General features: G+C 46.8%; 4 protein-coding genes across 6 annotated transcripts; all 4 read right to left on the reverse strand.

The window, feature by feature from the left end:
* Positions 1-2,513: 2,513 nt before the first annotated feature.
* Positions 2,514-12,378, reverse strand: LOC132770354 (zinc finger protein 135-like). The gene is made up of 3 exons (XM_060767244.2): positions 12,238-12,378; positions 4,362-4,437; positions 2,514-4,124 (listed from the first exon to the last, which is right to left on the reverse strand). Exon 3 carries the CDS (start codon positions 3,916-3,918, stop codon positions 2,626-2,628), a length of 1,293 nt encoding a protein of 430 aa, XP_060623227.2. The 5' UTR covers positions 3,919-4,124; positions 4,362-4,437; positions 12,238-12,378; the 3' UTR covers positions 2,514-2,625.
* Positions 12,379-12,517: 139 nt separating this feature from the next.
* Positions 12,518-26,550, reverse strand: LOC132770351 (zinc finger protein ZFP2-like). The gene is made up of 2 exons (XM_067466145.1): positions 26,385-26,550; positions 12,518-13,785 (listed from the first exon to the last, which is right to left on the reverse strand). The coding sequence occupies exon 2, from the start codon at positions 13,554-13,556 to the stop codon at positions 12,702-12,704; it is 855 nt and encodes a 284-aa protein (XP_067322246.1). The 5' UTR covers positions 13,557-13,785; positions 26,385-26,550; the 3' UTR covers positions 12,518-12,701.
* Positions 26,551-37,734: 11,184 nt separating this feature from the next.
* On the reverse strand, positions 37,735-45,269 carry LOC132770349 (zinc finger protein ZFP2-like). Of its 2 annotated transcripts, none has more exons than XM_067466144.1 (2): positions 44,968-45,269; positions 37,735-39,175 (listed from the first exon to the last, which is right to left on the reverse strand). In XM_067466144.1, exon 2 carries the CDS (start codon positions 38,949-38,951, stop codon positions 37,824-37,826), a length of 1,128 nt encoding a protein of 375 aa, XP_067322245.1. In that variant the 5' UTR covers positions 38,952-39,175; positions 44,968-45,269; the 3' UTR covers positions 37,735-37,823. The 2 variants fall into 2 exon arrangements, with proteins under 2 accessions (XP_067322245.1, XP_060623219.2); XM_060767236.2 differs by having other exon boundaries at positions 44,924-45,269.
* A 13,281-nt stretch (positions 45,270-58,550) lies between these two features.
* Positions 58,551-68,627, reverse strand: LOC132770341 (zinc finger protein 850-like). Of its 2 annotated transcripts, none has more exons than XM_060767218.2 (2): positions 68,500-68,627; positions 58,551-61,466 (listed from the first exon to the last, which is right to left on the reverse strand). In XM_060767218.2, exon 2 carries the CDS (start codon positions 61,249-61,251, stop codon positions 59,461-59,463), a length of 1,791 nt encoding a protein of 596 aa, XP_060623201.2. In that variant the 5' UTR covers positions 61,252-61,466; positions 68,500-68,627; the 3' UTR covers positions 58,551-59,460. The 2 variants fall into 2 exon arrangements, with proteins under 2 accessions (XP_060623201.2, XP_067322289.1); XM_067466188.1 differs by having other exon boundaries at positions 58,551-61,497.
* Positions 68,628-70,687: the final 2,060 nt, after the last annotated feature.

Genomic DNA, 70,687 nt, shown 5'->3' on the forward strand with positions numbered 1-70,687 from the left:
AACCCTCAGACGCCGAGACTCTCTTCGTCGACACACAGACTCTGACTGAACTGTCAGATTTTTTTAAAACACCCCTTTCAGGCCATTTTTTTCTCTGCACTGCAAGTTCCACCCACTCTCTCCCAGCCAACTACAAAGCTCTCCAGATTTCCCTCCAGGCTGCTCCCAAGCTCCGCCCCCTCTAGGAAATGGGTATCATCTCACAAAATGGCTGCCTAAATTCCTGGGCCTACTTCCTGAGCTTTTCCCTGGCCTAGCAGGTAGGCTATTCATCACATCAGGCTACCCCTGCTCTATTCTGCCTTGGTTAGATTACACCTGGTTCTCTCTCATCTAGCAGAGAAATATTATAAAACCCAGAAAGGTAAATTTTTTGTGGCCTTCATGAATTTAAAAGCTGTGTTTGATTCAATCTCCAGGACCAAACTATGGGACAAATTAGATAAGTACCTAACTCATAAAAGATTGCTCTTTCTCATTATAGGACTTTACAGAGATGGCAGATTACAGGTCAGATGTGGCCCCCATGGCCAAATTTCAGGGCCAATTCAAATGACCGGGGGGTAAGGAAGGGCTGTATCTTAGCTTGTACTCTGTTTAACTTATTCCTGAATGATCTTGAGGAAGTCATGATGGACCCACAAGGTCACCTACCCAGATTTGGTAAAAGGAGTGTCCCCATCGTGCTGTATGCAGATGATACCCCCATCCTCTCCAGGTCTGAACCAGGACTCATACACTAACTTAAGAACTTTACAGAATATTGTGAACAAATGAGCTAAGTATAAATTTCATCAAATCAAAAGTTCTGGTTTTTGAAAGAAAATTATAAATGGTTCACTGACAAATCCATTTATTTATTTACGCCATTTATATGCCGCCCTTCTCACTCCGAAGGGGACTCAGAGTGGTTAGAAGCTTCCAGTATGTGGGACTTAACTTGCACCACACCTTATCCTGGAGAGAGCACTCTGAAATAGTGATTCAAAGACAAAGGCCTGCCGAGCAGCCTTAAGAAGGTTCTATTACACCAAAGCAGGACAATATGTCCCCGTCTGCACTAAAAATCTTTAATGCCAAAACAGCCTCTAAACTCCTCTTTGATGCAGACATATGGTGTGAAAACTCAACTGTTCTCCTAGATAGAGTGCAAGCAAGGTTGATAAGAGATCTTCTAAATGTGCCTCCTTGTGTACCAAATGTGGTCCAGCTCCTAGAAACGGGTGAATGCCCACGTACTACGGCCTGGACTCTGAAAATGAATCTGTGGTTAAAAACCATGGCTTTCGAACTGGGAACAGGTTTACTGCATCACTTCCCTCATGAAGCCTCCAAACCCCTTTGGGCATGAAGAATGAACGAAAAGCAGCCTCAATTGGACTATCAGCACCCCTTCTGCTCCATTTGGGATTCAAAATGACGCAGAAGTCCCTGAAGCAAAGGCTGAGGGAGATTGCCCTGGGAGAGCTTAGAGCCCACTCAAACTCCCCATGCTCCCCCAGAGTTTTAAATTTACCATACAGGGAGCCATTTAAGTCTTGCCATGTTCTTCTCACAAAAAGAAAGTCATCTTCAACCTCAGAATGATGGAGTGGATGAGGGATCAGAGGACATCCAACCCCAAATTGGGAAACAAGTCGCCCAGGAATGCCTGGCCGCTCTTAATGAGTTCAAGTCCCCTTTCAGGGTCAGATCAACTACACCCAAGAGTATTGAAGGAACTAGCGTAAGTCATTTCGGAACCATTGGCAACCATCTTTGAGAGTTCTTGGAGAACGGGAGAAGTTCCAGCAGATTGGAGGAGGGCCAATGTGGTCCCAATCTTCAAGAAGGGAAAAAAGGATGACCCAAACAATTACCGTCCGGTCAGCCTCACGTCGATACCAGGCAAGATTCTGGAAAAGATTGGTAAGGAAGTGGTCTGCAAACACTTAGAAACAAAGGCGGTCATCGCTAAGAGTCAACATGGATTTATCAAAAACAAGTCATGCCAGACTAATCTGATCTCTAACAGTGATTAAATATCATAATCTTTTTACAAAGGCGAGATTAAAGGTACTTCCCTCAGAGTTGCTAAGAGGCAGACTGTCTGGAATCCCTTGCTCCCAAAGACTATGTCCCTGTGGAGGAAACGAAATAGAAACAATAGGACACTTTTTACTGCAGTGCCGCTATGACACAATGCAACGTCCCCAACTGTTCTATCCACTCCTGTCCCACATGACCAACCACCCCCATATGCAGGGAATTGTTTGATATCTTTTAGAGGACAAGGGCCACAGGGCGATTCTCCTAGTGGGAAAATTTCTCGCAGTGGCAACAAGGCTGAGAAAGCAACTAACCTCTGAAAGGGGTATAAAAAGTTCGTTATTTGGTTACATTTCCAGCAATTTTTTGTTTATCTTTGAGAGTTTTAATGGAGTTATGTAACATCTGTAGATTATTTTATTTAAAAAATCTTTAACAAAGCAACTTCTTGTAAACTGTAATATTTTCTTCCAAAGTTCTTCCCATTCTTTTAAATTTATTTATTTAAGCCCAGTATTTCTGGGCCTTTCACCACAATATGATAAAAAGCTCCAACATTATGCAGTCACTTACAATAGGTACGACATTTCTCTGGCGTCACATTACTAGAGTGTGAGTCCTCTGGTGTGAACGTAGGGTTCCACTCTGAGTAAAGCTCTTTCCACACTCCAGACATGTATAGGGTTTCTCCCCAGTGTGGGTCCTTTCATGCAGCTGCAGAGAACGCCTCCAACTGAAACTCTTTCCACACTCCAGGCATTTATAAGGTTTCTCCCCAGTATGAATCCTTTGATGTGAACGTAGAGTTCCACTCTGAGTAAAGCTCTTTCCACACTCCAAGCATTTATAGGGTTTCTCCCCAGTGTGAGTACGTTGATGTGAATGTAAACTTCCACTGCCCGTGAAGCTCTTTCCACACTCCAGACATTTAAAGGGTAACTCACCAAAGTGAATCCTTTCATGCAGCTCCAGAGAAGGCCTCCAACTGAAACTCTTTCCATACTCCAGGTATTTATAGGGCTTCTCCCCAGTATGAGTCCTTTGATGTTTACGTAGGCCTCCACTCTGAGTGAAGCTCTTTCCACACTCCAGACATTTATAGGGTTTCTCCCCAGTGTGAGTTCTGTGGTGAACTTGTAGACTCCTATGCCAAATATAGTTCTTTCCACACTCCAGGCATGTATAGGGTTTCTCATCAGTGTGAATCCCTTCATGTTTTTGCAGATGATCGCTCCTAGTGAAACTCTTTCCACACTTCAGGCATTCGTAGGGTTTCTCCCCAGTGTGAGTCCTTTCATGTTTCTGTAGAGAATCCCTCCGAGTTAAACCCAATCCACACTCTAGGCATTTATAGGGTTTCTCCCCAATGTGAGTGTGTTGGTGTCTACGTAGGTGTGTACTCCTACTGAAGCTCTTTCCACACTCCAGGCATTTATATGGTTTCTCACCAGTGTGGGTTCGTTGATGCACACCTAAACTACCACTATGAGTGAAGCTCTTTCCACATTCCAGGCATTTATAGGGTTTCTCCCCAGTGTGAGTCCATTCATGCTGCTGCAGGCTATGCTTCCAAGGGAAACTCTTTTCACACTTCAGGCATTTATAGGGTTTCTCCCCAGTGTGAGTTCGTTGATGTGAACGCAGATCTCCACTCTGAGTGAAGCTCTTTCCACACTCCAGACATTTATAGGGTTTCTCCCCAGTGTGAGTTCGTTGATGTGAACGCAGATCTCCACTCTGAGTGAAGCTCTTTCCACACTCAAGGCATTTATAGGGTTTCTCCCCAGTGTGAGTTCTGTGGTGAACTTGTAGACTCCTACGCCAAATATAGTTCTTTCCACACTCCAGGCATGTATAGGGTTTCTCTTGCATGTTGACAGTGATATGCATGTTTAACTACAACATCAACACGTCAGTTTTCTTTTTCCCTTTCTCATCCAAAGTCAGTTCAGCAAGATCAACACTTTGTGGGGATGTCTTTATCCTACAAGACTCTTTTCTTTACGGTATGTTTGGTTCCCAATATCCTCAATGGCCACTAGATGCTGGTTTGTTTCTCATCACACCAAAGACATCTCCATGGAATCCTTATGTTCCTGGCCAAGAGAGAAGCAGCAAAATATTAGGCATGAAGCCCAAAACCTCCATTCCCTCTTTTCCCATCGCAAAATTTTGCTACCACATTTTCTGGTATTCCCAAATGAATCCTCCACTCAGCCAATAATCTGGATACTTCAAACCCACATTTAAATATATTAAACTAAGTCCCCTCCGTGCGGTTCACTCTCTCAGCTGAGGCCCAAGATAATCAGGAAAGCCTCCTTCCTGCCTACCTTTTTCTACGCTGGCCCACTCAGCCCTCCTTTGTCCTCTCTGTCCAGGAGAAGTTTTTCAGCAGCTCAAGGAGATCTAGAGAAACACAGGATTTCCATTCAGAGATGTTGGAATGTCTGCAGTAATGAAAGTAATGAAACCCTGACTTGGGGAAAAACAGGCATCTACTCTGACCAGTCCTCCCATCTTCTGAGCATAGGCAAAACAGAGAAAAAAGGGAGAAGCAAATATGCCAGTTTTCCTTCATACATTAAATAAAAACAAAAGCCTGCAAGTCTGCCCCCCCCCCCCCCAAAAAGGAAATCCTAAGAAAGCTGGGGGTTTGAGAGAGAAAAGGTCCCCTTGTGATGTCCCCATGGGGGTATAAAAATTATTATTATTATTATTATTATTATTATTATTATTATTATATACACACTGGGCCACAGCAATGTGTGGCAGGGGATGGCTAGTGTGTGTACACACAAACACACACAGAGAGATTAGATATACAATATACGGCATAATAAAGAAACCTTTCTTGTATGTGTGGGGGTGCAAGAGGAACTCATGCGTTGCTTTGGCCCAGTCTGTGTATGTTTTATGTCTGTATGTATTTGTGTGTGTGTACATATATTTGTGTATGTGTTTATACATGTATACATGTATGTATGTGTATATCCATAAGTGTGTATGTACGTGTGCATATATATATATATATTTGTGTCTGCTTGTATATATGTGTGTGTGTGCATCTGTATGTATGTGTGCCTATGTATATGACTGCATGTGTATATGTATATATGGTTTATTTTGGGGGTTTATAAGTCCATTATCCCATTCTGCTGGGATACACACACAGACGTACATACATACACACAGATTAGATATACAATATACGGCATAATAGAGAAACCTTTATTGGGGGCGCAAGAGGAACTCATGTGTTGCTGTGTATATATATATATATATATATATATATATATGTGTGTGTGTGTGTGTATATTTGTGCATGTGTTTATATGTGTATATGTAAGTGTGCATATATGTACGCATGCGTATGTGTATACTTGTGTGTGCTTGTTTATATGTGTGTGTGTGTGTGTATGTATGTGTGCATGTGTATATGACTGTATGTCTATATGTATACTAGCCATCCCCTGCCACGCGTTGCTGTGGCCCAGTCTGTTGATCTGGAAAATAAAGTAATGAGAAAGTGTTGGTTTCTATTATATGCAATGTCTTGAAGGTTGTGGGTACACAGTATTTCTTGCTGTTTCTTTGTCCGTGTTGATGTGGAGATTGTCTGGCCACCCTGGAACATGCAAAATATCATTGTCCTTCTTTAGGGGTCCATTTCAGTTCTATGATATATCTGTGTATGTGTGAATCATACCTATCTATCTATATCAAGGGTCCTCAAACTAAGGCCCGGGGGCTGGATGCGGCCCTCCAAGGTCATTTACCCGGCCCTCGGTCAGGGTGAACCTAAGTCTGAAACGACTTGAAAGCACACAACAACAACAACGATCCTATCTCATCAGCCAAAAGCAGGCCCACACTTTCCATTGAAATACTAAGAAGTTTATATTTGTTTAAATTGTTCTTCATTTTAATTACTGTATTGTTTTTATGTGTTTTTTGCACTACAAATAAGATATGTGCAGTTTTCACAGGAATTCATTCATGTTTTTTCAAATTATAATCCGGCTCTCCAACAGTTTGAGGGACTGTGAGCTGGCCCTCTGCTTAAAAAGTTTGAGGACTCCTGATCTATATCTATGGCTGGATGGCTCTTTGTCAGGAGGACTTTGATTACGTTTCCTTGCCCCGATGAAGGCAGTTGGACTGGATGGCCTTGAGTATTTTCTGTGGGTCATGGGGGTTCAGTGTGGGAAGTTTGCCCCAATTCTGTCGTTTGTGGGGTTCAGAATGCTCTTTGATTGTAGGTGAACTGTGAATCCCAGTGACTACAACTCCCAAATGTCAAGGTCTATTTCCCCCAAACTCCACCCGTGTTCATATTTGGGCGTATTGAGTGGTTGTGCCAAGTTTGGTCCAGATCCATCATTGAGGCCACAGTGTAGGTGAACTACAACTCCCAAACTCAAGGTCAATGCCCACCAAACCCTTCCAGTATTTCCTCTTGGTTGTGGGAGTTCTGTGTGCCAAGTTTGGTTCAATTCCATCATTGGTGGAGTTCAGAATGCTCTGTGATTGTAGGTAAACTATAAATCCCAGCAACTACAACTCCCAAATGTCAAGGTCTATTTCCCCCAAACTCCACCCGTGTTCATATTTGGGCGTATTGAGTGCTTGTGCCAAGTTTGGTCCAGATCAATCATTGAGGCCACAGTGTAAGTGAACTACAACTCCCAAACTCAAGGTCAATGCCCACCAAACGCTTCCAGTATTTCCTCTTGGTTGTGGGAGTTCTGTGTGCTAGTTTGGTTCAATTCCATCATGGGTGGAGTTCAGGATTGTAGGCGAACTATAAATCCCAGCAACTACAACTCCCAAGTGACAAAATCATAATTTTTTGCGTGATGGTCACTCCTTGTGTCGTGAGTAGTCTTGTTGCCAAATTTGGTGTGATTTCGTTCCTTGGTTCTTTTGTTTTAAGGCACTCATTATGCACAGAGCATTTATATATATATATATATATAGATAGATAGATAGATCGATAGATAGATCGATAGATAGATCGATAGATATGGTTTATTTTGGGGGTTTAGAAGGCCCTTCTCCTCCTCCCCCTCCAAGGAGATAGAATAAATGGAGCCCCACCCAACACCAAAAGCACCCGAGACCTGTCTAGCTGGGCCCTGGTCCTGCCGTGTCTCCAGTGGGAACCCTCTCCCTCTCTCTCGCCTCCTCCTCGCCTCACGAAGAAGACACAAAATGGCGCTCGGGTGAGGCCAAGCCGAGAAGAAGCCCGCCTCCTCTTCCTCCTCCGCCCTCCCATTGGCCGAGCCTGCCAAACCCCGCCCACCGGAGGCCCTCATTGGCTGCCTGCTGCGCTCAGGCTTTGATTGAGGGATGGCAAAGAGGGAACAAAACCAACCTCTGTCCATGGCATTCATCGACCTTGCAAAGGCATTCGACACAGGTAATTGCAGCGCTCTCTGGACCATCCTCCACAAAATCGGGTGCCCTAACAAATTTGTGAACATCCTGCGGCTCCTCCATGATGACATGATGGCAACAGTCTTGGACAGCAGTGGCTCCCAAAGTGACCCATTTAAGGTGGAATCCGGTGTCAAACAGGGATGTGTTATTGCCCCAACTCTATTCTCCATCTTCATCGCTATGATACTTCACCTTGTTGATGGGAAGCTTCCCACCGGAGTGGAAATAATCTATCGGACAGATGGCAAGCTATTCAACCTCAGCAGACTGAAAGCCAAAACCAAGGTTACAACAACATCTGTTATAGAACTCCAGTATGCTGATGACAATGTCGTCTGTGCGCATTCAGAAGAAGATCTACAAGTCACTCTAAACACCTTCGCAGAAGCATACGAGAAGCTCGGCCTGTCACTGAACATTGAGAAAACCAAGGTGCTGTTCCAGCAGTCACCAGCCAATCCCTCTCCAATGCCAGAGATACAGCTTAATGGTGTCACATTAGAAAATGTGGACCACTTCGGCTACCTTGGCAGCCACCTCTCCACCAAAGTCAACATCGACGCCGAAATACAACACCGCCTGAGCTCTGCAAGTGCAGCATTTTCCCGAATGAAGCAGAGAGTGTTTGAGGACCGGGACATCCGTAGGGATACCAAGGTGCTTGTTTATAAAGCTATTGTCCTCCCAACCCTGCGCTATGCCTGTGAGACGTGGACTGTCCACAGACGTCACATGCAGCTCCTGGAACGTTTCCATCAGCGCTGCCTCCGGAAAATCCTGCAAATCTCCTGGGAGGACAAGCGGACAAAAGTCAGTGTGCTGGAAGAAGCAAAGACCACCAGCATTGAAGCGATGGTCCTCCACCATCAACTCCACTGGGCCGGCCACGTTGTCCGGATGAGTGACCACCGTCTCCCAAAGCAGTTGCTCTACTCCGAACTTTAGAACGGAAAACGGAATGTTGGTGGGCAGGAAAAGAGATTTAAAGATGGGCTCAAAGCCAACCTTAAAAACTCTGGCATAGACTCTGAGAACTGGGAAGCCCTGGCCCTTGAGCGCTCCAGCTGGAGGTCAGCTGTGACCAGCAGTGCTGCAGAATTTGAGGAGGCACGAGTGGAGGGTGAAAGAGAGAAACGTGCCAGGAGGAAGGCTCGTCAAGCCAACCCCGACCGGGACCGCCTTCCACCTGGAAACCAATGCCCTCCTCACTGTGGAAGAAGATGCAGAGCAAGAATAGGGCTCCACAGCCACATACGGACCCACAAGGAAATCCATAATGGAAGACCATCTTACTCGTCCAACGAGGGATCGCCTAAGTAATATATGGTTTATTTTGGGGGTTTAGAAGGCCCTTCTCCTCCTCCCCCTCCAAGGAGATAGAATAAATGGAGCCCCACCCAACACCAAAAGCACCCGAGACCTGTCTAGCTGGGCCCTGGTCCTGCCGTGTCTCCAGTGGGAACCCTCTCCCTCTCTCTCGCCTCCTCCTCGCCTCACGAAGAAGACACAAAATGGCGCTCGGGTGAGGCCAAGCCGAGAAGAAGCCCGCCTCCTCTTCCTCCTCCGCCCTCCCATTGGCCGAGCCCGACAAACCCCGCCCACCGGAGGCCCTCATTGGCTGCCTGCTGCGCTCAGGCTTTGATTGAGGGATGGCAAAGAGGGGTTCCAAGGAAGAGAGGAAGGAAGGCCTCCTGGCCACGCCCCCTTCGCCTATTCTCCTTCCTCCCCGGAGGGAGGAAGTGACGTCACCGCTGGCATTCCACCTGAACAATGAGGAAGAACTTCCTGACAGAGCCGTTCAGCAGTGGAACTCTCTGCCCCGGAGGGAGTGTGGTGGAGGCTCCTTCTTTGGAAGCTTTGAAACAGAAGCTGGATGGCCATCTGTCAGGGGTGATTTGAATGCAATATTCCTGCTTCTTGGCAGAATGGGGTTGGACTGGATGATGGCCCAGGAGGTCTCTTCCAACTCGAGGATTCTATGTTTCTATGTGTTCAGATGGAATCTCCTCTCTTGTAGTTTGAAGCCATGGCTCCATTGCGTCCTAGTCTCCATGGAAGCAGAAAGGAAGCTTGCTCCCTCCTCCTCCTTGTGGCTTCCTCTCACATATTTGTACATGGCTCTCATCATGTCCCCTCTCATCCTTCTCTTCTTCAGGCTAAACATGCCCAGTTGGGAGAGACCACATGGGCCATCTAGTCCAACTCACTGAATTGCAGGAAAAGCACCATCAAAGCACCCTGACAGATGGCCATCCAGCCTCTGTTTACAAACCTCCTAGGAAGGAGCTCCCACCAGACTTCATAGAATCCTAGAGTTGGAAGAGACCCCATGGGCCATCCAGTCCAACCCCATTCTGCCAAGAAGCAGGAATATTGCATTCAAAGCACCCCTGACAGATGGCCATCCAGCCTCTGTTTCAAAGCTTCCAAAGAAGGAGCCTCCACCACACTCCCTCCAGGGCAGAGAGTTCCACTGCTGAACGGCTCTCCCAGTCAGGAAGTTCTTCCTCATGTTCAGATGGAATCTCCTTCCGAGGCAGAGAGTTCCACTGTTTAACAGCTCATACAGTCAGGACATTCTTCCTAACGTTCAGGTGGAATCTCCCTTCCTATAATTTGAAGCCATTGCTCCTAATCCCTGTCCTCCAGATCAAGTGACTGGAGAACAAGCCTTATGAGGAGTGGCTTAAAGAGCGGATTTTGTTCATTTTCATGGTCTCTTCCTTTCTGTTGAAATTGTCCACATGCTTCTTGTGTGTTTCAACGGCTTCTCTGTGTAGCCTGACATGGCAGTTGTGCGAGTGGTCCAGCACTTCTGTGTTCTCAAATAATCTGCTGTGTCCAGGCTGGTTCCTCAGGTGCTCTGCTATGGCTGATTTCTCTGGTTGAAGTAGTCTGCAGTGCCTTTCATGTTCCTTGATGCGTGTCTGGGCAAGGCTGCGTTTGGTGGTCCCTATGCACAAGCACCATGTCAGACTACACAGAGAAGTCATTGAAATCCACAAACATGTGGACAATTTCAACAGAAAGGAAGAAACCATGAAAATGAACAAAATCTGGCTACCAGTATTAAAAAACTCAAAAATTACAGCAGAAAAACAACAGAGGGGAAACAAACAGGCACATGAAATCACTCTCAACATAAGATTCCCCCCAGGCGCTTCCAAGTCATTGAATGCAAATCAAAGTGATCAGCTGAAACATTCACACCTAGCCCCAGCAAACAAAAGTCCTTTGTCCCACCCTGGTCATTCCACAGATATATAAACCCATTTTTCCTAGTTCCAACAGACCTCATTACCTCTGAGGATGCTTGCCATAGATGCAGGCAAAACGTCAGGAGAACAATTGCCTCCAGAACATGGCCATATAGCCCGGAGAAACCTACAACAACCCATGGATTCCGGCCATGAAAGCCTTCGACAATACATCAAAAAAATTAGAGTTCTACACAAATGCTTACCAACTCAAATCTGGAAGAGAGCTCATCCAGGATTAGATATAGGTGGTCAGCCAAATTAGATGAACAGGTGCAAATAAGAATCAGCTCAGATAAAATAGGATTGTTGAGACAAAAATAATGAAGGAAAACGCTTCTGAGACAGTGATTAAGGCATATGACACCATGATCTCTCTTTTAAGGGAGGATCTTTCCTATGTGAGAATCCCCCGCAGACCAGGTCCATCTAATTGGTTTGATGAAGAATGTCAGAAGAAAAAAAGAGGCCTTTAAAAAATCCTACAGGCAGGACAGGCGAGGGCCATTTCTAGTGAACTATAACCAGCAAAAGAAAGAATGCAAGGCCCTACTGATTTATATATAAAAAAGCAAAGCAGATTAAATGCTTGCTCCACCCTGCTTGAAGCATGGCTCAAGAACGATTCTAGACTTCTCTGGCCCCTTATCTGAGGTGCTCCTAGCTCCCACCCCGCTGCAGTTAGTTACCAGATCCCACTCATGATCTGGGAAAGCTATTTTAGAGGCATCCTCTTCTATAATAACCCCTCCAGTCTGCAAAACACCAACCCCCCAGAGTTATCACTCAGAGAGACCCCAATTGGGAGTGAGGTCACAACAGAGCAAATAGTGGAAGCCATGTATAAATATGTGAGAGGAAGCCACAGGAAGGAGGGAGAAAGCTTCCTTTCTGCTTCCCTGGAGACTAGGACGCGGAACAATGGCTTCAAAGTACAAGAGAGGAGATTCCATCTGAACACGAGGAAGAACTTCCTGACGAGAGCCGTTCAGTAGTGGAACTCTCTGCCCCGGAGTGTGGTGGAGGCTCCTTCTTTGGAAGCTTTTAAACAGAGGCTGGATGGCCATCTGTCAGGGGTGATTTGAATGCAATATTCCTGCTTCTTGGCAGAATGGGGTTGGACTGGATGACCTATGAGGTCTCTTCCAACTCTTTGATTCTAGGATTCTTGCGATTACCTAAAAAGTCTAACAGTGATTAAATATCGTAATCTTTTTACAAAGGCGAGATTAAAGGTATTTCCCTCAGAGTTGCTAAGAGGCAGACTGTCTGGAATTCCTTTCTTCCAAAGACTATGTCCCTGTGGAGGAAATGAAATAGAAACAATAGGACACATTTTACTGCAGTGCCGCTACTACGCAATGCAACGTCGCCAACTGTTCTATCCACTCCTGTCCCGCATGACCAGCCATCCCCATATGCAGGGGATTGTTAGATATCTTTTAGAGGACAAGGGCCACAGGGCGATTCTCTGCCTCCCAGTGGCAACAAGGCTGAGAAAGCAACTAACCTCTGAAAGGGGTATTACTTGGAACCATGTAGATCTATTTTGTACAGTGGACTTCTTCTGAGATGGGAGAATTTATAATGATTGTTGGTTTTGCTGATGGGTCTATGGATTGCAACAAAAACGTTGTTGTATGCATTTTTATCCAGAAGGCTTTAGTCTTTGGGCAAGTCCACCACATATGATAAAAAGTTCGTTATTTGGTTACATTTCCAGCAATTTTTTTTTTATCTTTGAGAGTTTTAATAGAGTTATGTAACATCTGTAGATTATTTTATTAAAAAAATCTTTAACAGAGCAACTTCTTGTAAACTGTAATATTTTCTTCCAAAGTTCATCCCATTCTTTTAAATTTATTTATTTAAGCCCAATATTTCTGGGCCTTTCACAATATGATAAAATGCCCCAACATTATGCAGTCACTTACAATAGGTACGACATTTCTCTGGCGTGACATATCTCTGGCATCACATTACTAGAGTGTGAGTCCTCTGGTGTGAACGTAGGGTTCCACTCTGAGTAAAGCTCTTTCCACACTCCAGACATGTATAGGGTTTCTCCCCAGTGTGAGTCCTTTCATGCAGCTGCAGAGAATGCCTCCAACGGAAACTCTTTCCACACTCCAGGCATTTATAAGGTTTCTCGCCAGTGTGAATCCTTTGATGTGAACGTAGAGTTCCACTCAGAGTAAAGCTCTTTCCACACTCCAGGCATTTATAGGGCTTCTCCCCAGTATGAGTCCTTTGATGTTTACGTAGGCCTCCACTATGAGCGAAGCTCTTTCCACACTCCAGACATTTATAGGGTTTCTCCCCAGTGTGACTCCTTTCATGTTGCTGCAGATGTTCCCTCTGAGTGAAGCTCTTTCCACACTCCAGGCATTCATAGGCTTTATTATCAGTGTGAATCCTTTCATGTTTCTGCAGGTGATCGCTCCTAGTGAAACTCTTTCCACACTTCAGGCATTCATAGGGTTTCTTCCCAGTGTGAGTCCTTTCATGTTTCTGTAGAGAATCCCTCCGAGTTAAACCCAGTCCACACTCTAGGCATTTGTAGGGTTTCTTCCCAATGTGTGTGTGCTGGTGTCTACGTAGGTGTGTACTCTTACTGAAGCTCATTCCACACTCAAGGCATGTATAGGGCTTCTCACCAGTGTGAATCCTTTGGTGTGAATGTAGACTTCCACTATGGGTGAAGCTCTTTCCACACTCAGGGCATTTATAGGGTTTCTCCCCTGTGTGAATTTGTTGGTGTCTACGTAGGTTTGTACTCTTACTGAAGCTCTTTCCACACTCCAGGCAAGTATAGCGTTTCTCCTGCATGTTGACAGTGATATGTATGTTTAACTGCAATATCGACACTTCAGTCTTCTTTTTACCCTTCTCATCCAAAGTTAGTTCAGCAAGATCAGCACTTTGTGGTGCTGATCTTGCTTTTTCCTACAAGACTCTTTTCCTTACGGCATATTTGTTTTCCAAAATCCTCAATGGCCACTAGATGCTGGTTTGTTTCTCATCACACCAAAGAGATCTCCATGGAATCCTTATGTTCCTGGTCAAGAAAAAGCAGCAAAAGATTAGGCATGAAGCCCAAAACCTCCTTTCCCTCTTTTCTCATCCCAAAATTTTGCTACCAAATTTTCTGGTATTCCCAAATGAATCCTCCACTCAGCCAATAATCTGGATACTTCAAACCCACATTTAAATATATTAAACTAAGTCCCCTCTGTGTCGTTCACTCTCTCAGTTGACGCCCAGGATAATCGGGAAAGCCTCCTTCCTGCCCACCGTTTTCTACTCTGGCCCACTCAGCCCTCTTCTGCTTTGTCCTCTGTCCAGGAGACGTTTTTCAGAAGCTCAAGGAGATCTAGAGAAACATGGGGTTTCCATTCAGGGTTGTAGGAATGTTTGCAGTAATGAAAGTAATGAAACCCTGACCTGGAGAAGTACAGGCATCTACTCTGACCAGTCCTCCCATAGAAGCTGCCTTGCAAATACTCTTCTGAGCATGGGCGAAACAGAAGGAAAAGGGAGAAGCTAATATGTCAAATTCCCCCCAAGCAGTAATTAAAAGCAAAGGCCTGCAAGTCTGCCCCCCCCCCCCCAAAAAAAAGGAAATCCTAAGAAAGCTGAGGGTTTCAGAGAGAAATAGTCTTCCTTGTGATGCCAAAATTCAGCTAACCACTTAAGGAGCGGTGTGATCCAGCAACCGGAGCACCTGCCACTTTTAAACCAGATCAACAGAGATTGGGTTTGAAGGCAACAGGAACAGAGGTTTATTACTTTCAGGGCTGAAAGAATGTCTGATAAGAGTCCTTGCTCAAAAACAATTGGACTTAACCATGCAACAGGAGATGGGAGAGACTTTGTGTCTTTTGAGCTTTTGTGCAATTAAAACTTGTGCACCAGTTGGGGCCTGTACCTTGGGAAGCCTGATCTGGCCACAGTGGTCCATGCTCTTGTTACATCCCAAATAGATTACTGCAACGCACTCTACATGGGGTTGCCCTTGAAGACTGTTCGGAAACTTCAACTGGTCCAGCGAGCGGCAGCCAGATTGCTCACCGGAGCGTCATACAGGGAGCACACCACCCCACTGTTGTGTCAGCTCCAATGGCTGCCTGTTCAGTTCCGAGCACAATTCAAGGTGCTGGTTTTGACCTACAAAACCCTATACGGTTCCAGTCCAGCGTATCTGTCCGAACACATCTCCCTCTATGTCCCACCTCAGAGTTTGAGATCATCTGGGGAGGCTCTGCTCTCGACCCCACCGCTATCACAAGTGAGGTTGGTGGGGACGAGGAGCAGGGCCTTCTCAGTGGTGGCCCCATACCTATGGAACTCATTCCCGGGGGAAATTAGGTCATCAACATCCCTCCTCTCCTTCAGGAGGAATTTAAAAACGTGGTTGTGGGACCAGGCCTTTGGGCAATCTGACAACTAGATAAAGAAAATTGGACAACTAGGACTGACAGGACTGACAAAGTGGAATTGGAATTTGGACTATGAGATGGCAAACGCTGAGCGTTAATTAGGTGAACTCGGTTTTATTGGTTTTATTGTTTCAGTGCAGAAACTGATTGTTAATTGTTTAATTGCTGCTATATTGTTTTTATTCTACTGTTATGTTGATGCCGGCTTTGAATTGTGCCTTTGTAAGCCGCCCTGAGTCCCCTCCTGGGTGAGAAGGGCGGGGTAGAAGTAACCGAAACAAATAAAATAAACTAATTTTCTGCTTGCACTATTTCCCTGAGTGAGTTCACCTCTTAGCAGGACATAGAAACCGTTTCACAACCACCAACATGTTATACTTTTAAGATTTCCCAACATGTTCATTTATACTCAACTTAGTCCCTTTTAATATAAAGCATATATGCTTAAGCCCCAATTAGTTTATGAAACATATATGCTTGAGCACCAGGGGAACACCATGAATGATATTTAAAAGGAAAACTGGATGGATATATATTGCCAAGGCCTGGAGCAAAACTTCTTTTGTCAGGATGATTTGGGCTCAATCTATTGTGTTGGTCAGGATTATCTATTTTCAATCTGATCTTGACCAGCAGGGATGACCTGGTCAACAGGGTGGAAGAGTTGGATTCCCTAAGTGGGAGCGACCATTCTCTTATAGTTTGTTATTCAGTGGAACGTGGAAGTCAAGCAGAATCAGACAGGCACCCTCCTAGACTTCAAGAAAGCGGACTTCAGTAAATTTAGGAAAAATCAGATCACGATCCCATAGTCAGGAAGACTAAGGGAGAGAGGAGTCCATGATGGAGGGAAGTTCCTTGAAGGCAACATTTTGGAGACACCATTTGAAGGAAAAGTAGGAGGAAAAGTAGGAGGAAAAGTAGGAGGTGTCTAATGAAACCGGAATGGGTGGATGTGTAAGGAACTTTCAATTGAACTAAGATTTAAAAGGGAAATGAACAAGAAATGGAAAGAGGGAGAAATCACCAAAAAGGAATTAAAAGGAATAGCCACACAGGGATGAAAAGCCAAAGAGTAGAAAAAGCTCAGGCTTGCTAAAGAGCTTAAAAACAACACAAGAAGGGCTTGATTTAGTTATATGCATGGCAGAAGAGAAGTGCACTGGATGGCCCCGGGGGTTGCTCCTATTATTATTATTATTATTATTATTATTATTATTATTATTATTAGAAACACAACAAGATGAGTCCGCAGCAGACACTCTGCTGGCTGTTGAATTGGATCACACGTTGGACACTTCCCAAGTGTCTAGGACTATGTGATGGATCGGTGAATAATGCATGCAGATCCCAGTAAGGTGGCCTTTTGCAGCTGGCAGGTGGTAATCTTGTCAGCGCCCACTGTGTTTAAGTGCAGGCCAAGGTCTTTATAGGGCTGGGTGGTTTCGTTTCGTTAATTCGTAATTCGTTAATAATTCGTTAATTTTTTCAATTACAAAACGATAACGAACCATTCTGGAGCAATTTTTTTAAAAAAACGAATTTTTAAACACGTTTTGTAAATGCTTCGTATTTCGTTATTGTATTCGTTTCGTTATTGTTCCGAGGTCGTTTCGTTATTATTTCCGCATGTCTGGGGCAAGTTTTTTTGTTTAATTCGTGAAAAAAAACTATAATATCACACCAACAGTCAACAACAGAGGGAGAGGGAAGCTTCAGAAGTTTTTGGAGGTTTTTTAGCGTATTTCGCGGTCGCGTCTGCCATTAACGAATCGATTCGTTACTGTTTCGGAAATCGATTTGTTAATGTTTTGTAATTTTTTTCACATTTACGAAATTTCGTAAATATCGAACTTTTTAAAAGGAAAAGTTTGTAATTATTTTAAATATCGAAACAAAAAAAAACCCCAAATACAAATCGATTTTAGAAACAAATTTTTCCGTTGTTACCCAGGCCTAGGCACTGCACCCAGTGTGTCGATCACCACTGGGACCACCTTTACTGGTTTGTGCCAGAGTCTCTGCAGTTCGATCTTTAAATCTTCATCATCATCATCATCATCATCATATTATTATTATTATTATTATTATTATTACTTTATTTGTTAATATTACACTTGGTTGATCCAGTTCGTTAATTTCTGAATTCGTTATTAATTCGTTATTTTAATACCTTTAGAAGCGATATCGATGCGTTTTGGCAACTTATTAGTATTATTATTATTAAACTTTATTTGTACCCCGCTAGCATCTCCCGAAGGACTTGATGCGGCTTACAAAGGCCAAGGCCTCAACACACAACACAACAATACAAAACCCAAGGCAAATTAAAAACAATTAAAGCAATAAACAATACACTAAGACACAATGAAACTGGGCCTGGCCAGAGTAATGGGTACAGGATTAAAAGTGCTGATGTGACAGGTGGAATATAAGGCTTATAGGGCAAGTGCAGTGTGCGGCAATCTTAGTTTTAATAAAGTGCTTCTGGGACTTGGTATTGGAGATTTCCTATTCTGGGAAGGCACATCGGAACAGTCAGGTCTTCAAGTTCTTCCTAAAGACTGCCAACGTAGGGGCCTGTCTAAGATCTTTGGGGAGGGTGTTCCAGAGTCGGGGGGCCACCACAGAAAAGGCCCTGTCTCATGTCCCCACCAAACGCACTTGCGACGCAGGTGGGATCACGAGCAGGGCCTCTCCAGATGACCGAAGTGAACGCGTGGGTTTGTAGATGGAGATGCGGTCACGCAGGTAGGATGGTCCCAAACCGTTCAGGGAGCAACCCGGAAGTGTTTTTGCCATATCGAAGCCGCGCCCCCATCTTCCTTACGACTTCCACCAGTGAATCGTAAATGCTGGGGGCGTTGTCTTTAGGAACAGCAGTTCTTACCCACGCCCACCTCCTTCCTCTTTGCATCGGTGGCTTTGCGAGATCATAGAATCATAGAATCAAAGAGTTGGAAGAGACCTCATGGGCCATCCAGTCCAACCCCCTGCCAAGAAGCAGGAATATTCAAATCACCCCTGACAGATGGCCATCCAGCCTCTGCTTAAAAGCCTCCAAAGAAGGAGCCTCCACCACACTCCGGGGCAGAGAGTTCCACTGCTGAACGGCTCTCACAGTCAGGAAGTTCTTCCTCATGTTCAGATGGGTGTGACTACCTCCCTGGCGACAAGCGGCGATGCGGAAGAGCTTGGCGTAGCCACACCCACCTCGCAAAGCCGTCGATGCAAAGAGGATGGAGGTGGGCGTGGCCAAGCACAGCCCTCCTTGCTCGGATGTGGCTGTGGGCGAGGCCTCCGAGGAGCTCTGTCCTTGGCCACGCCCACCTCTCCCTTGGACAGCTTGCCAGGGAGGAGAAAGAAAGGCGAGAGATTTAAAAACCAACACTTTTGAAATCTCTCACCTTCCTTTCTCTTCCCTGGCAAGCGCCCCTTGCACTGAGATTCCTCCACTGAAATGCAGGGCCAGGATCAGGGAGCCTCCTATATGGTTCCAGGAACATGCCAACCTATCTCTGAAGAGCGTTCCTATTTTTCCGTGAATCTGAGCGCAAATTAGCAGCCCAAAGTGCGTCGTTATATATCCATGCCGCATGCCATTTCAAATCGATAATACCTTCTGCTCAATTAACAGTCATTTCCAACGGCTGCCATTAACACCAATGTACATTTGCACAGCCATAATTCCATAATAACCAGTTTGTGCCAATTACATATGGAGGATCGCTGGGGGCGAGACCTCCATGGACCTTGCTTGGCCACGCCCATCTCTCCCTTCTGCCGCAAGGGATGGAAGGGAAACTGCGAGATTTTAATGGTTCTGGAGGGAGGGAAGGGCACCTTCCATTAACGAAACCAAGGAAACGATTCGTATTTCCTGGTAATTTTGATCTTTTTTAAAAGAAAATTTCGGAAATAATTTAAAAATTGAACCTCCAGCGCCCCCTACATACAAAACGGGTTTAGAACCATTTTTTTTTCTTGATCAACCAAGCCTAGTTAATATTATTATTATTGGGTTGTTGTGTTTCCTGGACTGTATGGCCATGTCCCAGAAGCATTCTCTCCTGACGTTTCGCCTGCACCTGTGGCAGGCATCCTCAGAGGTTGTGAGGTCTGCTGGAAACTGGGAAAATGGGGTTTATATATCTGTAGAATGTCCAGTGTGGGAGAAAGATCTTTTGTGTGTTGGTGCTGGGCGTGAATGTTCCAATTGGCCACCTTGATTCACATTTAATGGCTTAGTAGGAATTAAAAGGAAGAGACAGCATATGCAGAGATGAAGTTAGAAAAGCGGTTAGTGAGCTCAGGCCTTCGAAAGAGGTTGAAAACAATAAAAGAAGGGCTTGATTTGGTGTATAAGCATGGCAGAAGAGAGTTGGACTGGAGGGCCCCTGGGGTTGCTCCTATTATTATTATTATTATCACCAAGGCTGGGTGGGCATCTATTGTTGAAGCTTTGGTTGCTTTTCCTTCATTGTCTGAATGGCCCCTGTGGTTGCACCTATAATAATTACAATAATAATTACAAAGATTGGGATTGCTTTCCCTGCAAGGCAGAATAAAGGGGGTTGGACTGGATGGCCTCTGGGCTTGCTCCTATTAGTATTACTATTTATTCTCGTTAGTTTTCGCGGTCAGAATCACTGGGTTGTTGTAGGTTTTCCGGGCTGTATGGCCATGTTCTAGAAGCATTCTCTCCTGACGTTTCGCCTGCATCTGTGGCAAGCATCCTCCGAGGTTGTGAGGTTGGTGGAAACTAGGAGAATGGGGTTTCTGCATCTGTGGACAGGGTGGCCCTTGGGATTTCTCCTATTAGTATGACTATTATTGCAAAGGCTGAATGGCCATCTATTGGGGTGGTATGACTTGTGTTTCCCCTGCATGGCAGAATAAAGGGGGTTGGACTGGGTGGCCCCTGGGGCTGCTCCTATTAGCATTACTATCAGTGCAAAGGCTGAATGGCCATCCGTTGGGGTGCTTTGATCGTGCTTTCCCAGAATGGCACAACAAAGGGGAGTGTACTGGATTGCCCTAGGCTTGCTCCTATTGGTATTACTATTATTGCAAAGGTTGAGAGGCCATCTGTTAGGGGTTCTTTGATTGTGCTTCCCCTGCATGGCTGGACTGGATGCCCCCTGGGATTGCTCCAATTAGTATTTCTGTTTACAAACCTACGTGATCCCTTTGATCATCCTGAGAGGCCCTGCTCTCGCCCCCGCCCCCTTCGCAAGCGTGACTGGTGGGGATGAGGGGGAGGGCCTTCTCTGTGGTGCCCCCCCCCCACTCTGGAACTCACTCCCCAAGGGCATCAGACAAGCCCCCACATTGGCAGTCTTTAGAAGGAGCTTGAAAAAGTGGCAGTTCCAGTGTGCCTTCCCTGAATAAAGGAATTAGTGTCATGATCTGGCTAATTTTCTGCTTTATGTCCTCTGAAGCACTTTATCTACCCATTGGATTGATTTCCCCACATTATCCTCTAAAACAGTGGCTCTCAACCGGGGGGGGGGGGGGGTCGCTTGGCCATTTTGTAGGGGTCGCGAGGCAGTCTCCGTTGGCCTGGGAGCCCAGTTTGGCCGAATCCCACTTCCCGCGGGGCTCGGGGGAGACGCGAGGCAGCCAAAAGGCTCCCCGCAGGTTTGGCCGGATCACGCTTCCCGCCGGGCTCGAGGGAGACGCGAACCGGCCAAAAGGCTCCCCGCAGGCCCAGGACCTGCCTGGGAGCATGGCTAGGCTGGCTCGCACATCCCGCCGGACATGCAGAGCTGCAGCTGGAACAAAGGCTCCCCTCAGGGCAAAGTATCCTCACCGAATCCAGGACTGGGCTGCCTGCCAGGTAGGTGCCAATTTTCCCCAAAGAGCTCCATTATTTTCTGTTGTTCAAGGGAGTTCTCTATGCTAAGTTTGGTTCAATTCAAATTTTGGTGGAGTTCTGAATGCTCTTTTATTGCAGGTGCAACTATAACTCCCAAAAGTGTGGGCCCATTTCCTCCAAAATCTCCAGTATTTTCTGTTGTTCATGGGAGTTCTCTATGCTAAGTTTGGTTCACTTCCATTTTTGGTGTTCAGAATGCTTTGTTATTGGAGGTGCAACTATAACTCCCAAAAGTGTGGGCCCATTTTCCCCAAAGCGCTCCATTGTTTTCTGTTGTTCATGGGAGTTCTCTATGCTAAGTTTGGTTCAATTCCATTTTTGGTGGAGTTCAGAATGCTCTTTTATTGCAGGTGCAACTATAACTCCAAGCAACTGCGACTCTCAAACGTCATGGTCTATTTTTCCCACCAGTGTTCAAATTTGGGCATATTGAGTATTTGTGCCAAAATTGGTCCAGATCCATAGTTCTTTGGGTTCACAGTGTTCTCTGGATGTAGGAGAACAACATCTCTCCAAAATCACTGTCAATTCCTCCCAAATTCCTCCAGTATTTTCTGTTGGTCATGGGGATTTACTGTGACAAGTTTGATCCAGCTGTGTAATTTTTGGGATCTCAGTGGTCTGTGGAAGTCAGAGCTGAATCATTTCAAGATACTGCAGGTCCCATCACCCATTGTCCTTACTCCCCAAAACATATTGTTTTTGTGATTAATCACTATGCTTTGATTGTGTTCAATTTGTAACAATGAAAATACATCCTGCATACCAGAGATTTACGTTACGATTTATAATAATAATAACAAAATTATTTACAAAGTAGCAATGCAAATAATTTTATGGTTGGGGGTCACCACAACATGAGGATCTATATTTAGGGGTCACGGCATTAGAAAGGTTGAGAACCACTGCTAAAACCTCCCTGTTTAGACATACCCTACTTCTGTTCACGCACAGTGTTTAAATTTTTTTAATAGAATACATCTGGCCCTGTCCACAGCGTTTTACAATTCTTTTTTGTGTTACTGCTTATATGTTATTTATAATATTGTGTTTTAGTTGCTTATTTGCTTTGTTGTTTTATTGATGTATTTGTTGGGTTTGGCCTCATGTAAGCCACCCCGAGTCCCCTTGCGGAGATGGGGGGGGGGGATAAATAATACTACTACTAATAATAATTACTAGTTGTAGAGATATGTTTATTATAAAGTGTTATTTATAATGTGTTTAAACTGTATTTATGTTTTACATTGGTTGCCATGTCCTAGCTGTGAGAGATAGGTTGCCATGGTGACAAGGCAAGAAGAGGAGGTGGGCGGAGCTTAAGGAGAAAAAGGTTTGAAAGTGACAGTTAATTTTCAGTCAGGAGGATGAGACCCTGAGAGAGGGTAGCAGAGTCAGATAGGGACTCTGAGTTAGTTTCAGTCAGGAGGAAGAGACCCTGAGAGAGGGTAGCAGAGTCAGATAGGGACTCTGAGTTAGTTTCAGTCAGGAGGAAGAGACCCTGAGAGAGGGTAGCAGAGTCAGATAGGGACTCTTGAGTTAGTTTCAGTCAGGAGGATGAGACCCTGAGAGGAGGAGCAGAGACAGTTAGGGCTCTGTGGTGTGAAGCAGTATAGATTCAGTTAGTTTTAGTGTTTGTGAATATTTCTTCAGCAAGGGAGCTGAAGGGAAACCTCGTTAGATTGCTTGAGTTAAAAAGAATCTAACAGAGGGGGTTTTAGGATCGCCAGCAGTGGAAGACTGGAGATCAGTGGTTTGATCCGGTATAGGACAAACAGTGTGAATATTCACAACAGGGAACACTGAAATAATAAAGCACTTCACTGAAGAAGGAGTTTATAAGATTGTAACATCTAAAGCCTGAATGTATCTCAACCAAGCCATTTTGTAACCATCAAGCATATGCCAAGCTCAACATCTCAATATTGCAACAATTACGCTTTGTTTAATAATAAACTTGTTCTCTTTGTATTTTAAATCTGCCTCCTCCATTGATTTTACGTTCGGTGCATTCCACTCTACCAAAGTCACCTCACAACGCAAATAGGGATAAATAGAGACTTTAAGACCAGCGTCTCTAAACTTATTGGTGGCAGTTTAATTTAATAGCAGTCTAGAAACTTTCTTACATTTTTGGTAATCCCATTTGGTGGGATTAACACCACGTCTTTACATTTTATTGGTGGCATTGATACGTTCTTTACACTAGTATTGCAAAGGTTGAATGGCATTCTTCTGGGGGTGCTTTGATTGTCCTTACCCTGCATGGCAGAATATAGGGGGCTCCTGTTAGTATGACTATTAGCTCTCGACGTGGGGTTGCCTTTGAAGACTGCTCGGAAGCTTCAAATGGTCCAACGATCGGCAGCCAGGATGCTAACAGGAGTGGCACTCAGGGAGCATACCACTCCTCTGCTGCGCCAGCTCCACTGGCTGCCAATTTGCTACCGGGCACAACTCAAAGTGCTGGCTTTAGCCTTTAAAGCCCTAAACGGTTCTGGCCCGACCTACCTGTCCGAACGCGTCTCCTCCTATGAACCAGTTAGGACATTAAGATCATCTGGGGAGGCCCTGCTCTCGGTCCCGCCGTCTTCACAAGCACGCCTGGCGGGGACGAGAGACAGGGCCTTCTCAGTGGTGGCCCCTCGGTTGTGGAACGCCCTTCCTGCAGATATCAGATCGGCCCCCTCCTTGCTGGCATTCCGGAGGAAAGTAAAGACCTGGCTGTTTGAACAGGCATTTGACTAAGCAGTGTGATTGATTGACTGACTATCGGAACACGGAATATCGGATAACGAGTTTGGATTCTGATTTCATTGATGAGACCTGATGGATTTGTTATATTGATGTACTGATGTATTGATGCTGATGTCTAATGATTTGTGATGCTATTGCTTTTAAATGCCTAATGATTTTGTATTGTGTTTACCTAAATTGTTGTAAACCGCTCTGAATCATAGAATCATAGAATCATAGAATCAAAGAGTTGGAAGAGACCTCATGGGCCATCCAGTCCAACCCCATTCTGCCAAGAAGCAGGAATATTGCATTCAAATCACCCCTGACAGATGGCCATCCAGCCTCTGCTTAAAAGCTTCCAAAGGAGGAGCCTCCACCACACTCCGGGGTCTGTTGGAGTCGCCTAAGGACTGAGAAGAGCGGTATACAAATAAAGTAAATAAATAAATAGTGCAAATGTTGAATGGCCATCTGTTGGGGGTGCTTTGATTGTGCTTCCCCTGCAGGGCAGAATAAAGGGGGCTGGACGGGGTGGCCCCTGGGCTTGTTCCTATTAGTATTACTATTATTACAATGGTTGGATGGCTGTTAGTGGTGCTTTGATTGTCCTTCCCCTGCATGGCAGAATATAGGGGGCTGGGCTAGATGCCCCCTGGGATTGCTCCTGTTAGTATGACTATTAGTGCAAAGGTTGAATGGCCATCTGTTGGGGGTGCTTTGATTGTGCCTTCCCTGCAGGGCAGAATAAAGGGGGCTGGGCTGGGTGGCCCCTGGGATTGCTCCTATTAGTATTACTATTATTGCAAAGGCAGAATGGCCATCTGTTGGGGGTGCTTTGATTGTGCTTCCCCTGCATGGCAGAATAAAGGGGGCTGGGCTGGGTGCCCCCTGGGGTCGCACCTATTAGCATTCCTATTATTAAAGGGTTGAATGGCCATCTGTTGGGGGTGCTTTGATTGTGCTTCCCCTGCAGGGCAGACTAAAGGGGGCTGGGCTAGATGCCCCCTGGGATTGCTCCTGTTAGTATGACTATTAGTGCAAAGGTTGAATGGCCATCTGTTGAGGGTGCTTTGATTGTGCCTTCCCTGCAGGGCAGAATAAAGGGGGCTGGGCTGGGTGGCCCCTGGGATTGCTCCTATTAGTATTCCTATTATTGCAAAGGCAGAATGGCCATCTGTTGGGGGTGCTTTGATTGTGCTTCCCCTGCATGGCAGAATAAAGGGGGCTGGGCTGGGTGCCCCCTGGGATTGCTCCTATTAGTATTACTATTATTGTAAAGGCAGAATGGCCATCTGATGGGGGTGCTTTGATTGTGCTTCCCCTGCAGGGCAGACTATAGGGGGCTGGGCTAGATGCCCCCTGGGATTGCTCCTGTTAGTATGACTATTAGTGCAAAGGTTGAATGGCCATCTGTTGAGGGTGCTTTGATTGTGCCTTCCCTGCAGGGCAGAATAAAGGGGGCTGGGCTGGGTGGCCTCTGGGTTTGCTCCTATTAGTATTCCTATTATTGCAAAGGCAGAATGGCCATCTGTTGGGGGTGCTTTGATTGTGCTTCCCCTGCATGGCAGAATAAAGGGGGCTGGGCTGGATGCCCCCTGGGGTCGCACCTATTAGCATTCCTATTATTAAAGGGTTGAATGGCCATCTGTTGGGGGTGCTTTGATTGTGCTTCCCCTGCAGGGCAGACAAAAGAGGGCTGTGCTGGGTGGCCTCTGGGGTCCCTAACGGCAATTGTGTTTGTGTAGGTGGAAAAGTTTGCCCTTGCCTTATACACACACACACACACACACACACACACACACAGATTATCAGGAATCCTCAAACGGTGGAATCCTCCAGCTGTATTGTTGAAGGCTTTCATGGCAGGAATCACTAGGTTCTTGTAGGTTTTTTCAGGCTATAGGGCCATGTTCTAGAGGCATTTTCTCCTGACGTTTTGCCTGCATCTATGGCAAGCATCCTCAGAGGTGGTGAGGTCTGTTGGAATTAGGAGAATGGGTTTATATATCTGTGGAATGGCTGAGGTGGGGCAAAGAGCTCTTCTCTGCTGGAGCTAGGTGGGAATACTAGGTTCTTGTGGGGTTTTTCGGGCTATAGGGCCATGTTCTAGAGGCATCCTCTCCTGACGTTTCGCCTGCATCTATGGCAAGCATCCTCAGAGGGAGTGAAGTGAGGTCATAAGGCAGTGAGGTGAGGACATCACCTCACTGCCTCTGAGGATGCTTGCCATAGATGCAGGCGAAACGTCAGGAGAAATGCCTCTAGAACATGGCCCTATAGCCCGAAAAAACCTACAAGAACCTAATCCTCCAGGTGTTTGGGCCTCCAGCTCCCAGAATTCCTGACAACTGAAGAAGCTCGTTCATTGGGGCTTCTGGGAGTTGCTGGAGGGCCGCAGTGGGAGGATGCCTGGATGTACAGCAGGCGTCATAATCAAGAAAGGGAGGGAGAGAGAGAGAGAGAGGGGCGAGTGGGCCGAGGAGGAGTGAGGGGGAGGCCCGGCGTGTCCTCTGTGGCCGGGGAGGCCTCTGCTTCCGCTCTGAGGGAGGCCGGCCTCGGAAGAAAACGGATCCAACACCCAAGACAGAAAGGAGTAGTTACCTTTTGGCTCTTTAGCTATTTAGTTCTGTGCCTCATAACCACACCGTGCCTCTCTTTCTCTCCCTTTCCTCCTTCAGAGGAAGCCCTCACTCCTCCGCCTCCTTCTCGCCTCAAGAAGAAACAAAATGGCGGAGGGCGACGCTCGGCTGAAACCCGGCCGAGAAGAAGCCCGCCTCCTCCTCCTCCTTCGCCCTCCCATTGGCCGAGCCCGCCAAGCCCCGCCCTCCGGAGGCCCTCATTGGCTGCCTCCTGATCTCAGGCTTTGATGGACGGATGGCAAGGAGGGGTTCGGCCTCCCTCTCCCCTCAGGAAGAAACAAAATGGCGGAGGGCGACGCTTGGCTGAAACCCGGCCGAGAAGAAGCCCGCCTCCTCCTCCTCCTTCGCCCTCCCATTGGCCGAGCCCGCCAAGCCCCGCCCTCCGGAGGCCCTCATTGGCTGCCTCCTGATCTCAGGCTTTGATGGACGGATGGCAAGGAGGGGTTCGGCCTCCCTCTCCCCTCAGGAAGAAACAAAATGGCGGAGGGCGACGCTTGGCTGAAACCCGGCCGAGAAGAAGCCCGCCTCCTCCTCCTCCTACGCCCTCCCATTGGCCGAGCCCTCCAAGCCCCGCCCACCGGAGGCCTTCATTGGCTGCCTCCTGATCTCAGGCTTTGATGGACGGATGGCAAGGAGGGCTTCGGCCTCCCTCTCCCCTCAGGAAGAAACAAAATGGCGGAGGGCGACGCTCGGCTGAAACCCGGACGAGAAGAAGCCCGCCTCCTCCTCCTCTTCCTCCGCCCTCCCATTGGCCGAGCCCGCCAAGCCCCGCCCTCCGGAGGCCCTCATTGGCTGCCTCCTGATCTCAGGCTTTGATGGACGGATGGCAAGGAGGGCTTCGGCCTCCTCGCCTCACGAAGAAACAAAATGGCGGAGGGCGACGCTCGGCTGAAACCCGGCCGAGAAGAAGCCCGCCTCCTCCTCCTCCTTCGCCCTCCCATTGGCCGAGCCCGCCAAGCCCCGCCCTCCGGAGACCCTCATTGGCTGCCTCCTGATCTCAGGCTTTGATGGACGGATGGCAAGGAGGGCTTCGGCCTCCCTCTCCCCTCAGGAAGAAACAAAATGACGGAGGGCGACGCTCGGCTGAAACCCGGCCGAGAAGAAGCCCGCCTCCTCCTCCTCTTCCTCCGCCCTCCCATTGGCCGAGCCCGCCAAGCCCCGCCCTCCGGAGGCCCTCATTGGCTGCCTCCTGATCTCAGGCTTTGATGGACGGATGGCAAGGAGGGGTTCGGCCTCCTCGCCTCACGAAGAAACAAAATGGCGGAGGGCGACGCTCGGCTGAAACCCGGCCGAGAAGAAGCCCGCCTCCTCCTCCTCCTTCGCCCTCCCATTGGCCGAGCCCGCCAAGCCCCGCCCTCCGGAGGCCCTCATTGGCTGCCTCCTGATCTCAGGCTTTGATGGACGGATGGCAAGGAGGGCTTCGGCCTCCCTCTCCCCTCAGGAAGAAACAAAATGACGGAGGGCGACGCTCGGCTGAAACCCGGACGAGAAGAAGCCCGCCTCCTCCTCCTCTTCCTCCGCCCTCCCATTGGCCGAGCCCGCCAAGCCCCGCCCTCCGGAGGCCCTCATTGGCTGCCTCCTGATCTCAGGCTTTGATGGACGGATGGCAAGGAGGGCTTCGGCCTCCTTCTCGCCTCACGAAGAAACAAAATGGCGGAGGGCGACGCTCGGCTGAAACCCGGCCGAGAAGAAGCCCGCCTACTCCTCCTCCGCCGCCCTCCCATTGGCCGAGCCCTCCAAGCCCCGCCCTCCGTAGGCCCTCATTGGCTGCCTCCTGATCTCAGGCTTTGATGGACGGATGGCAAGGAGGGCTTCGGCCTCCCTCTCCCCTCAGGAAGAAACAAAATGGCGGAGGGCGACGCTTGGCTGAAACCCGGCCGAGAAGAAGCCCGCCTCCTCCTCCTCCTCCGCCGCCCTCCCATTGGCAGAGCCCGCCAAACCCCGCCCACCGGAGGCTCCCATTGGCTGCCTGCTGCTTACTTACTTACTTAGGCGATCCCTCGTTGGACGAGTAAGATGGTCTTCCATTATGGATTTCCCTGTATGTGACTGTGGAGCCCTATTCTTGCTCTGCATCTTCTTCCGCAGTGAGGAGGGCATTGGCTTCCAGGTGGAAGGCGGTCCCGGTCGGGGTTGGCTTGACGCGCCTTCCTCCTGGCACGTTTCTCTCTTTCACCCTCCACTCGTGCCTCCTCGAATTCTGCAGCACTGCTGGTCACAGCTGACCTCCAGCTGGAGCGCTCAAGGGCCAGGGCTTCCCCGTTCTCAGTGTCTATGCCAGAGTTTCTAAGGTTGGCTTTGAGCCCGTCTTTCAATCTCTTTTCCTGCCCACCAACGTTCCGTTTTCCGTTCTTAAGTTCAGAGTAGAGCAACTGCTTTGGGAGACGGTGGTCAGGCATCCGGACAACGTGGCCGGCCCAGCAGAGTTGATGTTGGAGGACCATCGCTTCAATGCTGGTGGTCTTTGCTTCCTCCAGCACGCTGATGTTTGTCCGCTTGTCTTCCCAGGAGATGTGCAGGATTTTCCGGAGGCAGCGCTGATGGAATCGTTCCAGGAGTTGCATGTGATGTCTGTAGACAGTCCACGTCTCACAGGCATAGAGCAGGGTTGGGAGGACAACAGCTCTATAGACAAGCACCTTGGTCTCCGTACAGATGTCCAGGTCCTCAAACACTCTCTGCTTCATTCTGGAAAATGCTGCACTTGCAGAGCTCAGGCGGTGTTGTATTTCGGTGTCGATGTTGACTTTGGTGGAGAGGTGGCTGCCAAGGGAGCGGAAATGGTCCACATTTTCTAATGTGACACCATTAAGCTGTATTACTGGCATTGGAGAGGGATGGGCTGGTGATTGCTGGAACAGCACCTTGGTTTTCTCAATGTTCAGTGACAGGCCGAGCTTCTCATATGCTTCTGCGAAGGTGTTTAGAGTGGCTTGTAGATCTTCTTCTGAATGCGCACAGACGACATTGTCACCAGCATACTGGAGTTCTATAACAGATGTTGTTGTAACCTTGGTTTGCTGCGCTCAGGCTTTGATGGAGGGATGGCAAGAACAGGTTCGAAGGGAGGGAGGGAGGGAGGGAGGGAGGGAGGGAGGGAGGAAGGAAGGAAGGCCTCCTGGCCCCGCCCCCTTCCCCTATTGTCCGTCCTCGGAGGAAGTGACGTCACCGCTGGCAGTTCACCTGAACTTCCTGACTCTGAATTGCTCAACTCTGTATTATCGAAGGCTTTCATGGCTGGAATCACTAGGTTCTTGTGGGTTTTTTCGAGCTATAGAGCCATGTTCTAGAGGCATTTCTCCTGACGTTTCGCCTGCATCTATGGCAAGCATCCTCAGAGGCAGTGAGGTCTGTTGGAATTAGGACAATGGGTTTATACATCTGTGGAATGACCAGGGTGGGACAAAGGACTCTTGTCTGGTGGAGCTAGGTGTGAATGTTTCAGCTGATCACCTTCATTAGCATTTGAAGGCCTGGCTGAGCCTGGGAAAATCTCTTGCTGGGAGGTGTTAATCTGTGCCTGGTTGTTTCCTCTCTGTTGTTTTGCTGTTGTAATTTTAGAGTTTTTTTTAATACTGTCAGACTACACAGAGAAGCCACTGAAATCCACAAGAAGCATGTGGACAATTTCAACAGAAAGGAAGAGACCATGAAAATGAACAAAATCTGGCTACCAGTATTAAAAAAACTCTAAAATTACAACAGCAAAACAACAGAGAGGAAACAACCAGGCACATCTTAACACCTCCCAGCAAGAGATTTTCCCAGGCTCAGGCAAGCCTTCAAATGCTAATGAAGGTGATCAGCTAAACATTCACACCTAACTGCAGCAGGGAAGAGCTCTTTGTCCCACCCCAGCCATTCCACAGATATATAAACCCTTTGTCCTAATTCCAACAGACCTCACACCTCTGAGGATGCTTGCCATAAATGCAGGCGAAACATCAGGAGAAATGCCTCTAGAACATGGCTCTATAGCCCGAAAAAACCCACAAGAACCTAGTGGAACTCTCTGCCCGGAAGTGTGGTGGAGGGCATGTTTAGCCTGAAGGAGAAAAGGCTGAGAGAAGACATAGAATCATACAATCCTCGAGTTGGAAGAGACCTCCTGGGCCATCATCCAGTCCAACCCTGTGCTGTCGCACGTTGGGCCTGTGCGCATGACTGTAGACAGGACATAAATTCCATGTGCCCAACGGGACGCCGGGGCTGCCTCAGATTAAAGGCCCTTGGACCTCCCCAAAACAAAGTTCTGTAGAGGCTTAAAGTAAGTCCAACAAAGTTCTGGGCACCACAATTCAAGAGAGAGATTGACTCTAAGCTAGAATGTGTCCAGAGGAGGGCGACTAAAATGATCAAGGGTCTGGAGAACAAGCCCTATGAGGAGCGGCTTAAGGAGCTGGGCATGTTTAGCCTGAAGAAGAGAAGGCTGAGAGGAGATATGATGAGAGCCATGTATAAATATGTGAGAGGAAGCCACAGGGAGGAGGAGGGAGCAAGCTTAAGTGCCAATCTCTGCTTAAGGTTCAGGCAAGGCCCCACCCAAAGCTCCGAAAACAAGCCAACGTGACTCACACTTTTGGGAGTGAGGTGAGCCCACACATCTTCCTTGGGTTTTGCATAGAGGTGAAACTAGCAGAAGGGAAGCTGATTTCTCCTTGGTGTGTTTGCCTGAAGGCTTAAAGCCAGATGTGGGGTGAGGAGACCTCAAGGGAGGAGAAGCCCATTCTCTGTGACCCACAGGCCAGGTGCCTCCTAAGCAGCCCTCCATATTTATTTGTCGTGTCAGGGCAACCAGTCAAATTGTATTACATTTCTAACAGAACAAAACAAACAAACAGACAAAACACAAAATTTGCAAGTTTGGTAGTCGATTAAATGTCCCTTGACCAGTATCTGGCCCCTTGGAGTGCTTCTGGTGTTGCCGCAAGAAGGTCCTCCATTGCACATGTGGAAGGGCTCAGGTTGCATTGCAGCAGGTGGCCAGTGGTTTGCTCTTCTCCACACTCGCATGTCGTGGATTCCACTTTGTGGCCCCATTTCTGAAGGTTGGCTCTGCATCTCGTGGTGCCAGAGCACAGTCTGTTCAGTGCCTTCCAAGTTGCCCAGTCTTCTGTGTGCCCAGGGGGGAGTCTCTCATTTGGTATCAGCCATTGGTTGAGGTTCTGGGTTTGAGCCTGCCACTTTTGGACTCTCGCTTGCTGAGGCGTTCCAGCGAGTGTCTCTGTAGATCTTAGAAAACTATGTCTAGATTTAAGTCGTTGATGTGCTGGCTGATACCCAAACAAGGGATGAGCTGGAGATGTCTCTGCCTTGGTCCTTTCACTATTGGCTGCCACTTCCCAGCGGATGTCAGGTGGTGCAATACCGGCTAAGCAGTGTAATTTCCCCAGTGGTGTAGGGCGCAGGCACCCCGTGATAATGCGGCATGTCTCATTAAGAGCCACATCTAGTTTTAATGTGGTGAGATGTGTTCCACACTGGGCATGCGTACTCAGCAGCAGAGTAGCATAGCGCAAGGGCAGATGTCTTCACTGTGTCTGGTTGTGATCCACAGGTTGTGCCAGTCAGCGTTCATACGATATTGTTTCTAGCACCCACCATTTGTTTGATATCCAGGCAGTGCTTCTTGTAGGTAAGAGAATGATCCAGGGTGACTCCTTCCAGGTATTTGGGTGCGCTGCAATGCTCCAGTGGGGTTCCTTCCCAGGTAATAATCCTCAGAGCTCGGGATGCTTGTCTGTTCTTAAGGTGAAAGGCGCATGTCTGTGTTTTAGATGGATTAGGGATCAGTTGGTTTTCCCTGTAATAGGCAGTAAGAAAACAAGCTTGCTCCCTCCTCCCTGTGGCTTCCTCTCACATATTTATACATGGCTATCATATCTCCTCTCAGCCTTCTGTTCTTGAGGCTAAACATGCCCAGCTCCCTAAGCCGCTCCTCATAGGGCTTGTTCTCCAGACCCTTGATCATTTTAGTCGCCCTCCTCTGGACACATTCCAGCTTGTCAATATCTCTCTTGAATTGTGGTGCCCAGAATTGGACACAATATTCGAGAGGTGGTCTAACCAAAGCAGAATAGAGGGGCAACTAGAGTCTTTAATGCCAAGATAGCTTCCCAGCTGCTGTACGCTTCCAGCATCTGGATTGGGAGCCTAACATAAAAAAACAGACCAACAGCAAACAGTTCTTGAGGGCCCTTTTCCAGCTCCCCAGGTGTGTACCATCCTGTGTCTCACTACATGAATCCGGTGAAGCACCCCTGTCAATAAGAGCCTGGCGGTGGTGGGCACTTAAATATTGGATCAAGATCAGAGTTTTTAGTTTAGGGTCCGGCTTGATGCACCACGATGCTCAGGACGAGTACATACGCAGTTGGTCTAAGACCATTTCTAAGAAAGCTGCCTCCATCGGCCTTTCCGCATACCTCCTAACTCACCTGGGTTTTGACATGGCCCTCAAATCAATCAAACAGAGACTGTGGGACATTGCCTTTTGTGAGCTGCGCTCTTGCTCCTATGTATCCTGCTCTCCTAGTGCTCTGTCCATACATCATGTTGGGCCTTTTCATTCAGAAAAACTATCTAAAGAACTTGACAGTAGCCAAATGCCGCTGCCTATTTTCCAAAGCAAGGTGCAATGTGCTCCCGTCTGAATTGCTGGGTGGGAGATTGCAGGTACTCCAGACAATGAAAGACTCTGCCCATAGAACAAACAGGAAGTAGAGTGCACCTGCCACATTCTACTGTCATGCAGTTTCAGGAAGGCCTTCTTTGACAAGGTCCCCCATGACCTTCTGGCAAGGAAACTAGTCCAATGTGGGCTAGGCAAAACTACGGTGAGGTGGATCTGGAATTGGTTAAGTGGACGAACACAGAGAGTGCTCACTAATGCTTCCTCTTCATCTTGGAAAGAAGTGACAAGTGGAGTGCCGCAGGGTTCCGTCCTGGGCCCGGTCCTGTTCAACATCTTCATTCACGACTTAGATGAAGGGCTAGAAGGCAGGATCATCAAGTTTGCAGACGACATCAAATTGGGAGGGATAGCCAATAGTCCAGAGGACAGGAGCAGAATTCAAAACGATCTTGACAGATTAGAGAGATGAAGGGCCAAAACTGACAAAATGAAGTTCAACAGTGACAAATGCAAGATACTCCACTTTGGCAGAAAAAATGAAATGCAAAGATACAGAATGGGTGACGCCTGGCTCGAGAGCAGTACGTGTGAAAAAGATCTTGGAGTCCTCGTGGGGAGGAAGTTAAACATGAGCCAGGAATGGGATGTGGCGGCAAAAAAAGCCAATGGGATTTTGGCCTGCATCAAGCATAGTGCCCAGATCTAGGGAAGTGATGCTACCCTTCTATTCTGCTTTGGTTAGACCACACCTGGAATATTGTGTCCAATTCTGGGCACCACAATTCAAGAGACATATTGACAAGCTGGAATGTGTCCAGAGGAGGGCGACTAAAATGATCAAGGTTCTGGAGAACAAGCCCTATGAGGAGCGGCTTAGGGAACTGGGCATGTTTAGCCTGAAGAAGAGAGGAGATATGATAGCCATATATAAATATGTGAGAGGAAGCCACAGGGAAGAGGGAGCAAGCTTCCTTTCTGCTTCCTTGGAGACTAGGACGCGGAACAATGGCTTCAAACTACAAGAGAGGAGATTCCATCTGAACATTAGGAAGAACTTCCTGACTGTGAGAGCCGTTCAGCAGTGGAACTCTCTGCCCCAGAGTGTGGTGGAGGCTCCTTCTTTGGAAGCTTTTAAGCAGAGGCTGGATGGCCATCTGTCAGGGGTGATTTGAATGCAATATTCCTGCTTCTTGGCAGAATGGGGTTGGACTGGATGGCCCAGGAGGTCTCTTCCAACTCTTGATTCTATGATTCTGTCTATGTCAATTTAGATTTTCTTGGATGAGACCCCATGGGCCTTCCAGTCCAACCGTCTGCCAAAAAGCAGGAAAATTGCAATCAAAGCATTTTGTAAACTAGTTTGGAGATCCACTTTCATTGTTTGAATGTCCACTTTTTTCCCTTGTTCCTTTCCTCCCTTTATTTCTCAAACATCTGGTTCAATTCTATTGATTTTTTAATAATTCTCTTCCTTGATCATCATCATCTTTAATTATTTATTAATCGCCCTCCATCCGAGATGCTCCAGGCGATTTACATTGCAGAAATTATACAGGATAAAACACAAACATACAAATATTAAAATTAACATGGATCAAAAGCTCTGGTAAAAAGCCAGGTCTTGATCAATGCTGTCAAGCTGTTTTAGCAGATCATTGTTTTCTGCTTCCTTGGAGACTAGGACGCAGAACAATGGCTTCAAACTACAAGAGAGGAGATTCCACCTGAACATGAGGAAGAGATTGGTTTACAATTCTATGATGAGACGGCGCAGATGATTTAGTGTAATTATATTATTGGTATACATTGATAGTTATGTTGATATTTCGTTGTGTTCTGCCTTATTGTAAACTGTTTTTACATGTTGTACACCGCCGTGAGTCGCCCTCATACTGTTGGCGGGCCAGATTATAATTCGAAAAAATACGCACGAATTCCTATGTACACTGCACATATCTTAATTATAGTGCAAAAACATTTTTTAAAAATACAATAATTAAAATTAAGAACAATTTTAACAACTATAAACTTGTTAGTATTGCAATGGAAAGTGTGGGCATGCTTTTGGCTGATGAGATAAGGTTGTCGTTGTTGTTTGCTTTCAAGTAGTTTCATACTTAGGTTGACCCTGAGCGAGGGCCCGGTAAATGACCTTGGAGGGCTGCATCCGGCCCCCGGGCCTTAGTTTGAGGACCCCTGGTCTAGAGAATGTAGCCTTTCTAACCTTGATACTGTAAACCAGATCCATTTTACTTCTCTTTTTTCTTCTTCCCTTGCATTCAAGGGAAAACCAACTGATCCCCAACCCATCTAAAACACAGATATGTGCCTTTCATCTCAAGAGCAGACAAGCATCCCAAGCTCTGAAGATCACCTGGGAAGGAATCCCACTGGAGCATTGCAGCGCACCCAAATACCTGGGAGTCACTCTGGACCGTGCTCTTACCTACAAGAAGCACTGCCTGAACATCAAGCAAAAAGTGGGTGCTAGAAACAATATCATACGAAAGCTGACTGGCACAACCTGGGGATCACAACCAGATACAGTGAAGACATCTGCCCTTGCGCTGTGCTACTCTGCTGCTGAGTATGCATGCCCAGTGTGGAACACATCTCACCACACTAAAGCAGTGGATGTGGCTCTGAATGAGACATGCCGCATTATCACAGGGTGTCTGCGGCCTACACCACTGGAGGAATTACAATGCTTAGCTGGTATTGCACCACCTGACATCCGCCGGGAAGTAGCAGCCAATAGTGAAAGGACCAAGGCAGAGACATCTCCAGCCCATCCCCTGTTTGGGTATCAGCCAGCACGTCAACGACTTAAATCTAGAAATAGTTTTCTAAGATCTACAGAGACACTCACTGGAACACCTCAGCAAGCGAGAGTCCAAAAGTGGCAGGCCCAAACCCAGAACTTCAACCAATGGCTGATACCCAATGAGAGACTCCCCCCCTGGGCACACAGAGGACTGGGCGACTTGGAAGGCGCTGAACAGACTGCGCTCTGGCACCACGAGATGCAGAGCCAACCTTCAGAAATGGGGCTACAAAGTGGAATCCTCGACATGCGAGTGTGGAGAGGAGCAAACCACTGACCACCTGCTGCAATGCACCCTGAGCCCTGCCACATGCACAAGGGAGGACCTTCTTGCAGCAACACCAGAGGCACTCCAAGTGGCCAGATACTGGTCAAAGGACATTTAATCAACTCTCATACTTACAAATTTTGTAATCTGCTGTAATTTGCTTTGTTCTGTTAGAAATGTAATATAATTTGACTGGTTGTTCTGACACAACAAATAAATATATTCAGACGTTTAAAACCAGCCCCCCTCTCTTCCCTTTCCACTCCACTCAGAACTCATAATTTTATTCTCAAATAACTTTGTTTGGGTCTTAAAACTGGTTGCTCATAAAGTCTTTTTATTTGGCTGCTCTTCAATATTCTGGTCTGCTTGTTAAAAGTGCTTCTATAATGGTGGCTGTAAACCTTTTCCTCCAATCTCCTTTCGTTTTCTATTTTCAGACAACACCCATAAGTCCTTAAGGCTTGCTTGCCTCTTTTCTTAGTTCATTAAATTCCTTGCGGTTTCCCTTTTCCGTTCCGATCCTTAGATCGCATCTACCAAATGTTTCTAGAAACGGGTGAATGCCCGCTGAGTACTAGGGCCTGGACTCTGAAAATGAATCTGTGGTTAAAAACCATGGTTTTCAAATTGGGAACAGGTTGACTGCATCACCTCCCTCATGAAGCCTCCAAACCCCTTTGGGCATGGAGGACTGGACGAAAAGCAGCCTCAACAGGACTATCTGCACCCCTTCTGCTCCATTTGGGATTCAAAATGGCACAGAAATCCCCGAAGGAAAGGCTGAGGGACATTGCCCTGGGAGAGCTTAGAGCCCACTCAAATTCACCGTGTTCCCCCAAAGTTTTAAATTTGCCCTACAGGGAGCCATTTAAGTCTTGTGATTACCTAAAAAGTCTAACAGTGATTGAATATCATAGACTCTTTACAAAGGCGAAACTAAAGGTATTTCCCTCAGAGTTGCTAAGAGGCAGACAGTCTGGAATACGCTGCTCCCAAAGACTATGCCCCTGTGGAGGAAATGAAATAGAACACAGTTTACTGCAGTGCCGCTACGACACAATGCAACGTTGCCAACTTTTATATCCAATCCTATTCCGCATGACCAGCCCCTCCCCGCCCCCATATGCAGGGGATTGTTTGATATCTTTTGGAGGACAAGGGCTCCAGGGTGACTCTCCTAGTGGGAAAATTCCTCGCAGTGGCAACAAGGCTGAGAAAGCAACTAACCTCTGAAAGGGGTATTACTTGAAACCATGTAGATCTATTTTGTACAACGGACTTCTCCTGAGATGGGATAATTTATAATGATTGATAGTTGTGCTGATGGGTCTATGGATTGCAATAAAAATTGTTGTGGTATGTTTTCATTATCCACTCTGGGTGCATTTTTATAGTCTTTGGGCAAGTCCACCACATATGATAAAAGGTTCCAGTTATTTGGTTACATTTACAGCAAATTTTTTTGTTTATCTTTGAGAGTTTTAATGGAGTTATGTAACATCTGCAGATCAGTATATATAAAAAAAATATTTAACAGAGCAGCTTCTTGTAAACTGTAATATTTCCTTCCAAAGTTCCTCCCATTCTTCAAAATTTATTTATTTATGCCCAATATTTCTGCGCCTTTCACCACAATACAATGAAATGTCCAAACATTATGCACTCACTTACATTAGGTACGACATTTCTCTGGCATCACATTACTAGAGTGAGTCCTCTGGTGTGAACATAGGTTTCCAGTTTTAGCGAAACTCTTTCCACACTCCAGACATTTATAGAGTTTCTCGCCAGTGTGAATCATTTGATGTTTCTGCAGATGATTGCTCCTAGTGAAACTCTTTCCACACTTCAGGCATTCATAGGGTTTCTCCCCAGTGTGAATCCTTTCATGTTGCTGCAGAGAATCCCTCCGAGTGAAACCCATTCCACATTCTAGACATTTATAGGGTTTCTCCCCAAAGTGAGTTTGTTGGTGTCTATGTAGTTGTGTACTATTAGTGAAGCTCTTTTCACACTCCAGGCACTTATAAGGTTTTTCACCAGTGTGGGTTCGTTGATGCACACCTAAACTACCACTGCAAGCGAAGGTCTTTCCACATTCCAGGCATTTATAGGGTTTCTCCCCAGTGTGAGTCCTTCCATGTCTCTGCAGATGATTGCTCCTAGTGAAACTCTTTCCACACTCGAGGCATTTATAAGGTTTCTCCCCAAAGTGAGTTTGTTGGTGTCTATTTAGTTGTGTACTCTTAGTGAAGCTCTTTCCACACTCCAGGCATTTACAAGGTTTCTCACCAGTGTGGGTTCGTTGATGCATACCTAAACTACCACTGCAAGCGAAGGTCTTTCCACATTCCAGGCATTTATAGGGTTTCTCCCCAGTGTGAGTCCATTCATGATGCTGCAGACTTTGCTTCCGAGGGAAACTCTTTTCACACTTCAGGCATTTATAGGGTTTCAACCCAGTGTGGGTTCGTTGATGTGAATGTAGATTTGAATTGTGAGCAAAGCTCTGTCCACACTCCAGGCATTTATAGAGTTTCTCACCAGTGTGGGTTCGTTTATGAATAACTAAACTACCACTATGAGTGAAGCTCTTTCCACATTCCAGGCATTTATAGGGTTTCTCTCCAGTGTGAATCCTCTGATGTGAACGTAGATTTCCACTCTGGGTGAAGCTCTTTCCACACTCCAGGCATGTATAGGGTTTCTCTCCAGTGTGGGTTCGTTGATGCAAAACTAAACTACCACTATGAGTGAAGCTCTTTCCACACTCCAGGCATGTATAGCGTTTCCCTTGCATGTTGACAGTGATATGTATGTTTAATTGCAATATCAACACTTCAGTCTTCTTTTTCCCTTTCTCATCCAAAGTCAGTTCAGCAACATCAGCACTTTGTGGGGATGTCTTTTTCCTACAAGAATCTTTTCCTTACGGTATGTTTGGTTTCCAAAATCTTCAATTGCCACTAGATGGTGGTTTGTTTCTCATCACACCAAAGACATCTCCATGGAATCCTTATGTTCCTGGCCAAGAAAGAAGCACTGAAAGATTAGGCATGAAGCCCACAACCTCCTTTCCCTCTTTTCCCATCGCAAAATTTTGCTACCACATTTTCTGGTATTCCCAAATGAATCCTCCACTCAGCCAATAATCTGGATACTTCAAACCCACATGTAAATATTTTGGGGTATTCATCTCATTACTCTCTGTTAACTAAGTCCCCTCTGTGCCGTTCACTCCCTCAGTTGAGGCCCAGGATAATCAGGAAAGCCTCCTTCCTGCCCACCTTTTTCTACTCTGGCCCTGTCATCCCTCTTCTCCTTTGTCCTCTGTCCAGAAGATTTTCAGCAGCTCAAGGAGATCTAGAGAAACACATGATTTCCATACAGGAATGTAGGAATGTTTGCCATAATGAAATCTTGATCTGGGGAAGAACAGGCATCTACTCTGACCAGTCCTCCCATAGCAGCTGCCTCACAAATGCTCTTCTGAGCATGGGTGAAACAGAGGGAAAAGGGAGAAGCAAATATGCCAATTTCCCCTCATGCATTAAATAAAAACAAAGGCCTGCAAGTCTGCCCCCCCCCTCCCCAAAGGAAATCCTAAGAAATCTGGGGGTTTCAGAGGGAAAAAGTCTTCCTTGTGATGTCAAAATTCAGCTAACCACTTAAGGAGCTGTGTGATCCAGCAACCGGAGCGCCTGCCACTTTTAAACCAGATCAACACAGAGATCGGGTTTGAAGGCAACAGGAACAGAGGTTTATTACTTTCAGGGCTGAAAAAATGTCTGAGAAGAGTCCTTGCTCTAAAACAATTGGACTTAACCATGCAATGCTCAGGAGATGGGAGAGACTTTGTGTCTTTTCTGCTTGCTCTATTTACCTGGGTGAGTTCACCTCTTAGCAGGACATAGAAACAGTTTCACTACCACCACCATGTTATACTTTTAAGATTTCCCAACATGTTCACTTCAGCACAACTCAGTCCCTTAATATACAACGTATATGCATAAGTCCCAATTAGTTTTCAATCTGATCCTGACCAGTAGGGATGACCTGGTCAATAGGGTGGAAGAAAGAGAGAGAAAATGCCTCTAGAACATGGCCATATGGCCCGGGAAACCTACAACAACCCAACTAGGATAGAGTTTTCAGAGAGGGATGGGGTATATTCCTAGACACTCCTAGATCCACAGTAAAGTGCATTTAGAGGACATGTTGCTGGGAGTTTCCTTATTCTGGGAAGGCACACTGGAACAACCACGTTTTCATGATCTGGTCAATAGGGTGGAAGAGTTGGGTTCACTAAGTGCGAGCGACCATTCTCTGTCTTACAGTTTTTTATTCAGTGGAAAGTGGAAGTCAAGCAGAGTCAGACAGGCACACTAGACTTCAAGAAAGCTGACCAGTAAATTTAGTAAAAATCAGAGCGCGATCCCATAGTCAGGAAGACTAAGGGAGAGAGGAGTCCATGATGGAGGGAAGGTCACTGAAGGCAAGACAATGGAGACACAACATGAAACCGTTTCAATGAGGAGGAAAGAGGAGGTGTCTAAAGACACCAGAATGGGTGGATGTGTGAGGAACTTTCAACTGAACTAATATTAAAAGAAAAATGTACAAGAAATTGAAACGGGAAAATCAACAAACAGGAATTAAAAGGAAGAGCCAGTATACAAAGGGATGAAGTTAGGCAAGTTGAAGTGTAGAACGAGCTCAGGCTTGCTAAAGAGGTTACAAACAATAAAAGAAAGGCTGGATTTAGTGCAAATACCTGGCAGAAAAAGAGACTGGAGGGCCCCTGGGATTACTCCTATGAGTATTACTATTTATTGTCAAAGGCGTTCACGGTCAGAATCACTGGGCTGTTTTAGGTTTTCCGGGCTGTATGGCCATGTTCATTATTATAGGTGGTTGCACCTGTAATAATTACAATAATAATTACAAAGATTGGGTGTGCTTATTTATTTAATTATTTACATCACTTATATCCCGCCCATATCAGCCCGCAGGCGACTCAGGGCAGAATAAAGGGGGTTGGACTGGATGCCCCTGGGCTTGCTCCTATTAGTATTACTCTTTATTCTCGTTGGCTTTCACGATCAAAATCACTGGGTTGTTGAAGGTTTTCTGGGCTGTATGGCTATGTTCTAGAAGCATTCTCTCCTGACGTTTCACCTGCATCTGTGGCAAGCATCCTCAGAGGTTATGAGGTTTGTGGAAACTAGGAGAATGGAGTTTCTATATCTGTGAACAGGTTGGCCCTTGGGATTGCTCCTATTAGTATGGCTATTATTGCAAAGGCTGAATTGCCATCTATTGGGGTGCTATGACTGTGTTTCCCCTGTATGGCAGAATAAAGGGGGGAGGACTGGGAGGACCCTGGGGTTGCTCCTATTAGTATGACTATGATTGCAAAGGTTGAATGGTCATCTGTTGAAGTGATTTGATTGTGCTTTCTCTGCAGGGCAGAACAAAGGGGACTGGATGGCCCCTGGGATCCCCCACTGCAACAGTGTCGTGTGTTGGTCGAAAAGTCTGCCCATGCCTGAGATAGATAAATAGACATAAAATGTAATGTTCATTTGTGGGATCAACATAACTCAAAAACCACTGGTTGAATTGACCCCAGATGTGGACACAAGACACCTCTCAAGCCAACGAGTGACCATCACTCATAAAAACACTCAAAAACAAATGAGAAGAGGCTTAAACAGAAAAAAACCCTACATTACAACGCATGCGCAAAACCACATATATGCACACACACACAAAACACAAGTCATATTGAGGAGGGAGCAAGCTTCCTTTCCGCTGCCCTGGAGAGAGACTAGGATGCAATGGAGCCATGGCTTCAAACGACAAGAAAGGAGATTCCTACTGAACATGAGGAAGAACTTCATAACTGTGAGAGCTGTTCAACAGTGAAACTCTCTGCCTCAGAGGAGTGTGGTGGAGGCCCCTTCTTTGGAGGCTTTGAAGCAGAGGCTGGTTGGCCATCTGTCGGGGGTGCTTTGAATGCAATTTTCCTGCTTCTTGGCAGAATGGGGTTGGACTGGATGATAGCCTACCAGGTCTCTTCCACCTCTATGATTCCAGAGGTGGAATTCCACCTCTAGAATTTGCTCCTCAGAGATGTTAGGCAAGCCCCCACTCTGGCAATCTTCAGGAGTCGCATGAAAACTTGCCTATTCCAATGTGCCTTCAATGATTGATTACATGATAATCTCTGACCAAACTCTGCATAAAATGCCGTCTCTTCTTGTGCAATTAAATCCTACCTAGAATCATAGAATCAAAGAGTTGGAAGAGACCTCATGGGCCATCCAGTCCAACCCCCTGCCAAGAAGCAGGAATATTGCATTCAAATCACCCCTGACAGATGGCCATCCAGCCTCTGCTTAAAAGCTTCCAAAGAAGGAGCCTCCACCACACTCCGGGGCAGAGAGTTCCACTGCTGAACGGCTCTCACAGTCAGGAAGTTCTTCCTCATGTTCAGATGGAATCTCCTCTCTTGTAGTTTGAAGCCATTGTTCCATTGCGTCCTAGTCTCCAGGGAAGCAGAAAACAAGCTTGCTCCCTCCTCCTCCCTGTGGCTTCCTCTCACATATTTATACATGGCTATCATATCTCCTCTCAGCCTTCTCTTCTTCAGGCTAAACATGCCCAGTTCCCTAAGCCGCTCCTCATAGGGCTTGTTCTCCAGGCCCTTGATCATTTTAGTCGCCCTCCTCTGGACACATTCCAGCTTGTCAATATCTCTCTTGAATTGTGGTGCCCAGAATTGGACACAATATTCCAGATGTGGTCTAACCAAAGCAGAATAGAGGGGTAGTATTACTTCCTTAGATCTAGACACTATGCTCCTATTGATGCATAGAATATTGACCTCATTCCCCAGAGCCCCTCCCTGATCTTTTACACTGCCCTATCTCCCAGTGTTTTAAATTTTTAATCCTTGAACTTGGCCCTGCCCATGGTGTTCATTGTTAATGTTGTAATGTTTTGACTTTTTGACCGAGTCCCCTTGGGGAGATGTTGGCGGGGTATAAATACGACTGTACCTCGCTAAGGCTGATCTGGCCGGGGTGGTCCACGCCTTTGTCACCTCCAGACTGGATTACTGCAATGCGCTCTACGTGGGGCTGCCCTTGAAAACGGCTCGGAAAATCCAATTGGTCCAGTGGGCAGAAGCCAGAATGTTAACTGGGGCCCATTACAGAGAGAGGTCAACCCTCCTGTTTAAGGAGCTCCACTGGCTGCCGTTTATTTTCCGAGCCCAATTCAAGGTGCAGGTGCTTACTTACAAAGCCCTGAACGGTTTGGGACCACCCTACCTGCGTGACAGTATCGTTGTCTACGAACCCACACGTTCACTCTGGTCATCAGGAGAGACCCTGCTCGTGATCCCGCCCGCGTCACAAGCGCGCTTGGTGGGGACATGAGACAGGGCCTTCTCTGTGGTGCCCCCCCCCGCCTCTGGAACACCCTCCTGAAAGACCTCAGACAGGCCCCTACATTGGCAGTCTTCAGAAAGAATTTGAAAACCTGGCTGTTCCAATGAGCCTTTTCAAACTAGAAACCCCAGTACCAAATCTCAGAAGCACTTTAGTTAGAACCAAGATCACTGCACACCGCACTTATATTATAATCCCATATCCCTCCGACACATCAGCACTTTTAATCCTGTACCCCACTCCGGCCGGCTCAGTTTTAATAACGTCTTGTTGTACTGCTATTGTTATTGTTTTTGCTAAACTGTTTTATTTGCTAGGTACTGTATTGTCGTATTGTGTGGGCTTCGGCCTGTTGTAAGCCGCATCGAATCCCTTGGGAGATGCTGGGCATGTTTAGCCTGAAGAAGAAAAGGCTGAGAGGAGATATGATAGCCATGTATAAATATGTGAGAGGAAGCCACAAGGAGGAGGGAGCAGATCAAGGGTCTGGAGAACAAGCCCTATGAGGAGCGGCTTAAGGAGCTGGGCATGTTTAGCCTGAAGAAGAGAAGGCTGAGAGGAGATATGATAGCCATGTATAAATATGTGAGAGGAAGCCACAGGGAGGAGGAAGGAGCAAGCTTGTTTTCTGCTTCCCTGGAGAGAGACTAGGACGCAATGGAACAATGACTTCAAACTACAAGAGAGGAGATTCCACCTGAACATGAGGAAGAACTTCCTGACTGTGAGAGCCGTTCAGCAGTGGAACTCTCTGCCCGGAGGGAGTGTGGTGGAGGCTCCTTCTTTGGAGGCTTTTAAGCAGAAGCTGGATGGCCATCTGTCAGGGGTGATTTGAATGCAATATTCCTGCTTCTTGGCAGAATGGGGTTGGACTGGATGATGGCCCAGGAGGTCTCTTCCAACTCTTTGATTCTATGCTAGCGGGGTACAAATAAAGTTATAATAATAATAATATAATTACAAAGGTTGGCTGGCCATCTGTTGGGGGTGCTTTGATTGTGCCTTCCCTGCATGGCAGAGTACAGGGGGCTGGGCTGGGTGACCCCTGGGGTCTCTCACGGCAATTGTGTCGTGTGTGTTGGTCGAAAAGTATGCCCATGCCTGATATATATATGTATACACAGAGAGAGAGAGATTAGATGTGCAGTAAACGACATAATAAAGAAAGAGGCCTTGCAGGGAGGGAGGGGAGAATGGGCCTCTCTCGGTGTCCGTGAAGGCCTCTGTTTCTGTCCTGAGGGAGGCAGGCCCCTCCCCCTCCCCCTGAGAGATAATAAAACCAATCCAAATACCCAAGACAGAACGTAGCAGTTACCTTTTTGCTAAGCAGCCATCTTGCTCTGTCTCTAATAATCATACCGTGCCTCTCTTTGTCTCCCTTTCCTCCTTCGCGGCTCCAGAGGAAGCCCTCACGCCGCCTTCGACGCCTCCTCCTTCTCGCCTCACGAAGAAACAAAATGGCGGAGGGAAAACCTGGGCTGAGAAGCCCGCCTCCTCCTCCTCCGCCCTCCCATTGGCCGAGCCCGCCAAGCCCCGCCCACCGCAGGCCCTCATTGGTTGCCTGCTGATCTCAGGCTTTGATTGAGGGACGGCGAGGAGGGTTCGGCCTCCTTCTCCCCTCAGGAAGAAACAAAATGGCGGAGGCAAAACCTGGGCTGAGAAGCCCGCCTCCTCCTCCTCCTCCGCCCTCCCATTGGCCGAGCCCGCCAAGCCCCGCCCACCGCAGGCCCTCATTGGTTGCCTGCTGATCTCAGGCTTTGATTGAGGGACGGCGAGGAGGGTTCGGCCTCCTTCTCCCCTCAGGAAGAAACAAAATGGCGGAGGCAAAACCTGGGCTGAGAAGCCCGCCTCCTCCTCCTCCGCCCTCCCATTGGCCGAGCTCGCCAAACCCCGCCCACCGCAGGCCCCCATTGGATGCCTGCTGATTTCATGCTTTGATTGAGGGATGGCAAGAACAGGTTCGAAGGGAGGCCCCGCCCCCTTCGCCTGTCTTCTTCTTCCTCGGAGGAAGTGACGTCACCGCTGGCATTCCACCTGAACTGCCTGACTGAGTTCTTCAACAGTGGAACTCTCTGCCCTAAAGTGTGGTGGAGCGCATGTTTAGCCTGAAGAAGAGAAGGCTGAGAGAAGACATAGAATCCTAGAATCCTAGAATTGGAAGAGACCTCCTGGGCCATCAACCAGTCCAACCCCATTCTGCCAAGAAGCAGGAATATTGCATTCAAATCACCCCTGACAGATGGCCATCCAGCCTCTGTTTAAAGGCCTTCAAAGAAGGAGCCTCCACCACACTCCCTCCGGGGCAGAGAGTTCCACTGCTGAACGGCTCTCACAGTCAGGAAGTTCTTCCTCATGTTCAGGTGGAATCTCCTCTCTTGTAGTTTGAAGCCATGGCTCCATTGCGTCCTAGTCTCCAGGGAAGCAGAAAGGAAGCTTGCTCCCTCCTCCTCCCTGTGGCTTCCTCTCACATATTTATACATGGCTATCATATCTCCTCTCAGCCTTCTCTTCTTCAGGCTAAAGATACCCAGCTCCTTAAACCGCTCCTCATAGGGCTTGTTCTCCAGACCCTTGATCATTTTAGTTGCCCTCCTCTGGACACATTCCAACTTAGAGTCAATATCTCTCTTCAATTGTGGTGCCTAGAATTGATGTGGTGATGAGGGCCATGTACATGATGAGGGCCATGTATAAATACGTGAGAGGAAGTCATAGGGAGGAGGAGGGAGCAAGCTTCCTTTCTGCTTCCCTGGAGACTACACAATGCCTTCAAACTACAAGACCTGAACATGAGGAAGAACATCCTGACTGTGCGAGCTGTTCAACAGTGGAACTCTCTGCCCCAGAGTGTGGTAAAGTCTCCTCCTTTGGAGGCTGGATGGCCATCTGTCGGGGCTGCTTTGAATGCAATATTCCTGCTTCTTGGCAGAATGGGGTTGGACTGGATGATGGCCCAGGAGGTCTCTTCCAACTCTAGGATTCTATGAGGCTGGATGGCCATCTGTCAGGGGTGCTTTGAATGCAATATTCCTGCTTCTTGGCAGAATGGGGCTGGACTGGATGATGGCCCAGGAGGTCTCTTCCAACTCTAGGATTCTATGAGGCTGGATGGCCATCTGTCAGGGGTGCTTTGAATGCAATATTCCTGCTTCTTGGCAGAATGGGGCTGGACTGGATGATGGCCCAGGAGGTCTCTTCCAACTCTAGGATTCTATGAGGCTGGATGGCCATCTGTCAGGGGTGCTTTGAATGCAATATTCCTGCTTCTTGGCAGAATGGGGTTTGGCTGGATGATGGCCCAGGAGGTCTCTTCCAACTCTAGGATTCTATGAGGCTGGATGGCCATCTGTCAGGGGTGCTTTGAATGCAATATTCCTGCTTCTTGGCAGAATGGGGTTGGGCTGGATGATGGCCCAGGAGGTCTCTTCCAACTCTAGGATTCTATGAGGCTGGATGGCCATCTGTCAGGGGTGCTTTGAATGCAATATTCCTGCTTCTTGGCAGAATGGGGCTGGACTGGATGATGGCCCAGGAGGTCTCTTCCAACTCTAGGATTCTATGAGGCTGGATGGCCATCTGTCAGGGGTGCTTTGAATGCAATATTCCTGCTTCTTGGCAGAATGGGGTTGGGCTGGATGATGGCCCAGGAGGTCTCTTCCAACTCTAGGATTCTATGAGGCTGGATGGCCATCTGTCAGGGGTGCTTTGAATGCAATATTCCTGCTTCTTGGCAGAATGGGGTTGGGCTGGATGATGGCCCAGGAGGTCTCTTCCAACTCTAGGATTCTATGAGGCTGGATGGCCATCTGTCAGGGGTGCTTTGAATGCAATATTCCTGCTTCTTGGCAGAATGGGGTTGGGCTGGATGATGGCCCAGGAGGTCTCTTCCAACTCTAGGATTCTATGAGGCTGGATGGCCATCTGTCAGGGGTGCTTTGAATGCAATATTCCTGCTTCTTGGCAGAATGGGGTTGGGCTGGATGATGGCCCAGGAGGTCTCTTCCAACTCTAGGATTCTATGAGGCTGGATGGCCATCTGTCAGGGGTGCTTTGAATGCAATATTCCTGCTTCTTGGCAGAATGGGGCTGGACTGGATGATGGCCCAGGAGGTCTCTTCCAACTCTAGGATTCTATGAGGCTGGATGGCCATCTGTCAGGGGTGATTTGAATGCAATATTCCTGCTTCTTGGCAGAATGGGGTTGGGCTGGATGATGGCCCAGGAGGTCTCTTCCAACTCTAGGATTCTATGAGGCTGGATGGCCATCTGTCAGGGGTGCTTTGAATGCAATATTCCTGCTTCTTGGCAGAATGGGGCTGGACTGGATGATGGCCCAGGAGGTCTCTTCCAACTCTAGGATTCTATGAGGCTGGATGGCCATCTGTCAGGGGTGCTTTGAATGCAATATTCCTGCTTCTTGGCAGAATGGGGCTGGACTGGATGATGGCCCAGGAGGTCTCTTCCAACTCTAGGATTCTATGAGGCTGGATGGCCATCTGTCAGGGGTGCTTTGAATGCAATATTCCTGCTTCTTGGCAGAATGGGGTTGGGCTGGATGATGGCCCAGGAGGTCTCTTCCAACTCTAGGATTCTATGAGGCTGGATGGCCATCTGTCAGGGGTGCTTTGAATGCAATATTCCTGCTTCTTGGCAGAATGGGGTTGGGCTGGATGATGGCCCAGGAGGTCTCTTCCAACTCTAGGATTCTATGAGGCTGGATGGCCATCTGTCAGGGGTGCTTTGAATGCAATATTCCTGCTTCTTGGCAGAATGGGGTTGGACTGAGTGATGGCCCAGGAGGTCTCTTCCAACTCTAGGATTCTATGAGGCTGGATGGCCATCTGTCAGGGGTGCTTTGAATGCAATATTCCTGCTTCTTGGCAGAATGGGGTTGGGCTGGATGATGGCCCAGGAGGTCTCTTCCAACTCTAGGATTCTATGAGGCTGGATGGCCATCTGTCAGGGGTGCTTTGAATGCAATATTCCTGCTTCTTGGCAGAATGGGGTTGGGCTGGATGATGGCCCAGGAGGTCTCTTCCAACTCTAGGATTCTATGAGGCTGGATGGCCATCTGTCAGGGGTGCTTTGAATGCAATATTCCTGCTTCTTGGCAGAATGGGGCTGGACTGGATGATGGCCCAGGAGGTCTCTTCCAACTCTAGGATTCTATGAGGCTGGATGGCCATCTGTCAGGGGTGCTTTGAATGCAATATTCCTGCTTCTTGGCAGAATGGGGCTGGACTGGATGATGGCCCAGGAGGTCTCTTCCAACTCTAGGATTCTATGAGGCTAGATGGCCATCTGTCAGGGGTGCTTTGAATGCAATATTCCTGCTTCTTGGCAGAATGGGGTTGGGCTGGATGATGGCCCAGGAGGTCTCTTCCAACTCTAGGATTCTATGAGGCTGGATGGCCATCTGTCAGGGGTGCTTTGAATGCAATATTCCTGCTTCTTGGCAGAATGGGGCTGGACTGGATGATGGCCCAGGAGGTCTCTTCCAACTCTAGGATTCTATGAGGCTGGATGGCCATCTGTCAGGGGTGATTTGAATGCAATATTCCTGCTTCTTGGCAGAATGGGGCTGGACTGGATGATGGCCCACCAGGTCTCTTCCAACTCTAGGAGTCTATGATTCCTTCCTTTGGAGGCACTGAAGCGGAACCTGGATGGCCATCTCTCCGGGGTGCTTTGAATGTGCTTTTCCTGCTTTTTCGCAGAATGGGGTTGGACTGGATAGTGGCCCATGAAGCCAAGCAGAGACATCAAGCTAATATGCCTAGTCTGCCTAGTTGCTGTGGGTCACAGAGGGCCTCAGGCGGAATCATAAGAGTTGGAAGAGACCACATGGGCCATCTAGTCCAACCCCCTGCTGTGCAGGAAAAGCACAATCAAAGCAGCCCTGACAGTTGGCCATCCAACTGCTGTTTAAAAGCCTCCAAGGAAGGAGCTTCCACCAGACTCTGATGTCAGGTCACAGCGACCGTTCCCAATAAAGACACAGGATCCCAATCCGTGACCAGAAACTTTACTGCTGGATACATAAACATAAAGAAAGCCGAGATTGACCAGTGGCCGCATTTATACACCTCTTTTATACACGCCCCCACATTCGAAAACACCTGACACTGTGAGGTAGAGAGTTCCACTGCTGAACACCTCGTACGGTCAGGAAGTTGTTTATTTCTTTATTTACAGTATTTACACCCCGCCTTTCTCACCCCTGGGGGGACTCAAGGCGGTTTACATTATAAATAATGGCAAAATTCAATGCCTTACATTGGGCTTTTCCTGCTTTTTCGCAGAATGGCCATCTGTTGGGGGTGCTTTGATTGGGCTTCCCCTGCAGGGCAGAATAAAGGGAGCTGGACTGGATGGCCCCTGGGCTTGCTCCAATTAGCATTACTATTATTACACGCCAACGACTTAAATCTAGACATAGTTTTCTAAGATCTACAGAGACCCTCGCTGGAACACCCCAGCAAGCGAGAGTCCAAAAGTGGCAGGCTCAAACCCAGAACCTCAACCAATGGCTGATACCAAATGAGAGACTCCCCCCTGGGCACACAGAAGACTGGGCGACTTGGAAGGCGCTGAACAGACTGCGCTCTGGCACCACGAGATGCAGAGCCAACCTTCAGAAATGGGGCTACAAAGTAGAATCCTCGACATGCGAGTGTGGAGAAGAGCCAACCACTGACCACCTGCTGCAATGCAACCTGAGCCCTGCCACATGCACAAGGGAGGATGACCTTCTTGCAGCAACACCGGAAGCACTCCAAGTGGCCAGATACTGGTCAAAGGACATTTAACACGCTACCAAACTCACAAGTTGTGTATTTTTCTGTTTGTTTGCTTTGTTCTGTTAGACTGGTTGTTCTGACACGACAAATAAATAAATAAATATTATTACAAAGGTGGATACCAATACAAACAATTACAATTGGGCCTGATGGGCAGCGTAAGCCAGCCAAGGGCAGCTGCTCCGTGCGGCTTACTCGCACGTAAAATACCTTGCAAGGTGCTTTATGTGCGAGAAGGGCGCGCGGGGCTGCTCCTCCCTTGCCAGGCTAATGCTGCCCATCAGGCCCAATGGGCAACGTGAGCCACCCAAGGGAGGCTGCCCCGGCTCTCCATGCAGTCATGCTGGCCACATGACCTTGGAGGTGTCTACGGACAACGCTGGCTCTTCGGCCTAGAAATGGAGATGAGGACCACACGCCAGAGCCAGACACGACTGGACTTCATGTCAGAGGAAAACCTTTAACTAGGAAAATTGTGGAAGATCCAGGGTGGGAGAAAGAACTCTTGTCTGTTGGAGGTTGGTATGAATGTTTCAGTTGGCCACCTTGATTACCATTTTATGGCCTGTGTATTGTCGAAGGCTTTCATGGCTGGAATCACTAGGTTCTTGTAGGTTTTTTCGGGCTATATGGCCATGTTCTAGAGGCATTTCTCCTGACGTTTCGCCTGCATCTATGGCAAGCATCCTCAGAGGTAGTGAGGTCTGTTGGAAAAAAAAATTCATGGCCTGACAGGTTTTAGGGAGAATCCTTTCTTGAGAGGTGATTAGCTGGCCCCGATTGTTTCTTGTCTGGAGTTCCCCTGTGTTTGAGTGTTGTTCTTTATTTACAGTTATAATTTTAGAGTTTTCTTAAATACTGGTAGCCAGATTTTGTTCAGAGTAGAAATAGGAAGATTTCCCATTCTTTCCTCCTGGAATTACTGCCTAAAGAGGGCGAGAAAGAACCCTTCCACACAGCAAAATAAGATATGTGCAATGCGCATAGGAATTGTTTTATTGATTTTTTTTTAAAAAAAACCTATAGTCCGGCCCTCCAACGGTTAGAGGGACAGTGAACTGGCCCCTGGTTTAAAAAGTTTGAGGACCCCTGGGCCACACAATTGGTTGGAAACCCACTCCAACCCGGGCTGGCTTCGAACTCATGACCTTTTGGTCAGAGTGATCCTAATGCAGCTGACACTCAACCAGCTGCGCCACAATCCTGGTGCAAAAGATAGATTAAGAAAAATAAAATGATTTCAGATGCCAAGGCAGGCTTCAGGAAAAGCTCATCCACAATGGACCATAGCTTAGCTCTCTCCCATCTAGCAGAGAAAGATTATAAAACCCAGAAAGGTACATTTTTCATGGTCTTCATGTTTAAAAGCTGCATTTGGTTCAATCTCCAGGTCCAAACTATGGGACAAATTAGAGAAGTACCTAACTGATAGAAGACTGCTCTTTCTCATTAAAGGACTTTACAGAGATGGTAGATTACACTGTTCCTGGAACGATTCCATCAGCGCTGCCTCCGGAAAATCCTGCAAATCTCCTGGGAAGACAAGCGGACAAACGTCAGCGTGCTGGAGGAAGCAAAGACCACCAGCATTGAAGCAATGGTCCTCCAACATCAACTCCGCTGGACAGGCCACGTTGTCCGGATGCCTGACCACCGTCTCCCTAAGCAGTTGCTCTACTCCGAACTCAAGAACGGAAAACGGAACGTTGGTGGACAGGAAAAGAGATTTAAAGATGAGCTCAAAGCCAACCTCAAAAACTCTGGCATAGACACTGAGAACTGGGAAGCCCTGGCCCTTGAGCGCTCCAGCTGGAGGTCAGCTGTGACCAGCAGTGCTGCAGAATTCGAGGAGGCACGAGTGGAGGGTGAAAGAGAGAAACACGCCAGGAGGAAGGCGCGTCAAGCCAACCCCGACTGGGACCGCCTTCCACCTGGAAACCAATGCCCTCACTGCGGAAAAAGATGCAGAGCAAGAATAGGGCTCCACAGCCACCTACGGACCCACAAGGAAATCCATAATGGAAGACCATCTTACTCGTCCAACGAGGGATCGCCTAAGTAAGTAAGTAAGTAAAGTCTACGAATTTTTAGTTTTTCTCAGTTGCGGAAACGAAATGTGCCGTTTCTTAATAAATTTAACATGCTGAATTCAAATATAATTAAATGTATTGTCAAAGGCTTTCATGGCTGGAATCACTAGGTTCGTGTGGGTTTTTTCGGGCTATAGAGCCATGTTCTAGAGGCATTTCTCCTGACGTTTCGCCTGCATCTATGGCAAGCATCCTCAGAGGTTGTGAGGTCACAACCTCACAACCTCTGAGGATGCTTGCCATAGATGCAGGCGAAACGTCAGGAGAAATGCCTCTAGAACATGGCTCTATAGCCCGAAAAAACCCACAAGAACCTAATAATTAAATGTGTTAATTGGCTCTGGTTTTTATGCAACAGATATTTCAATTTTCTCCACAATAGGAAATTTGTTAATATTGTGATAATGCGCCTAACCTTACTGCATGTATATAAACCGTGAATATTTACTAAATTTTAGTCAAATTATATTGCCAATAGTATATACATGAGAAATATTTATTTAATTAGTCTATTGTTTATGTTTGTGCAGCAAGAAACTCTATGAGTAGGCCGAATGCAGTTGAAAAGTCTGAAAGTTTAAATGTCGCGTTAATCGTGACTTGAGTTTATATCCTGTTTGCTTCTCTTGACTTTTCTTTTGTATTCAAGGAAAGGATTCCCTCTTGCAATGCTCCAGCAGGAGTCTGACAGCATGGACGGAGTCCATTGACCTTGATATCTTTTTTCCATAGTGCTTTATTTACACACGTGCGAGGAGGCATCACTACAGTCAAAAGAACAATGTAAAATGATGTTTAACGATACCGTCTCAGTCTTCAACTGACTGACCCTCACCGTTCAAAAGTCTGGCCTTATATAGGGCTTTCTGGCTTTTGCACCAGGCACTAATACTGCGTCATCAAACTTTCTAGAATATTCTAGAATCTTCCATAGTGTAAGTCGCAACATGCATTTTTTCAACCATACGTGATCACGTGGTTGCTTATATCATAAAAACTAGAGCCAATATACATTTTTAAATGTCATTTTCATTTTCAGCACCCCAAAATCATAAAAGTACAACTATTTTCAGGCCCGCAACTTTTTCTCCTTTGAACAGTGTTACAGGTCAGATGTGGGCCCCATGGCCAAATTTCAGGGCCAATTCAAATGACCAGAGGGGTAAGGCAGGGCTGTATCTTAGCTCCTACTCTGTTTAACTTATTCCTGAATGATCTTGAGGAAGTCATGATGGACCCACAAGGTCACATATCCAGATTGGGTAAAAGGAGAGTTCTCATCTTGCTGTATGCAGATGATACCGCCATCCTCTCCAGGTCTGGACCAGGGCTCATACATCAACTTAGGAACTTTACAGAATATTGTGAAACAAATGAGCTAAATATAAATTTCACCAAATCAAAAGTTCTGGCTTCTGAAAGAAAAATTACAAATTATAAATGGGTCACTGACTACTACTACTACTAATAATAATAATCCAGTTCTCGTGGGTTTTTTCGGGCTATATGGCCATGTTCTAGAGGCATTTCTCCTGACGTTTCGCCTGCATCTATGGCAAGCATCCTCAGAGGTGAGGTCACCTCTGAGGATGCTTGCCATAGATGCAGGCGAAACGTCAGGAGAAATGCCTCTAGAACATGGCCATATAGCCCGAAAAAACCCACAAGAACCGAGTGATTCCAGCCACGAAAGCCTTTGACAATACAATAATAATAATAATAATAATAATAATAATAATAATCTTTATTTATACCCCGCCACCATCTTCCCGATAGGAACTCGGGGCGGCTTATATGAGGCCAAGCCCAACAACACGATACAATAAAGGAAATCAAAACACACACCATAACAAGATAAATTACATAAAACATAGAAATACAGCAAACAATATAAAATTAAAATCAATCATAACACAGTGATTGTGACAGTGAGTGGGCCGCATGTACAGAATAAAATCCAAAAGCTAAAAACTAAAATTTGTGAAGGTTATTTGTGATTATTTGTGAAGGAGAAACTCTTTGAACATGAGGTCAAGAAAGGTCTTTGTACAGGAGAGGAGGAGGTATACTCTAAGGGCAAATGTTGAGGCTCAGCAGCAATATCAGATTGTATGGTTAATCACCAAAAGCGCAACGGAAGAGCCAGGTTTTGAGATTCTTCTTAAAACTTTCGAAGGTGGGGGCTCACCTAATCTCACTGGGCAGTGTATTCCAAAGTTGAGGGCTACTGAGGAGAAAGCTCTCTCCCTTGTTCCCACAAGGTAAACCTGAGATAACGGCAGAGGCGAGAGGAGAGCCTCCCTGAAGATCGAAGGGATCGGGCAGGTTCATGGAAGGAGATACAGTCACGAAGGTAGGCGGGTCCCAAACCGTTTAGGGCAGGGGTAGGGAACCTTCGGCCCTCCAGGTGTGGTGGACTTCAACTCCCACAATTCCTTGAGGCTCGTGTAAGCCTTTGGGGCGAATGCCGAGCCTCAAGGAATTGTGGGAGTTGAAGTCCACCACACCTGGAGGGCCGAAGGTTCCCTACCCCTGGTTTAGGGCTTTATAGGTGATAACCGGAACCTTGACTTGGGACCGGAAAATGAACGGCATCGAGTGGAGCTCCTTAAACAGAGGGGTCATCCGCTCCCTGTAATTTGCCCCCATTATTAATCTGGCCGCCGAGCATTGGACAAGCTATAGTTTCTGGACCGTCTTCAAGGGAAGCCCCACGTAGAGCGCACTGCAGTAATCTCATCTAGAAGAATCGAAGGTCACCGTGGCCAAGTCCGACTTCACGAGGTATGGTTGCAGTTGGCGCACAAGTTTTAACTGTGAGTTTTAACTTCCTGTCTGTGAGAGCCGTTCAGCAGTGGAACTCTCTGCCCCGGAGTGTGGTGGAGGCTCCTTCTTTGGAAGCTTTTGAAGAAGAGGCTGGATGGCCATCTGTCAGGGGTGATTTGAATGCAATATTCCTGCTTCTTGACAGAATGGGGTTGGACTGGATGGCCTATGAGGTCTCTTCCAACTCTTTGATTCTATGAACTGTGCAAAGGCCCTCCTGGCCACCGCCGACACCTGCACATCAAGCATCAACGTTGAGTCCAGGAGGACCCCCAAACTGCAGACCTGTGACTTCAGGGGGAGTGCAACCCCGTCCAGCACAGGTTGCCACCCAATACCCCAGTCGGGTGTATAACTACTCTCTAGAGCAGGTTAGAAGCTTCCAGTATTTGGGACTTTAACTTCCACCACACCTTCTCCTGGAGAAAGCACTCTGAAATTGTGATTCAAAAGACAAAGGTCTGTCGAGCAGCCTTAAGAAGGTCTATTATACCAAAGGACCGTATGTCCCCGTTTGCACTAAAAATCTTTAATGCCAAAACAGCCTCTAAACTCCTCTCTGATGCAGCCATATGGTGTGAAAGCTCGACTGTTCTCCTAGATCAGGGACCCCAAACTAAAGCCTGATACGGCCTTCCAAGGTCATTTACCTGGCCCTCACTCAGGGTCAATCTAAATCTAAAATGACAAGAACAACAATAAAAACAACAATCCTATCTCATCAGCCAAAAGCAGGTCTACATTTCCCACTGAAATACTAACAAGTTTATATTTGTTAAAATTGCTCTTCATGTTAATTTCAGTATTGTTTTAAAGTGTTTTTTGCACTACAAATAAGATATGCATAGGAATTAATTCATGTTTTTTTTCAAATTATAATCCGCCCCCCCCCCCCCCAACAGTTTGAGGGACTGTGACCTGGCCCTCTGTTTACAAAGTTTGAGGACCCCTATCCTAGATAACGGCGCTCCATGCAGTCATGCCGGCCACATGATCTTGGAGGTGTCTACAGACAACGCCGGCTCTTCGGCCTAGAAATGGAGATGAGCACCACACGCCAGAGCCAGACACGACTGGACTTCATGTCAGAGGAAAACCTTTAACTAGGAAAATTGTGGAAGATCCAGGGTGGGAGAAAGAACTCTTGTCTGTTGGAGGTAGGTATGAATGTTTCAATTGGCCACCTTGATTACCATTTCATAGCCTGACAGTTTTTAGGGAGAATCCTTTGTTGAGAGGTGATTAGCTGACAATGTCAGGGGACAACCTTTACCTTTTACTATCCTAGATAGAGTGCAAGCAAGGTTTATAAGAGATCTCCTAAACGTGCTTCTTTGTGTACCAAATGCAGTCCTACTCGTAGAAATGGGTAAATGCAACTGAGTACTAGGGCCTGGACTCTGAAAACGAATCTGTGGTTAAAAACCATGGTTTTCAAACTGGGAAAAGGTTGACTGCATCACCTCCCTCATGAAGCCTCCAAACCCCTTTGGGCATGGAGGACTGGACGAAAGCAGCCTTAATTGGACTATCTGCACCCCTTCTGCTCCATTTGGGATTCAAAATGGCACAGAAGTCCCTGAAGCAAAGGCTGAGGGAGATTGCCCTGGGAGAGCTTAGAGCCCACTCAAATTCACCATGTTCCCCCAGAGTATTAAATTTACCATTGTTGTTGTTGTTCATTCGTTCAGTCGTCTCCGACTCTTCGTGACCTCATGGACCAGCCCACGCCAGAGCTCCCTGTCGGCCGTCACCACCCCCAGCTCCTTCAAGGTCAGTCCAGTCACTTCAAGGATGCCATCCATCCATCTTGCCCTTGGTCGGCCCCTCTTCCTTTTGCCTTCCACTTTCCCCAGCATCATTCTCTTCTCTAGGCTTTGCTGTCTCCTCATGATGTGGCATTCAAAGGACTTCCACTTTCCCTCTCCTCTCCTTCCCTCCAGTGAGCAGCTGGGCTTTATTTCCTGGAGGATGGACTGGTTGGATCTTCTCGCAGTCCAAGGCACTCTCAGCACTTTCCTCCAGCACCACAGCTCAAAAGCATCTCTCTTCCTTCGCTCAGCCTTCCCTAAGGTCCAGCTCTCACATCCGTAGGTGACTACAGGGAAGACCATGGCTTTGACTAGGCAGATCTTTGTTGCCAGTCTGATGTCTCTACTCTTTATGATTTTATCGAGACTGGACATTGCTCTCCTCCCAAGAAGTAAGCGTCTTCTGACCATACAGGGAGCCATTTAAGTCTTGCGATTACCTAAAAAGTCTAAGAACCATAGCAAACTAGGATTTTGCGAGAGCAAACTAAGCCAGCACGAGCGATGCTCCGCCTCTTTCTCTGCCTATTTCCCTTTGCTAGGGCAGCATTGCGAGCGTACGCTCGTGCTGCAGCAAACTACAGGAAGCTTGCGCTCAGGCTTGCTCCGAAGCCCCACCTTTTTTCCCCCTGAGGCTGCTCTCTCTCTTGCTAGCGTGCCTGTTTTCCATTGCAGAGGGCAGGGATGCGAGCGTACGCTCACAGTTGAATTCTGCCAACTGCGAGAGTACACTCGCATCGCTTCCCTAGCAAGGGAAAACAGGCACACTAGCAAGAGAGAGAGCAGCCTCGGGGGGGAAAAGGCGGGGCTTCGGAGCGAGCTCAAGCACAAGCTCGCTCTCACTTCCAGTAGTTTGCTACGGCTCTTACACTGATTCAATATCGTAGACTCTTTACAAAGGCGAGACTAAATGTATTTCCCTCAGAGTTGCTAAGAGGCAGACTGTCTGGAATTCCTTGCTTCCAAAGACTATGTCCCTGTGGAGGAAATGAAATAGAAACGATAGGACACATTTTACTGCAGTGCCGCTACTACGCAATGCAACATCGCCAACTTTTCTATCCACTCCTGTCCCGCATGACCAACCATCCCCATATGCAGGGGATTGTTAGATATCTTTTTAGAGGCCACAGGGTGACTCTCATAGTGGGAAAATTCCTCCCAGTGGCAACAAGGCTGAGAAAGCAACTAACCTCTGAAAGGGGTATTACTTGAAACCATGTAGATCTATTCTGTACAACGGACTTCGCCTGAGATGGGGAGAATTTATAATGGTTGTTGGTTGTGCTGATGGGTCTATGGACTGCAATAAAAATTGTTGTGGAATGTTTTCATTATCAATATGCATTTTGATCCAGAAGGCTTTAGACTTTGGGCAAGTCCACCACATATGATAAAAGGTTCCAGTTATTTCCAGCAATTTTTTTTATCTTTGAGAGCTTTAATGGAGTTATATAACATCATAGAATCATAGAATCAAAGAGTTGGAAGAGACCTCATGGGCCATCCAGTCCAACCCTATTCTGCTAAGAAGCAGGAATAATGCATTCAAATCCCCCCTGACAGATGGCCATCCAGCCTCTGTTTCAAAGCTTCCAAAGATGGAGCCTCAACCACACTCCGGGGCAGAGAGTTCCACTGCTGAACGGCTCTCACAGTCAGGAAGTTCTTCCTAATGTTCAGATGGAATCTCCTCTCTTGTCGTTTGAAGCCATTGTTCCGCGTCCTAGTCTCCAAGGAAGCAGAAAACAAGCTTGCTCCCTCCTCCCTGTGGCTTCCTCTCACATATTTATACATGGCTATCATTTCTCCTCTCAACCTTCTCTTCTTCAGGCTAAACATGCCCAGCTCCTTAAGCCGCTCCTCATAGGGCTTGTTCTCCAGACCCTTGATCATTTTAGTCGCCCTCCACATCTACATTGGTAGATCAGTTTGTAAAAAATTTCTTTAACAGAGCAACTTCTTGTAAATTGTAATGTTTTCTTCCAAAGTTCTTCCCATTCTTTTAAATTTATTTATTTAAGCCCAATTACTAGAGTGTGAGTCCTTTGATGTGAATGTAGGTCTCCATTCTTAGTGAAGCTCTTTCCACACTCCAGGCATTTATAGGGTTTCTCACCAGTGTGAGTATGTTGATGTGAATGTAAACTTCCACTGCTAGAGAAGCTCTTTCCACACTCCAGACGTTGATAGGGTTTCTCACCACTGTAAATCCTTTCATATTTCTGCAGATGAGCCCTTCGAGTGAAGCTCTTGTCACACTCCAGGCATTTATGAGGTTTCTCACCAGTGTGAGTTTGCTGATGTGAATGTAAAATTCTACTGTTATTGAAGCTCTTTCCACACTCCAGTGTGAATCCTTTCATGTTGCTGCAGACATTGTCTCTGAGTAAAACTCTTTCCACACTCCAGGCATTTATAGGGGTTCTCCCCAGTGGGAATGCTTTCGTGTCGCTGCAGCTGATGCCTCCAAGTGAAGCTCTTTCCACATTCCAGGCATTTATAGGGGTCCTCCCCAGTGTGAGTCCTCTGATGTTTACGTAGGCTTCCACTCTGAGTGAAGCTCTTTCCACACTCCAGACATTTATAGGGTTTCTCCCCAGTGTGAGTCCTTTCGTGTTGCTGCAGATAAGCCCTTCGAGTGAAGCTCTTTCCACACTCCAGGCATTCAAAGGGTTTCTCCCCAGTGTGAGTCCTTTCATGTTGCTGCAAAGAATTCCTCCAACCGAAACTCTTTCCACACTCCAGGCATTTATAAGGTTTCTCACCAGTGTGAATCCTTTCATGTTGATGTAAAAGTGCCTTCCAAGTGAAGTTCTTTCCACACTCAAGGCATCCATAGGGTTTCTCACCGGTATGAATCTTTTCATGTTGCTGCAGGTGTTGCCTCTGAGTGAAGATCTTTCCACACTCGAGGCATTCATAGGGGTTCTCGCCAGTGTGAATCCATTCATGTTGCTGCAGATGTTGCCTCTGAGTGAATCTCTTTCCACACTCAAGGCATTCATAGGGTTTCTCACCAGTGTGAATCCTTTCATGTTTCTGCAGAATTTGCCTCTGAGTGAAGCTCTTTCCACACTCAAGGCATTCATAGGGTTTCTCACCAGTGTGAGTTCGTTGATGTAAACATAAATTTCTACTGCCAGCGAAGCTCTTTCCACACTCCAAACATTTATAGGGTTTCTCCCCTGTGTGAGTCCTTTCATGTTGCTGCAGCTGGTCCCTCTGAGTGAAGCTCTTTCCACACTCGAAGCATTCATAGGGTTTCTCCTCAGTGTGAATCCTTATATGTTGCTGCAGATGATGTCTCAAAGTGAAACTCTTTCCACACTCAAGGCATTCATAGGGTTTCTCACCAGTGTGAATCCTTTCATGTCGATGTAAAAGTACCCTCCAAGTGAACCTCTTTCCACACTCGAGACATTCATAGGGTTTCTCACCAGTATGAATCCTTTCATGTCGCTGCAGATTGTACTTCTGATTGAAGCTCTTTCCACACTCGAGGCATTCATAGGGTTTCTCACCAGTGTGAATCCTCTCATGTTGCTGCAGAGCATGCTTCCAACTGAAACTCTTTCCACACTCGAGGCATTTATAGGGTTTCTCACCAGTGTGAATCCTTTCATGTTGATGTAAAAGTGACCTCCAAGTGAAGCTCTTTCCACACTCGAGGCATTCGTAGGGTTTCCCATCAGTATGAATCCTTTCATGTCGCTGCAGCTGATGCCTCTGAGTGAAGCTCTTTCCACACTCCAGGCATTCATAGGGTTTCTCACTAATGTGAGTTCGTTGATGTAAACGTAAATTTCTACTGCCAGTGAAGCTCTTTCCACACTCCAGACATGTATAGGGTTTCTCACCAGTGTGGGTTCGTTGATGTGAACGTAACCTTCCACTGTCAGTGAAGCTCGTTCCACACTCTGGGCATTTATAGGGGTTTTCACCAGTGTGAGTCCTTTCATGTTGCTGCAGCTGGTCCTTCTGAGTGAAGCATTTTCCACACTCTAGGCATTCATAAGATTTCTCCCCAGTGTGAGTTCTTTGATGTAAATATAAACCTACACTGTCGGTGAAGCTCTTCCCAAACTCCAGGCATGTATAGGGTTTCTCCTGCATGTTTACAATGATATATATGTTTAACTGCAATATGGATACTTTTCTTCTTTTTCCCTTTCTGATCAGTTCAGCAAGATCAGCACTTTGAGAGGATGTCTTCTCCCGAAAGGACTCTTTTCCTTACGGCATGTTTGGTTTCCAAATTCCTTAATGTCCACTAGATGCTGGTTTGTTTCTCATCCCACCAAAGATATCTCCCAGGAATCCTTGTGTTCCTGGTGAAGAAAACAAGGATTCCTTGTGTTCCTGGTGAAGAAAAAAACACCAAAAGATTAGGCATGAAAGTTCCTTTCCCTTTTTTCCACTCATGAAAGTTTGCTGCTACCAAATTTTCTGGTATTCCCAAATAAACACTTAATTCATCCAAGAATCTGGATACTTCAAACCCACATTTAAATATATTGGGGTATTCGACTCATTACTCTCTGTTGAACTAAGTCCTCTTCTCTGCTGTTCACTCATAGAATCATAGAATCAAAGAGTTGGAAGAGACCTCATGGGCCATCCAGTCCAACCCCATTCTGCCAAGAAGCAGGAATATTGCATTCAAATCACCCCTGACAGATGGCCATCCAGCCTCTGTTTCAAAGCTTCCAAAGATGGAGCCTCAACCACACTCCGGGGCAGAGAGTTCCACTGCTGAACGGCTCTCACAGTCAGGAAGTTCTTCCTCATGTTCAGGTGGAATCTCCTCTCTTGTAGTTTAAAGCCATTGTTCCGCGTCCTAGTCTCCAAGGAAGCAGAAAACAAGCTTGCTCCCTCCTCCCTGTGGCATCCTCTCACATATTTATACATGGCTATCATATCTCCTCTCAGCCTTCTCTTCTTCAGGCTAAACATGCCCAGTTCCCTAAGCCGCTCCTCATAGGGCTTGTTCTCCAGACCCTTGATCCCACAGTTGTGCCCCGGGATGGGATGCAAAGCAAGTGCAGCTTAATCCAAAAAGCCTCCTTCCTGCCCACCTTTTCCTACTCTGGCCCAGGCATTCTCCTTCTCCTTTGTCCTCTGCCCAGGGGAAGATTTTCAGCAGCTCAAGGAGATCTAGAAAAACACGGATTTCTATACAGAGATGTAAAAATGTTTGCAGTAATAAAAGTAATTACATCCTGACCTGGGGAAGAACAGGCGTCTACTCTGACCAGTCTTCCCATAGCAGCTGCCTCACAAATGCTCTCCTGAGCATGAGTGAAACCGAAGGAAAAAGGAGATGTAAATATGCCAATTTCCCCACGTAAATTAAATAAAAACAAGGGCATACAAAATGAAATCCTAAGAACACTTGGGGGGGGGGGGGGTTGAGAGAAAAAAGTCTTCCCTGTGATACCAAAATTCAGCTATCCACTTAAGGAGCAGTGTGGATCTGGGAATGGAAGTAAGACTACTTTTAAACCAGATCAACACATAGATGGGGTTTGAAGACAACAGGAACAGAGGTTTATTACTTTCAGGGCTGAAAGAATGTCTGATACAGAGTCCCTACTCTAAAACAATTGGGCATAACCATGCAATACAGTGCAAAACATTTTATTCCCTTTGACAACTATTGAAAAGACCTGCTCCCTCCTGTGATTGGATGAAAAGTGATAAAGTTAGGATCTGGGATTTTGTCGACTGTGATATCAGAGGTGGACGGAGTCACCCTCATGGCGGAAAAAATAAAGAGCTGTCATTTGTCCATTTGAAGCCAGAGAAATTTTGAGGGTGCTCCCAGGTAGAACTTAATCATACGGTTTAAGGCAATACAGAGCTTATGATGGAATCATAGGTGATATCTGAAGTACACAAAAGGAGTCAGCCTCTCAGATAATAAAGAGGCTTATGCAAACAGAGCCAGTTTAATGGAAAGCATACAGAACAGTAAAGATTTCATCAAGGCATTGTTTGGGTCTGTTTTTTCCCATCACCTGAGCTCCCCAGGAGATGGGAGATCCTTTAATAATAATAACAACAACAATAATACTTTATTTATACCCCGCCACCATCTCCCCAAGGGAACTCGGAGCGGCTTACATGAGGCCAAGCCCAACTACACATCAATAGAACAAAAAACAATAAGCAAAAACAATACAATTAATATAACTCACATGTAAACAGTAACATCTTGTCTGTTGGAGCTAGGCATAAATGTTTCAACTGGCCACCTTGATTAATAATAATAATAAACTTTACTGAATAACCCGCCACCATCTCCCCAATGGGGACTCAGGGCGGCTTACATGAGGCCAAGCCTAACAGCATATTACAATAAAATAAAACCAAAACACAATAACAACACAGTAAAATACATACAACATATGAGTACAAAAAAGATAAAGCAAAATCATACACAATAAAATAACAATGAGAGGGCTGCATATCCAAGATAAAAAACTAAAATACTAAAAATACTAAAATCAGGATGAGATAGGGATGGAGCAGACTGTTTGTGAGGGAGAAATGTCACAAGAAATTCAATGTGCAGATTTGACAAATCTGGATTTAATATGATGTGTGGGAATGAATGGAAGGGTGTGTGGTTGGAGTTAATAATTTTGGAACCACCAGCATATTATTAAGGCCTGCAATGACTAACTACGTGCTTGCTGGACTTGCTAATGAGAAACCCCGATAAGAACTGGGACAGTGATAACAGAAATGTTTGCAACATTCCTTATGTTAAGAAGGAAGTCAACAGAAGATCATCACCAATCAAGAAGATCAATATCTGGCCAGGAAACTGGGATGAAGCCAAGATGAAAGACGTCTATCATTAATTTACAACTTTGGGACATCAACAGAATATTCCTATAAAAGACTCCGTTTAATAATGCTCAAAGTGTGACCGACCTGAGGAGTCTGGTTCACCCGCTATGCCCTGCTCCATGGAAGGAGAGAGATAGTGTACCTATGGAGAGTGTCAGATATGCTCTGGGAAAGCAGGATTCTGGTCACTTTGGGGCTTCTTTCTCAAGGGATGAGGAAGAAGTGCGCTTTTGGTGTCTTGGATTTTGTGCAGGGAGTCAGGTTCTGCTGTAGGGAAAACACAGATCTAGTCCTTGGCATTGTGCTTAGGGAAAGACGTTTTGGTATCTCAGCGTTTTGAAGTTTTGGTGTTATGGAAATTATAGAAGTATGCATTGACAGGCTGCAAGAAATCAGGGTCTGGCCTAAGAGGTGCTTCTCCAAGGAGGGAGAAAAGGATATGGTAATGTATTGTCGAAGGCTTTCATGGCTGGAATCACTGGGTTGTTGTAGGTCTTTTCAGGCTATATGGCCATGTTCTAAAGGCATTTTCTCCTGATGTTTCACCTGCATCTATGGAAAGCATCCTCAGAGGTAGTGAGGTCTGTTGGAACTAGGGAAATGGGTTTATGTATCTGTGGAATGACCAGGATGGGACAAAGGACTCTTGTCTGTTGGAGCTAGGTGTGAATGTTTCAACTGATCACCTTGATTAGCATTTGATTGCCTGGCAGTGCCTGGAGCAATCTTTTGTTGAGAGGTGATTAGATGGTCTTGTTTGTTTCTTTTCTGTTGTTGTGCTGTTCTAATTTTAGAGTTTTTTAATACTGGTAGACTACTTAAACCAGAGAAGTCAGCTATAGCAGAGCACCCGATGAACCAACCTGGATGCAGCATATGATTTGAGAACACAGAAATGCTGGACCGCTCTCACAACCACCATGTCAGATGACACAGAGAAGCCACTGAAATCCACAAGAAGCAGGTGGACAATATCAACAGGGAGGAGGAAACCATGAAAATGAACAAAATCTGGCAACCAGTATTAAAAAAAACTCTAAAATTAGAACAGCACAACAGAGAGGAAACAATCAGGGACAGCTAATCACCTCTTAACAAAAGATTCCCCCAGGCAGTAACAAGCCACACCAAACAACTGTATTAAAATGCAATCAAATGCTAATCAGTTGTAACATTCACACCTGGCTCCAACAGACAAGAGTCCTTTGTCCCATCCTGGTCATTCCACAGATATATGAACCTTTTTTCCTAGTTCCAACAGACCTCACTACCTCTGAGGATGCTTACCATAGATGCAGGCAAAACATCAGGAGAAAATGCCTTTAGAACATGGCCATATAGCCCGAAAAAACCTACAACAACCCAGTGATACGGTAATATTTGAATGCCTGAGGATGAATGTGTGTACATGTGTGTGAATGTTGAGTGAAAATGTAATTCCCCTTTGTTTGTTTGTTAACCAATGTAATTGTGAGTCTAATGTAGTTGCATAGAATCTGTATGTCTAAATGTTTTTCTGTAATCTGATCTACCCTCTCACACTGGAAATTGCAATAAAAAGAACCTATGCTTCAAAATTATTGAAAAGGCATTCATGACAGAAACTCATAAAAGAATGGGTCATAACAATAGACCTTCATACAGGTGGAGAAATATACTCTGGGTATTAAAAAAAAAACATTGAGGGGGAGCAATTGTGTCTGATAGTATGGCTACTCTTCAAAAGCGCATCGGAAAAGCCAGGTTTTGAGATCCCTCTTGAACGTTTCTAAGGTGAGGGCCTTCCTAATAATAATAATAATAACACTTTATTTGTACCCCGCTACCATCTCTCCAAGGGACTCGGTGCGGCATACATGAGGCTGAGCCCACAATACATCAATACAAGCAATAACAACAACAGTAAAAGAAATTAAATAAAACTCATAAACAAAAAAGCAATATACAATGACAATAATACAACACACAATTAAAATCTATGGCTGGGCCAAATGTAATCAAAGTTAAAAATAATGCTAAGCATGAATAAGGTAGGAGAGATGGGGCGTTAGTGGGAGCGTGTAACAATCCTAAATCAGTGTAAAGTGCATTTGGAGGGCACAATACGGAGATTTTTCCTTATTCTGGGAAGGCACACTGGAACAACCACGTCTTCAAGCGCCTCCTAAAGACTGCCAGAGTTGGGGCATGCCTGATGTCCTTGGGGAGTGAGTTCCAGAGTTGGGGGGCCACAGAGGAGAAGGCTCTGTCCCTTGTGCTTACAAGACAAGCCTGTGATGATGGCAAGGGTGAAAGGAGAGCCTCCCGCGAGGATCTAAGAGCTCGGGCTGGTCCATGGAGAGAGATCCATGGCCGCACAGTTTTTTTGGTGTGGCTTGTTATTGCCTGGGGGAATCCTTTGTTGAGAGGTGATTAGCTCTAAGCATTCACACCTGCCTCAAATAGACAAAGAGTTCTTTCTTCCACCCTGGACATTCTACAGATATATAAACCCATTTTCCTAGTTCCAACAGACCTCACTACCTCTGAGAATGCCTGTCATTGATGCAGGCGAAATGTCAGGAGAGAATGCTTCTGGAAGATGGCCACACAGACCGGAAAACATACAACAACCCAGTGATTTCGGCTATGAAAGCCTTCGACAACACAATAACAATGATGATGATGATAGAAGCCAAGGGTTGGAAGGGACCACTTTTTTACTCCACTTTGGCAGGAAAAACGAAATACAAAGAGACAGAATGGGGGACGATGAGGCCTGGCTCGAGAGCAGTACGTGTGAAAAAGATCTTGGAGTCCTCGTGGGGAGGAAGGTAAACCTGAGCCAGGAATGTGATGTGGCAGCAAAAAAAGCCAATGGGATTTTGTCCTGCATCAAGAGGAGCATAGTGTCTAGATCCAGGGAAGTCATGCTCCCCGTGCTCTATTCCGCTTTGGTTAGACCACTTTACCTGGAATATTGTGTCCAATTCTGGGCACCACAATTCAAGAGAGAGATTGACAAGCTGGAATGTGTCCAGAGGAGGGCGACCAAAATGATCAAGGGTCTGGAGAACAAGCCCTATGAGGAGCGGCTTAAGGAGCTGGGCATGTTTAGCCTGAAGAAGAGAAGGCTGAGAGGAGACATGATAAGGGCCATGTACAAATATGTGAGAGGAAGCCACAGGGAGGAGGAGGGAGCAAGCTTGTTTTCTGCTTCCCTGGAGACTAGGACACAGAACAATGGCTTCAAACTACAAGAGAGGAGATTCCATCTGAACATGAGGAAGAACTTCCCGGCCGTTCAGCAGTGGAATTCTCTGCCTCGGAGGGAGTGTGGCGGAGGCTCCTTCTTTGGAAGCTTTATAACAGAGGCTGGATGGCCATCTGTCAGGGGTGATTTGAATGCGATTGTCCTGCTTCTTTGCAGAATGGGGTTCGAGTGGATGATGGCCCAGGAGGTCTCTTCCAACTCTTTGATTCTATGATTCTATGACCCCGAAGGCCAGCCAATCCAACCCCATTCTGTCATAAAAGAAGACACCATCAAAGCCCTCCTGACTGAAGGCCATCCAGCCTCCGTTGAACACCTCCAGAGTGTTTAACAACCTCACTTGCCTAGTTTCCAACATACCTCACAATCTCTGAGGATGCCTCCTATAGATGTAGGCCAAACGTCAGGAGAGAATGCTTCTAGAACATGGCCACAGTTCAGAAAACTCACAGCAACCCAGTGATTCCGGTTATGAAAGCCTTCGACAACACAATAACAATGATGATGATGATGACAGAACCCAAGGGTTGGAAGGGACCCTGAAGGCCACCCAGTCCAACCCCATTCTGCCATAACAGGAGACACCATCAAAGCCCTCTTGACGGATGGCCATCCAGCCTCTGTTAAACACCTCCAGGAAAGTGGGTTTATATATCTGTGGACTGACCAGGGTGGGACAAGGGACTCTTGTCCGCAGGAGCTAGGTGGGAATGTTTCAAGGACATCTAATCACCTCCCAACAAAAGATTGCTCCAAGCTCTATCAGACCATTAAATGCTAATCAAGGTGGTCAGTTGAAACATTCCCACCTTAGCTCCAGCAGATAAAAGTCCTTTGTCCCACCCTAGTCATTCCACAGATGTATAAACCCTTTTCCCTAGTTCCAACAGACCTCACTACCTCTGAGGATTCTTGCCATAGATGCAGGCGAAACGTCAGGAGAGAATGCCTCTAGAACATGGCCAGATAGCCCGAAAAAACCTACAACAACACAGTCACACTTAGCTCCAGCAGACAAGAGTCCTTTGCCCCACCCTGGTCATTATTCCACAGATATATAAACCCTCTTTCCTAGTTCCAACAGACATCACTCCCTCTGAGGGTGCCTGCCATAGATGCAGGCGAAACGTCAGGAGAGAATGCTTCTGGGATATGGCCAGAAAGCCCGGAAAACATACCACAACCCAGTGATTCCGGCCATTAAACATTAAAACCACTTCATCATCATCCTTCTCATAAGAATAGTAAGTTACCTCTTTCGCTTGGGACAGAGAAAGATCTGTTCCAAGCGCCTCCTTCTCGCCTCACAAAGGAACAAAATGGCGGAGGGAGGAGCTCGGCTGAGAAGAAGCCCGCCTCCTCCTTCACCCTGTAATCCCATTGGCGGAGCACGAGAAGGCCCGCCCACCGGAGGCCCTCATTGGCTGGCTGCTGCTCTCAGGCTTTGATTGACAGCCAGAGGATGAGCCCGCCCTTTCCTCTTCCCCCTCAGAGGGAGGGAGTGACGTCACCAGGAGGAAGGGAAGCGGAAACACGTCAAGAGCCAAGCCCGGAAAGAAACAGAAGAGACTCAGAGAAAGGCCTCTCCCCCAAGTGCTTCCGGCCAAGCTCCACAGAAGAGAAGGGGTTGAAGAGGAAACCCAGAAGGGAAGAGAAGGGGGTCTCTCTTCAGCCCTCTCCTCCTCCTGGGCCATCATCCAGTCCAACCCCATTCTGCCAAGAAGCAGAAATATTGCATTCAAATCACCCCTGACAGATGGCCATCCAGCCTCTGTTTAACAGCCTCCAAAGAAGGAGCCTCCACCACACTTTGAGGCAGAGAGTTCCACTGCTGAACAGCTCTCATAGAATCGTAGGGTTGGAAGAGACCTCGTGGGCCATCCAGTCCAACCCCATTCTGCCAAGAAGCAGGAAAATTGCATTCAAATCACCCCTGACAGATGACCATCCAGCCTCTGCTTAAAAGCTTCCCAAGGAGGAGCCTCCACCACACTCCCTCTGGGGCAGAGAGTTCCACTGCTGAACGGCTCTCACAGTCAGGAAGTTCTTCCTCATGTTCAGATGGAATCTCCTCTCTTGTAGTTTGAAGCCATTGTTCCTTTGCGTCCTAGTCTCCATGGAAGCAGAAAACAAGCTTGCTCCCTCCTCCTCCCTGTGGCTTCCTCTCACGCATTTATACATGGCCCTCATCATATCTCCTCTCAGCCTTCTCTTCTTCAGGCTAAACATGCCCAGCTCCTTAAGACGCTCCTCATAGGGCTTGTTCTCCAGACCCTTGATCATTTTACTTGCCCTCCTTTGGACACATTCCAGCTTGTCAATATTGATGTTTGATATTGCTTCCTTTCTCTATGCTTAATGTAACCTGTTTTGTTGGGCACGTCGCTTTGTAAGCCACCCCGAGTCCCTTCGGGGAGATGGAGATGGGGTATAATGACGGCGACTAAAATGATCAAAGCCTAGAAGGTATGATCATCAAGTTTGCAGACGACACCAAATTGGGAGGGAGCCAATACTCCAGAGGACAGGAGCAGGACTCAAAGGGATCTTGACAGATTAGAGAGATGATTGGCCAAAACTAACAAAATGAAGTTCAACAGGGACAAATGCAAGAGATTCCACTTTGGCAGGAAAAACAAAATGCAAAGATACAGAATGGGGGGTGCCTGGCTCGAGAGCAGTACGTGTGAAAAAGATCTTGGAGTCCTCGTGCACAGGAAGGTAAACATGAGCCAGGAATGTGATGTGGCGGCAAAAAAAGCCAATGGGATTTTGGCCTGCATCAAGAGGAGCCTCATGTCTAGATCCAAGGAAGTCATGCTCGCCATGCTCTATTCCGCTTTTGTTAGGCCACTTTACCTGGAATATTGTGTCCAGTTCTGGGCACCACAATTCAAGAGAGATAGATATTGACTCTAAGCAGGAATGTGTCCAGAGGAGGGCGACTAAAATGATCAAGGGTCTGGAGAACAAGCCCTATGAGGAGCAGCTTAAGGAGCTGGGCATGTTTAGCCTGAAGAAGAGAAGGCTGAGAGGAGACACGGTGATAGCCATGTATAAATACGTGAGAGGAAGCCACAGGGAGGAGGAGGGAGCAAGCTTCTTTTCTGCTTCCCTGGAGACTAGGGCGCAATGGAGCAATGGCTTGAAACTACAAGAGAGGAGATTCCATCTGAACATGAGGACGAACTTCCTGACTGGGAGAGCCATTCAGCAGTGGAACTCTCTGCCCTGGAGGGAGTGTGGTGGAGGCTCCTTCTTTTGAAGCTTTTAAGCAAAGGCTGGATGGCCATCTGTCAGGGGTGATTTGAATGCAATATTCCTGCTTCTTGCCAGAATGGGGTCGGACTGGATGGCCCAGGAGGTCTCTTCCAATTCTTTGATTCTATGATTCTATAAAAATAAAGTTATTATTATTATGGGCACAGTAGTTTTATTTAT

The sequence above is a fragment of the Anolis sagrei genome, chromosome 3 (genome assembly GCF_037176765.1).
Source record: "Anolis sagrei isolate rAnoSag1 chromosome 3, rAnoSag1.mat, whole genome shotgun sequence".
In the NCBI taxonomy this organism is placed as follows: domain Eukaryota; kingdom Metazoa; phylum Chordata; class Lepidosauria; order Squamata; family Dactyloidae; genus Anolis; species Anolis sagrei.

What these genes read in the sequence shown, in the direction of transcription:
- LOC132770354 (XM_060767244.2), bottom strand. Translation starts at nt 3,918, where the DNA reads ATGCATATCACTGTCAACATGCAAGAGAAACCCTATACATGCCTGGAG.
- LOC132770351 (XM_067466145.1), bottom strand. Translation starts at nt 13,556, where the DNA reads ATGCAGGAGAAACGCTATACTTGCCTGGAGTGTGGAAAGAGCTTCAGT.
- LOC132770349 (XM_067466144.1), bottom strand. Translation starts at nt 38,951, where the DNA reads ATGCAAGGGAAACGCTATACATGCCTGGAGTGTGGAAAGAGCTTCACT.
- LOC132770341 (XM_060767218.2), bottom strand. Translation starts at nt 61,251, where the DNA reads ATGCAGGAGAAACCCTATACATGCCTGGAGTTTGGGAAGAGCTTCACC.